The 54,876-nt window shown below is 43.0% G+C and overlaps 2 protein-coding genes across 6 annotated transcripts; one reads left to right on the top strand and one right to left on the bottom strand.

Annotated features, from left to right (window-relative positions):
- The first annotated feature begins 10,177 nt into the window (after positions 1-10,177).
- On the top strand, positions 10,178-23,616 carry LOC125333726 (F-box/LRR-repeat protein 3-like). Of its 5 annotated transcripts, XM_048319893.1 has the most exons (8): positions 10,178-10,306; positions 13,568-13,663; positions 15,054-15,194; positions 16,448-16,548; positions 17,679-18,128; positions 18,850-18,972; positions 19,471-19,642; positions 20,807-23,616. In XM_048319893.1, exons 5-8 carry the CDS (start codon positions 17,754-17,756, stop codon positions 21,448-21,450), a joined length of 1,314 nt encoding a protein of 437 aa, XP_048175850.1. In that variant the 5' UTR covers positions 10,178-10,306; positions 13,568-13,663; positions 15,054-15,194; positions 16,448-16,548; positions 17,679-17,753; the 3' UTR covers positions 21,451-23,616. The 5 variants fall into 5 exon arrangements, with proteins under 5 accessions (XP_048175850.1, XP_048175846.1, XP_048175848.1 ...); XM_048319889.1 differs by lacking the exon at positions 16,448-16,548; XM_048319891.1 differs by lacking the exon at positions 16,448-16,548 and having other exon boundaries at positions 13,542-13,663.
- Positions 23,617-24,422: 806 nt separating this feature from the next.
- On the bottom strand, positions 24,423-28,645 carry LECT2 (leukocyte cell derived chemotaxin 2). The gene is made up of 7 exons (XM_048319894.1): positions 28,560-28,645; positions 27,866-27,998; positions 26,847-26,998; positions 26,164-26,334; positions 25,713-25,827; positions 25,093-25,244; positions 24,423-24,660 (listed from the first exon to the last, which is right to left on the bottom strand). The coding sequence occupies exons 1-7, from the start codon at positions 28,603-28,605 to the stop codon at positions 24,470-24,472; spliced, it is 960 nt and encodes a 319-aa protein (XP_048175851.1). The 5' UTR covers positions 28,606-28,645; the 3' UTR covers positions 24,423-24,469.
- Between the last annotated feature and the right edge of the window lie 26,231 nt (positions 28,646-54,876).

Genomic DNA, 54,876 nt, shown 5'->3' with positions numbered 1-54,876 from the left:
ATACCAGCTACAGAAATGAATAAAGAATGCTATATTAATCTCATTTTGTACTTATTTAACATAAGAAAGAAGGACTATTACAAACTTAATGAGGAAAACCTCTGTCTGGGTGTACTGATGAGAGATGCATCAGGGAGTAGCCAGTGGAGGCATACAGAAGCCCAGTCTGGTACTGGTTTGATACTAGAGATATTTATCAAATGACATGTCCTAGGAATTGTCATGCTCTTGAATACAAATACCTTATGAAGTAATTTAGAATGTACTCAGTCAAAATACAGACAGAATTCCTGCTATAAACAAAGTACCTGAAGTTATTAGCAAGTAGGCAGACTGCAATACCAAAACAGATGCTCCAAAAATTCTCCAGGGAAGCAGTGATTAGAAGATACTGAATCCTTTGCTACTACTGACCCCAGGAGCCGATGGGATGACTAGAGAATGCCTGGGACTTTGGATCAAGGTGGCTGTACCTAAACAGTTTTGTATGCAGGAAATGCGGCTGTGCGGGATGGGGAAAAACTGTCCTACCTAAAAATAATCATTCATTTTCCATGGGACTCTTCACACAGGAGGGAGAGGGCAAAGAAGAATGAGACTGCACTCGCACTGAGCGCCTTCAGTCAAGTTAGTGTCTTTTGAAATTAGATTAGGCTTATCATTAAATTATACTTGGACAAGTTGTCAGTTTTTCTGTTCACCAAGGCCAACTCCAAGTACATTCACTAAAGGTATCTTTTCAATCAACACCCAGGTAAGTACTTTGGCAGCAAGTTTTATCCATTCAGATTTATCAGTAATGAAAGGAAACCTGGCAGAATTATCATTCCTGACAAGTCTTGTCTGACACAGTAAACATAATGGATGGATCTATAATGAACCTTTTCATTCTAAATGTCTGTGTCTCAAAATAAAACTATTTTCAAGCAACACCTATCCATTCTCATTGGAAAACATATTCTTACTGGAAAACTTTCAGAAATTATGTTCATTTTCAGCAACTGAAAACTAAGGAAAAACTCCTGTTTTTCAATGAGGTGTTCTGAGAGAACCTTAGGAGAATTAATACTGAAGAGTACATGCTTTTTGTTCCCATTCAATTTTTCCTCCAAGTTTCTTGCAATCAAGTCAACCTGTCACGTAGTTCTACAGCTGGCACTCCTCTGGCTCCATTTTGAAATGAAGCTCAGTTATTGCTGTGCTTTGGTTATACTTCACACTTTGGTCACTACAAATTTGCAGTCATCCATACCAGAATTCCTGATCAAGCTGGAAAACCAGTTATTGCAGATTAATCCACAAGGATTAGATTAGCTAGAGCCCAGACTCAAGAATAATACATACTCTTTTCCAAGGAGGACCATCCAGGCCTGTAATTTGGCTGTATATATTACAAAAAGACATACCAGTAAAGGGCATCTAAAAGTATATCAAGACACAAACCAACTCCAGAATGAACAGCACACAAGAATATAGCAGTTAAAAGATACAGCCTTGAGAGGGTCTTTTGTCCCTTTTCTAGCAGTGTGTTTGTGCCCACATCCAGGTTGTGGTACCACACATGGAATCACAGAATCACTTAGGTTGGAAAAGACCTCTGAATCCAACCTATGACTGAACACCACCGTGTCACCAGACCATGGCACTGAGTGCCATGTTCAGTCTTAAACACCTCCAGGGACGGTGACTCCACTGTCTCCCTGGGCAGCCCCCTCCAATGTCTAATCACACTTTCTGGGAAGAAATTCTTCCTGATGTCCTCCCCTGAGGCAACGTAAGACTTATGTCCTTTCATCTGCTGGTTGCCTGGGAAGAGAGGCTGACCCCCACCTGGCTATACCCTCCTTCCAGTAGTTGTAGAGAGTGATAAGGTCACCCCTGAGCCTCCTCCTCTCCAGGATAAAGGATGTGGTAAGTTCTAACAGCATGAGACATGTTCTTGGCTGTTCCACCTGGCTTGAGGTATAACATTATTGATAGTCTTCCTGGACTAACCCCAGCCTTTCAAGATTTTCAAAATTAGATTGCGCAAACTTTGTTATGTCACAAAGTCAAGCAAACAGGATAATGGTATGCAGGTGTGGTGCAGTTAAATAAATAATTAGACTGTTTAATAAATCAGATGTAGAGATTATAGATAATGATTAGTTATGCATCATCTTCTCTTAGAAGTTTCAGGACCAGCAGCTGTATTGTCTATCAAAACTGACAGATATCAACTGTGATTCATAGTTCAGTAAGCAAGTTCAGGCTAGGAAAGCTGACTTCTATCCTTAGTGGCTTTCATCCCATAAACATGAATTGGTTTAACAGAATCAACTCTGGGCTTCTTGAATCCAAACATCTCCTTCCAGATCCCAAACAAAATATGTAACAGTTCTTCCAGGAATCACCCTTTGGTGCAGGACACCTGTTTTCTCAAAGGGCCCCAAATCCATTGCAACCCATCAGTGATGTGCAGCCCAACATCCCCTGCATCTGCAGCAGTGTCAGCAGCCACAGTGAGGATGCTCTCCAGGAGGTTGTAGTTGAAGGGCAGCACTTGTAATAGAAAAGAAATAAAACTTGAAGGGAGATAAGGAACTCACACAGCCAGAGGACAAAATGGAAAATGTGCAAAGAGGGCATGATACACCTGAAAGACAAACCAAGCAGGACTGAGCGCTGCAAGTGTCACCTGATGATGTATCCCCTGCTCCAGTGGGACTCAGCACTTCACTGCCATGGGAGAAGCCAAAGGGCCACTACAATTTGACAGCAGTGCTTAGCAAACATGTGCGAGGCACCAGACACACCCCAGGGGTGAGACAAGGTAGTCCACGTTCACAGAGGAAGGCGACTCCTATTTCATAGGAAACCAACCACCCTGGGCATCTACAACTCAGATATCAACAGGCTCAGACCCTCAACTGCAAGCTGTGCATGGGCTGTCCTCTCCAGGAGCTGGACAGAAACAGCAGCATGGTTTCAAAGAAAAGTTGCCATACTGTGCTCAGTTTACTGGGGACATTTAACATGTGCTTCTTTGGAGGAACCTGCAAATACAATAGCAGGATTACTGGGCAATTGCTTGACCAGTGGGAACATCAGCGTAGGAAGATGTGGACACCAAGTTCTGAGGAAAACATTAGTGGTCAGGTTAGAAAGCTCTGGGTTTACAACTTTATTTATTTTAGAAATATGAACCTTGGGCAGATTGGATACAATCCATGATATTTCCACTGGCATCTAGCAGAAATCAGAAATTAATTAGTATTTTAGTCTTCTCCTCTTGCAAATGCATTTAACAATCAAATTATATTCATGTACATTAAATACCATAAATTCTGGAACAGATCCGAAATACTGTCAAGTTTTGGCTAGGATTCTCTGAAGAGGTGAAGGGCACACAGTTCAAATAAAGGGCTGCTCAAAACTTTTGGTGAGAATAATCCCTGCTGGTCAGGCTCTGATGGGAGGGAGCATGCTCTGCTCCATCAACATCCTGATACCATTAGTACTGGTTTTGAGATTTACAGAACTGCAGAGTGGGAACAGAGATAAGCCACAACCCATGAGCATATATCTATGAGTGTAAATATATACCCATGAGCATAAACCAGCTATTTTTGGGCCATTCTAAGGCTCTTTTCTACTGCCATGCCTGCCAGGGTTATTGTTCCTTATTTCTTTGAGTGGTTTCCCTTCTTTGGTAACTAAAAGGCAGGGGTATATAAATAAATATAGATGTAGATATGCACACTTACACCCCTGGCACACATGCATATCCCAGTATCTCTTTACTAATCTGCAGAGTCCTCAAAGTTCTAATATAAAAACAAATCCCAGAGACTGATATGTGAGTTCCCTCTTGTGACCAAGTGATGTTATAGCAATACCTGAAAGTACACACAAAATGTGTTTAACAAAACAGACATTTACAGAGAAACAAAACAATGCAAACTGCAGAGAATCTGTCAGTTTTGCATTGTTTTGTTCACCAGCCATTAATCTAACATTAAAAAGAAATTCAAATTACACATCTATGCATAGTACAGAAAAGAATGAATACGAATATGTCTGTGAAGAAGACTGTCAGAAAAATGAATTAAAAAGGAAGATGAGGTTGCTAAAGCTAAAATATTACTTTATCTATGCATGAATCCTAGGCCCCACAGATAAAATCCAAATAAGGGGGAAGAAAATGGTTGATACCCCTTCTATAAGTTTTATAGAATTTCTAATTTTTTTAGAATTTCCCTTCCTGGCAGAGGAACTGCAACAAACCCACTTCCTCCTCCTGCCAACTGGGTGAACAGATTTTCTCAAATCTGTAAAAAAATCCCAGTACTTGGCAATGGCAGAAAAAGATGATATGCACATAAAGAGAGCATGAATGATTGCAATATAGGATTGAATGGTAATGTACACAGTTGTTGAATGCCTTCCTCTGATCTGAAGCAGGGTTTTGTATGTCTGGACCATCGTTACCAAAAATTTTCTTACCCTGCTCTGAGATCTTCCAAAGAGGGTTCTGGAGGCTCCATAGGCAGCTTTGCCAAGCTATAACTCAGCTATAAAACTACAGAGCTTTTATGGTATTAAAGCTCAAAATGTTTGCCACTACATCAGGTGCTGACTTATCAGGTATTTCTTTTATCAGCTATTTTTCTGATCAAATCAAATCTTCAGCTGCCTGTTACAGGCAGCCTTAGTTCTCTAAGGCCTGTGTTTTCTCAGTGTAAAGAGCATCTATTTGTTAGAGTGTAATCAGAACCAGAAGTATTACAGAGGGCATCTTAAAAGACAATTTGTCGTGTGCTCAACTCAGACACATTTATCAGAACCTCAGTGGATATAGCCATTTCAGAGGATTTCATTACTCAGGTCAGACACACTGTGATCTCTATACCAACACTAATAAACAGAAGCTGAATTAGCTGGCAGGTTATTTTTAACTCTGCTTAGCTAATATTAAGTCAGAGGATCAAATAACCTGTGCTTTACGGATTAGTGGGCAGAGTCACCCATCGAAAGTGCCACAGCACTAATACATTAATAACCTAATAGGCACTAACAGCCCTGAGCAGCCCCGGCCTCACCCTGAGCCTTGCCCCAGGGCCCCAAGTGCCCACTTAAGCTCAGCCCTGGCCTGTCAATCCCTCCCTGAGCAAAGCAGGAGCTTGTGCTGGGCCGCAGCCACTGCCACCCCTGAGCCTGGCCAGGAATCCTGACCCGGCTTGACCGTGGACCTGCCTCACCCCCAGGGACCTGCTCCATGATGTGGCTGAACCTGGCTGTCACCTGTGGACCTGCCCTGCTGAGCTGGGTGGTGACCTCTGCCCAGCCAGCTGCCAGACCCCTGGCTCCCAGCCAGCCTTCGTCATTCTGGAACCCTATTCAAAAAGTTAATGATTCGAAAACTAGGGGTTTTGCTAGGTAGAAATTATATATATATATATATATATATATATATTTAAATTAAACATTAAAACACATTGGCCTGATGGGGTTTGAATAGCATGCCTACAATACACCACAAGAATACAGGATCTTCACATAGTTTATTTTCAGACAAGTTATAAACTATTAATACACATTTGTGGTGGCTCTTTCCACAGAAAGGACAAACAGCACTTGTATCAAAAATTTTCTTATCTTGTTTTGCAGTTTGATGGGCACTGTTAACTGTAACTATTAAGAATTTTGTCTAAAACATATGTCTAGCATATATATATATATATATAGCAACTGTAATATGCCATCTTACCGAATCACAGAATTAAACAAAGGGATTGGACTGCAACACACTTAAGAGTTACTCCCTTCAGTGATTCATGCTTATTTCTGGAGAGACAATATTAGACTGCTGTTGCATTTCTAAAAGCTCATCTCACAAAGATTTGCTCACATAAACCCATGTTTTTACCTCATTATTATGAAGGAAGGCATTTGCAAAGAGGCATATAAATAAGCCATTGTTTTCCTAATCATATTTCAGGTTCAGTGTGTATGCTACAAACTTTTACAAAATAACTTGGGTGATTTCTATTCCCCAGAAAGGCTGTTTCTTGGTTCCTGCCTGTGCAGCAGCTGGTATCTAGCAGAGCAGCTCATGAGCCTCCAGCAAACACGACATACTAACCCACTTTCTGGGCAGGAGCCTCATTCACTGCTCCAGCCTGCACAGTTAGGTTTGAATTGTTGAAGTCACAGAGTTTGATCACAAACTCAGAGTATTTGGGTTTTAAATTAAGAATTATCATCAAACTTTTAAAAGGAATGGCTACAAGATACCACTTATTTGGCTTAGCACACTGACGCAAATGCAACTGCTTTCAGAGGGAAGCTACGACTGACCCTGAATACTCTTCAGCATGGAAATGATGGGGCCTGTGTGAAACCCTAGCCAAAGCCCCGCACCAGGGCCTCTGTGATCTTCCAAGAGTTCAAGACAGCAAACACTCAACCAAGAGTTGTGTCCTTTGGTTATGTGGATTTGTCAGAATCATGATGAAAATGAAGCAGAGCTTGCACTAAAACGTGCAAGTCCTGCTATGAAATTCAGCTATGCCAAACTAAGGGTGTCAAAAAAGCTGGTGGTAAGTTCTTTTTGAGAACTCTCTATATGAACTGGCTTTGTACAGCACAATATCCTGTATGGCTTCCTATTTGATATTACAATAAACATCCTTAACTTATTTCCTTAATTTTTTTTCTGAACTCTCCCACTTTTGCAGTCCCACTGTTAAAAACTACTTAAGAAATGGCCAATAATTTCTAGACTTTTCACACAGCCCTTGTAAAGCTTTCAAGTTCATGGCACACTGATTCGGAATTGACACATGTTCACTCTTTGGTCTCAGGGAAATTTGGACCTCCTGAATACTTTCTTATACTAATTAACTCACAGCTTTATTCAAATTGTTTTCCTTGATTTCTATTTCAAAGCCCAGTGATAAAAAATTTGAATATCATTCTTGATCAAAGTACAGAAAGAGTAAATGCTATGAAACCTCTGTGAATTATTATGCAAAACATTCCTGTAATCACCATAAACATGAGAAGTGAATAGACTGTGTCTTTCTGTAAATCTGGTTCCAGGAGAGACAACCACAGGAGGAAGGCTAAGGTCGACTTTTTGTGGCTGGATGATGTGGGCAGTAACAGCTTAGATAAGCAGGGCCTGTATCCAGTATCCCAGTCTGTATCGGGGCCAGGCTGGATGGGGATCTGAGCAGCCTGGTCTAGGGGAGGGGTCCCTGCCCATGGCAGGGCATTGGAACAGGACCTTTAAGGTCCTTTCCAACCCAAACCATTCTGTGGTTCTATGATCCAGTGGTGCAGTCTTCCTTCATCTTTGCATCTTGTGTATGAGATGAAGGATTTGGAGACACCAGCAGAAGCTCTGTGCCAGGCACCTGGGGTATGAGTAGAAGACAGAATCTCCTGGGTGTGTCCATGTTTGTGCCCATTTCCTTCTGGTACTGTCAAGTCTATAGCTGATTTTTTTTTTATTCATATATACCCATAAGCATTTGAGCAATAATGTCTACAGCTATAAAATGCATAGAATTCTTCTATACTATTTTATACTTGTCAATTTTAGGTATAAAAAGTGTTTCTGCTACACTAGATCAAAACAGGAAACTCTTCTATACAGAAAGCCTCAGAGATTAGACTATATGAGTCTTTCTAAAGTACATTTGAACCTGTTCCTGCACAGCAGCCCAAAGGTTATTGGCAATGCACCATGACTGGTGGATTTAGATAGTAGCTGCAAATCTGCATTTATCTCTGTTTACAATCTATTTTCTACTACTGTCTACAGAGAGTAACGACTAAGCTAAAGATGGTTTTCATAGCAGTATTTACTGAAAAAATAAGTTTTAAACCATCTACTAGGGATAAAATACTTGAGAATTTTACCTGGAACTTAATCTCCTACTTCCTGTAAGCGCTGAATAAAGCAGTCAAGAACCAGATAGGTAAGTCACTTTGGTAGGTTTTCTAAGCTATATTAAGTGTGCAGGGCATTTTGTCTCTCTGAGGAAACTGAAGATGAATTAAAGTGAAGAATTTGAAGATGTCATGGTGACTATATGATAAATATTCCTTTCAGTTTGTTTCATTAGCCTTCCAATGTGCTAATTTTCTAGGTTTTTAGATGTGTGTGAATAAACTGTATTTTGATGTCACACAGATAATCAGTTAACTTTTGTCAGCTTTGGTTTCATGTAGGGCAGATATAATCTACCATGGAAATGCTGCACATGTTTAGCATTACCTCTTCATAAAAAGATGATATCAAGGCTTATTATTAGTAAATAATTGCTGTATGGAAGAGCCAGGAAATCCATGGCTGCAAGTATTTTGCAGATGGTAATAAAAACTCCATTGTTCTGATACAGCTAGATATAACTAGAATAATAAAGCAGCACTGATTCGTGATGAGCTGTTATGCAGTGTGTCTGCATAGATTAAATCTGCAAGGTTTTTAAAAATTGTGCTTTAGATAGTAAAATAAAAGGTATACTTTGGGCATCTGCAGTTTGGATGTGATGCAGCACTCAGCCTTCTCTCCTTGGTGGGGTGCTTTGGAGAGGCCCGAGAGAGGATACACACAGCAAGCAGGGAAAGCCTTGCTGTTCAGAATGGGGCCCTTTTTGGCCAACAGATTGCTAGAAATCAGTAACAGCTGCTTGTACCCCATCCTCCTTTGAGTCTATGTTTCTATGCCTAGCTCCCATGGGAAGGGTAGGGGATGGCTCTGCCTGGAGGGAACAGCCTCTGGAAGAGGCTTGTGGGGCAGTTTCCAAGGTCAGGGTTGCCCTAGCCCAAGGACAATAAAGCCCCTCATGTCAGGAAGTGATGGAAAATACATGCAGCAGGAAATAAATGTGAGCCAGCGTGTGTCCAGGTGGCCAAGAAGGACAATGGCACCTGGCATGTATCAGCAACAGTGTAGCTATTGGGACCAGAGAAGGGATTGTCCCCTGTACTCGGCGCTGGTGAGGCCACACCTCCAGTGCTGTGTCCAGTTCTGGTGCCCTCACTCCATGGACATTGCTGGAGCGGGTCCAGAGAAGGGCAACGGAGCTGGGGCAGGGTCTGGAGCACAAGTCTGGTGAGGAGCAGCTGAGGGAGCTGGGGGGGCTCAGCCTGGGAATAAGGGCACTCAAGGGAGACCTTCTGGGTCTCCACAACTCCCTGAGAGGAGGGTGCAGCCAGGTGGGAGTCAGGGACCAGGCAACCAGCAATAGGACAAGAGGACATGGTCTTAAGCTGGACCAGGGGACGTTTAGGTTGGCCATTAGTAAGAATTTCTTTCCAGAAAATGTGATCAGACACTGGAACGGGCTGCCCAGGGAGGTGGTGGAGTCACCATCCCTGGAGTGTTAAAAGGAAAAGCTGGATGTGACACTCAGTACTGTACAGAAAATCATGCTATGAAAAGCCAGTGTCTATAAAGGAGACAGAGGAGTCCCTGCAACTTTATTCGAATAAAGGGAGGGAGTCCACTGGGGCACACACCCACAGGGGTTTCTCTCTAGGGGTTTTGGAGGGTGCAGCCTCCTTTTATCCTAAACTCCCGGCTGCATGTTGCCCTCTTCCTTTCCCCATTGCCTGAGGTACTAAGAAGGTACAGCCTTCCCGAACCACCTACCACATATCGCCCCTTGAACCTGACATTTTACCCCAAAGTTCAGGAACTCAGGCTTGTGTGGACCCGTTTCTCTGTTTCGGGAGTCAAACTGTCTGGGTTCTGTAACAAACTTGCGGCTTGAAGTCGGTAGAGACATTAAGACCCATTTCAAAGACGTTAACACCCATACCCTCACCCATGGAATTGTTTGGAAAGACATGAGCACGCATCTTTCCTGTCAGTGCCACGGTCTATTTGACAAGTTGGTATTCGGTCACCGGCTGGACTCAATGATCGCAGAGATCTTTTCCAACCTAAGTGATTGTGTGATTCTGAGATAGAGGCCTGGTGAGGTGCGAGCAACCGCCCTTGCTGCTGTGGAGGACCGGCGAGGGCCAGGGACCAGACCCGTCCCTGCTGACCCCAGAGCCCACACCTCAACCCCCCCATTTTACCCGCGGGCTCAGGCCCGGCGGGGCGCGAAATGGCGCCGCCATCACGTGCCCGCCGCCCGCGGCCTCGCCCGGCGCCTGCGCTGGGGCAGCGGGGCCGCGGCTCCGCCCTCGGCGTGTCCCGGGCGCTGCGGGCTGAGCGCGGTGCTGGCCCTGCTCTGCCCCTGCTCGGCCCCTGCTCGGCACCTCGGCCCGGCCTCACCCTCGAGGGAGCCGCGCACCGGCGGCGGTGAGCGCGGGGCGGCCGCGGGGACCGGCCCTTGCGCGGCGGCCGGGGGGGACAGGCCGCGGGGGCGGGCCGGGTTGAGGAGACAGACAGACGGATAGACAGACAGACAGACAGATAGATATAGATGCGCGCCCTCCGCGCCTGGAGACTTTAAATCTCCCTGAGGGCCAAACCTCGTGAGGGGCTCGGTGTGCGGTACGGCGGGTTTGTGCCATCCCGGGAGCTCTCACCGAGCTGCAGGAGCGCGGTGCCTGGGAGCTGGTTTTCCCATGTAAAGAGCTTAAATGGCTTGTTAAAGTCGGGTAGGAAGGTTTCAAGAAAACCTGTAGAAGTAACAATTATTATTTATTTCTCCCATAGGTGTGTAGATAAACGCTCAAAAGAGCTTTTCTAAAGAGCTGTGCAGCTTCAGGTTTGTCACTGAGTAAAACGAGGGGTCTTGGGCGTTGTGCACAGGGAAGTGGCTTCCTTTTAAAAGTAATGCATCAGTAGAAGTCAAATATCTTAATTTCACCACCGAAATACTACTAAAGGTGGCCATGCGTTTGTATTTCTTTAGTAAAAATTAATGCAAGCATTACGATGTTCAGCTGAATGTGGTTATTTTTAGAACTTTGAGGATTTGTTAGAAACGTACGAAAAATGTGGTAAATCCCTTGAGTCAGAGGCTCAGTTTTGAGAAAAATGAGGACTGATTATAAAAAATAAATAATCCTCTTCAGAAGCAAAAATTCTACCCATTAAAAGTCTGATGTGCCCTAGATGAAGAAAAAGTTTAATCTCTGAGCTCATCATCCTGAAGGACTAGATCTTCTGAGATTTAAGCTTAAAATGTGGATTTTTACCTGTGTTTTGCACCATACTCAGTGGTTGAATTTGTGGTGGCAGCAGTTTTCCAGGGCTGCGTGCCTTGTGCTGCTCCTGTTCCCCAGACAGACTCTGAATTCCGAGTTCCTTAACGTGGTGAGGGGGTGGCCTCGGTGCTGTCACTGAACTGCGATTTCTTTAGACACTGTGGTTAATGGGACTGGTATTTCAGCCGTGTAAGGCAGGTCCGTAAACATTAATTTCCAAGTGTTAGAAATTTAAAGCTTAATTATCAAGATGCCTGCTTTATCCGAGAATATTTCCAAGCTTGGTTATTTGGAAGGTTTTTTATTTCTCAGGAACTCAGTCTCTGCTGCATTTGTGTTTGGTTACTGCTGTTTCTCCTAGAAGCCTGATTTTATGGTGTTTTATTAATTCTTGTTGGGTCCTGGTGTTGAGAACTGGAAGGGAAATCTAGAAATCAGAGGAAGCAGTTACTTCTTTGTGGCTTGAATCTGTGATATGTTTGGTTATAGAAATAAAACCTTTTTTTGAACTGACATTGTAGCCTTGGAAGTAGTGAACAGCTGCTTGCTTAACGGAGTCACTGCTGACCACTTTTCAAATTCCCCACCAAGCCCCCATGCCATGGGAGAGGTTTTAATGTCTTAATTTTAGCAGAAACTCACAGCTCTTTTGTCTGGGTAAGTTGCAGAAACAGTTATTTAACTTGTTTTTTTCTGAATCCTGATGGTTTTAGTGGATTTGAGGCAGTTTGAGCAGGATAACGTGCAGCTGTCAAAATACTCGATCACCGGTAGAGCTGTATGGGGGGGTGCACCAATTTTTGATACTTTGCTTTATACAAATGAGGATATGAATAGATTTGATGAACCTCAGTAGTTATCAAAGTGTTTCATTTCAATGACTGTGTGGCTGCTGTTTATCTTTGATAATCATTTGGGTAACTACCTTAGATAACAATTTACTGTTGTTTGCATAACAAGCTTGTATTTGATTGCATCTTTGATAACTATAATATTTTATTATATACATTTCTGCTTATATAAGCTAACATGATTTATGTTGCTTTGGATTGTTCTTGTGGTTTTGGACACTCAGATGTTTATTAGATGTAAACCTGATTATATTTTTATTGTTAACAGTCACTTGCAGTAACTTTTTTTTTTTTAATGCATTATCTAAAATTCTGCTAGTTCTTGTCTGCAGTGTAAAAGTATGAACTTCCTTCTCTACAGAGGTGTTTGGGACCGGTCTGTTCAAGAGAAGCTCTCTTCCTCAGGGGTACTCTTGGTTATTTAGCTGTTACAGGTAACCAGTCCCATCTCTGTGAAATTCAGAAGCCTGCTGAGCACTGTAGGTAGTCTTTATTGACTACCTGTATTTGATACAATTTTTACTATAAAAGGATCCTGTCCTTTTCTTAATTTTTTGGGTATTAGTTTACTGTTAGTAATTACTTTTGCCTGTGGCCACATGAGAGGTGTTGGGAAGAATACTGAAATTCTGAGTTGAGAACAGGTGGAAGAGTACTCTTCCCCTAACCCCATGGTGAGGGTTATGTAAAAGCATTGTAAAGCTTATCACAACAAAGATTTCAGATTTTTGGTGTGTTTGTATAAAAGAAAACTTTGTGATATTCCTGGTGGTAAAGCTTTGAATGATTACATGTAAGGGTACACTCTGAAACACAAACTTACTTGTAATGTAGTATTAAAAGAAAATAGTGTAGGGGGAGGCAGGTGACTTTTAATCTGAACCCCTGGATGCAGTGCCTTGTGATCCACCTTCCCAGGTGGCACAGGCTGTCACCCGGGCTGTGGGAGCTTGTAAACAGGGAGGTGGCTGGGGCTGGGTGCTCTGTTGTTGTGGGGAGCAGCTCCTGCCGTGTGACTTCAGGCAGGCCTGGGCAGGTGCTGGCGAGGGCTGTGCACGTTTGTGGTAGGAAGCTGAGCCTCTGTGTTCATCATCTGTCACACGGCTCCCCAGGCCATTCGACAGCCTTGCCACAAAAGGGAAAAAGGCAAGAGAAAACATTTGGGTGGGTTTTTTTCTCTGTTTTTCATGACTCTTAGATTACATTAGTAGCTACAGTGTTGTTTACCAAGACTGCCTAGTAGTGGTAATGATAATGCAAATACTGAATAACTCACTGTTTACGTTGTACTGTTGACCAATAAATGTAGATGCAGTTGCAACATTTGTTTCCCATTACTTTTATACTTGATCTGACCTCACTTTTCTCTCAGTAACAGTATTTGCATTGTGGAATAAGCTACCTTGTGTTGAGATGATCCCCTTGAGCGCCTCCACTAAAGCAAGAAAATTTATAAATTGTTGTCAACATATTTCCCTATCATTTTTGCATTGGATGTAATATGAAGATTTTTTTTCTAAACTAACACAGGTCTTTATGGCATTTTATCTGGACAGGAGGGGAAAGCAGACAGATGCATGTGAGTGGCCCATGGCTGCAGCTGCCTCAGTTCATTCATTTATTGCCTATTGTAACTTGGAAGCATTCTTTAGGTAAGAAAGTTGCTTCAAAATATGTGGTTTATAAACTTAATACACTTCTCTCTGGAATCTTTAAATTGCATCTCAGTGGTTTGTGCTCTCAGTTATAATGTTATTTAAGTATGCTGTTTATATGTGGCATTATAAACCTTTCATTTGTTGGACACTGACAGTGCTTGAGAAAATGAATTCTATGTGCTGTACAGACTCTGCGCACTTCACAGGAGAGAGAACATGTGATACTTGTAGACTGTGCAATAGAAGGCCACCATAAATGACAGATTTCTTCAGGTGCCACCCACAAACAGTTACTAATGAATATCAGCTTTCTCTTTATAGACAAGCATGACTACTCAGCTCTAAATTTTCTGGTGTGTGAGCTGAGCAGCAGCATTACTTGCACAGATTGCAGTACTTGAGTTTGATTTTGTATAGAAGATGGGGGCTACTTCTCATGTATTCATAAATAATGTGTACTATACCTTTGTTAAACTTGGCATCTGTAAAGCTGATATTAACTTGGTAGTTTTTCAAAAGATGATGATATGACATGGCAGAATCTAAAGCCTTCTCCCATTTCTAAAGAAAAACGGAGAAGTTCAGCATTGGAAGGTTTCTAAAGATGTTATTACTGGTTGAACACAACACCTGGTAAACATCTGCTTTTAAACCTACTTTTAAAATCTGTCATGATTTAGTGAGGTGGGTGTTGCTGTGCTTGTAGCTTTCCATTAAAGCATCTTCAGATAATGTAAAATGGGTAACTGGATTTGGAGGTCTATTTTCTCATAGTGCACCAAGATACTCTGTCAAACTAAGCTACAGGGTAGTTTTTTCATTAGTATGTGGGGGTATATTTGTACATTATTGGTATCTTTTTTCCAGATACAGTTTAATTAGCCAAAATTGTTTGTTTACTGTCAACGTGCAGTAAGCATACTTTTGTGGAGTAAAAGTGAGTAAAGTTTAAAGCCAAGAGTCTTTAAATGTCAAATATTAGAGGTCCTGTGTTTAAGTGTAACTTTTCACTCATGTTTTGGTATAGGGTAAGCTGAAAAAAGCCCCATTTCTTACCTAGGTTTGTAGTTTTCTTTGGGTAATACTCAAGAACTCAGAAGTGTATCTGTGTTGCATAAGAGTGCTCATCTAACTAAAATTGTAGATAATGTGAAAGCTAATTTTTTGCCCACAATTATAACTTCGCCTTAATGGAATGATATTTTTCAGATAATGTTTGGTAAAATTAATTTGCTTGTTACATTCTGTTGCTCTGCTTCCACATCTGCCCTGCAGAGCAGTGGGTAGTATTCATCTCAATCTTTGTTCTAGAATGTATGTTAGTCCTTCGTATAGGTTTCCCAGACACTGCAGAACAGTTTTTGTTTGGTTGGTGGCTTCACAGGTCGGTTCATCTTCTGGGACCCGTCCCTGCCTTCTGGTTAAGGAATCCATGCACACACACAGGATGATTCAACAGTGGGATGGATGTTCAGATACCAGAAAGGTGCTGGTAACTTGACAGGAACCTCCACATTCTTTGGAGGTAGGAGTGTATGTATGTGTGTGTGTAAGCCTCTCATTTGAATACTACCTGGATTATATCACATGGGACTGTAATTTAGCTAACTTCAGTTGTGCTTTAAAATACATACTGTTTATAAAGTATTCAGAATGAAATAAGGATTCTTATTTTTGCAGTAAATGTTGGGCCTTCATGTTTGGTAAAAATGTTATGATGCATAACCAATGGAACCTTTTTCTGGCTTTGCATCCCACAGTGAATAATAGGAATTCATTTTGCTAGATTTAAAGGACTGGAGTATAGAGTACTAAACATAGAAATTCTGGAGATAGCAGTTTTTAAAGGCTGTAGCAACAAGAACAAGTTCTGGCCATGTTCTAGCAGGCAGAGCATAGATAACTGTATGCCAACAATACCTTGCATCTCTTCCTATATTTGGGGTGGATGTGCTGCATCTGGTCTGTAGCCTGACCTGTGGTTTAGGGGAATACCTTTTCTGGTTGTTCTCACATGCCAGAACTTCTTTGTGAGAGCCAAATCAGCAACCATGAAGTTCAAGTAAGTTTCAAGTAAGATAGGAAAAATTTCTGGTTTTATCAGAAACCTATCTTTAACCAAGATGTTGCAGATCTGCATGGGAATAGCAACAGCAGGGAGAAGCTTCTCAAACAACAGCATTTATTTAATTTTATTTTTTATTGTTCTGAGCTTTAGTTTTGGGAAACAGCCAAGTTTGTAATTCCTCTCAAGTAGGGAGGAGGAAGAACAGACAACAAGGATGTTTAACTCAAAAGGTATTTAGCCTTTGCTAAATTTAGCAAGGCTATGAGCAACTGTAGGAGAGAGTTTTGTAATGGTTAATTACTACATCCACATTTACTAGTTTGGAATGCCCATTTGTTGTGTGACTTAAAGCAGTCTAAAGTCATAAAACATGATTGTGTGGATGATAACTTGATGGTCTAGTAGCAAAATGTTTCTCCATGCTGAGACTGCATTTTCATTACATTTGTAACACTATTAAATGGAAATCATGTGTCTATTCAGCGAAGAAGAACTATGATTTAATATAATTTAAAGTGTTTCTGGCTTATCCTTCTGCATACATTGCTGATTCCAATCATTAATGGAAATTTAAATAGACTGGGTGAATATTTGTAACAACTTCTAAAATAAGTTCCTTGGTAATCGAGGTAATTTGTCAGGAAGTCAAGCAGTAGTGAAACTGGTCATATGAAGAGCTCTTAATAAATTGGCTGCATTGTGCTTTCCAGCTTCTCAAAGAATGCACATGCCTTACTTTCATAAAAATGAAGTTTGTCAGACACCTAATGAGCCAAACAGATGAGGTCTTACAAGTTGGGGAAAATCCCAGGTAAACTTTTGATAGGGTAGTGTGTATTTTGGCAGCTGTTTTTGCAATACAGGGATTTGTGGTTTTTTTGTTTTTTTTTCTTTCTTTCCCCCTGCCCCCATAATGAAGATACTATGGAAAATTTTCAGTCCAGAAAAAGCAAGCTGTGTGGGTTGCCATGGAAGTTTGTTCAGTAAAAATAGATAATTTGCTCTGTTCGTTCTTGAAAAATACATGGTTGCTTTGAAAATACAAACTTCACACAGGTTGGGAAGAGAGAAGGTCTGGATGAACATCTGATTAGTGGGGCATTTGAGAAGGGGCCTCAACTGTACTAAAATAAATTGGCAAAAGCAGTTGTTGAAAATTGACTGAACAACAGAATTCAGTCTAGAACGGACTTGGTTAGATTGCACTGTTTCAGCCTGTGAAAGCAGAGCTTTTTTTCTGCTGCTCTTCTCTGAGCTCTGGCTCATGTGGCAAATGTCCATTGCTGAAGTAGATCTCTGCAGTTTGCTGATTTCCAAGGTCACTGTCCTTTTCCAGCTGAAAAACAGCATGTGAACTTCACTTACTTTGCCCTGCTTTGATAACTGGCCTCTGAAGTTTTTTTATTGTTGTACAAACGTTCTTCCTCTGCTTGGCATGATTTGGAAAAAAAAAAAAGCGGGGGAGAGTGGGCAAAACTTTTCAGTCTGGCTCTTCTGAGCACATCTCTTCCAGATGTGTTTAAAAAGGGAGTTTATGAATTAAGTTCTGTAGTTGATAAACTTTTTTTAGAGATCATGAGTGGGTTCCATAGTTTGTCAACGGAGTTTAAATTTAAACTGAATCCACTTTCTCATTCTGAATTAAATTGCTGTTAAATACTTCTTGTTCCCTACAAAATGCTTTATGTACTGAGAAATACTAATGCATGGAACTACACTTGGTAAATTAACAAGTCCAAGTTATCCAGATTCAATCCAAGTTGTACCCAAGGTACTGAGGGAGAAGGTCCTTGCCAACAATCTGTGCACTGGGTATTGACATATGGATATGCTTCTTTTCAAAGTAACATTGCTATATTTAAATTTTGTTAACTTGCTATCTCTCACTGTGTTTCCACTGCCCTGTCTCCCTTCCTTCCCTAATATTCTGTATTTTTCTAGAGACCTATTGTACGTGAGACCTTTGAGGACCCTGTGCAGTTTGAATACGTCGGATTGTTACATTCTGAAACTCTCATGATGAAGAGAGCTGGGCAGAAGGTTGTGGCTGGAACTGAAGCTCCTGGAACATCACAGACAAGCAAAAAACAGAAAACTAGTTTACATGGCTCAGGGTTTGGGGAATCTGACCCGTGCACCTCGATGGACTGGGGCAGCCTTCCACACCACGTGATTCTGCGTGTTTTTCAGTTCCTGACTTTAGTGGATCGAGCCAGGGCATCTTCTGTTTGTCGAAGGTGGAATGAAGTTTTTCACATCCCAGATCTCTGGAGGAGATTTGAATTTGAACTTAGCCAGCCAGCCACTTCTTACTTAAAGTCTACACATCCAGATCTCATTCAGCAGATTATCAAGAGGCACGCTGACCATCTGCAGTACGTCAGCTTCAAGGTAAGCCACGGATGAGTGCTGGCTCGGTGTCACGTCACTGGGCACGAGGGATGCAGCTGCTCTGTGTCAGCTACCTTGAAGCTTGTACCTGGCAAGTCTGATGTTTAAAAATGCAACTACTGCAACAATTTATTTCCACATGTGCAGGCAGTTTCATCCAGTTTTCTACACTCTAACTTCTGCAGAGTAAAGAAAAAGTGAATGCCATGCAAAACCAGGAGAAAGGTGAGACAAAATAAGAGAAAGTTACTCTTCAGGCTTATGACTTGCCAATCAGTTCATTATTTAAGATACAAAGGCGTTGGCCATGCAGATAAAATGGATTAGTTTGCTGGAGCAAAGACTTTGTCAAGTCTATTTTGGGCTCTAAAAATTGGCATTTTTAAAAAAATGCATATGTATCGCTGTCTCTCATAGCACCAGTAATGTTACAGTATTGCAATAAGATGAAGTTATTTGAAGACAAGACTTAGATTTGAGGTATGTGTTCATACTAGAAATACCCAGCAGTCGCACTCAGGCAAATTTTCTAATAGTAACTTCCCTGAACTCTTTCTGGTCTTGAAATTTCCAGTCAGTGTTGCACTTGGTGCCACTGATAATTGCAGTCTGGAGCAGTACAGCTTAAGTAGACGTGGAACCTGCAGTCTCAGGTATCCATGGTGCTGTTTTCTAAATAATACTGAAGAATGACTTCACTATTTTTATATTGCTTTTTTAGGTTGATAGTAGTACTGAGTCAGCAGAAGCAGCCTGTGACATCCTTTCTCAGTTGGTGAACTGTTCTATCAAGACCCTAGGTTTGATCTCTACAGCAAAGCCAAGCTTCATGAATGTCTCTAAGGTAAGGTTCTGCAAACTGTAACTAGCATATTTTAACTCACTCTTAAACCATTTTAGCTTTCTTAATGTTCTGTTTTTCAGTCGATGGTAATTTTTATGGAACAGTCTCTAGTTACTGTGTAGTAACAGAAGAGTTACCTTCTGGAAAATAAAGACCATTTCTTTTTTTCTGCAGAAAAATTCTAGATACTTCAGCCTCATCACTGTGTCCAGTTATCCTTGTAGTTGTCACTGTATTACAGCAAAATGATAAATCAGAGTAGATGAGTTAAATAATGAGTGTAAGGTTAATTTTGTCACATGTAACAGCATGTTTTTAAACAAAGATCCGCTATGTTCATGTTCAAATAAGCCTTCCTTTGTTACACAAGAAAGGGGATGTGTGGGAAGTGCTTATTTTTGAACTTTCTGCATGTGTAGAACATGAGGTTAAAGCATTGAAGTTTTTGCCCATCTTTTCACAAGGTTTTTTTTCCCCTCTTTCAATTTCTCCAAATAGGCTAATTTTGCATCAGCACTGACAGTAGTTTTTGTAAACTCCAAGTCATTATCATCAATCAAGATAGATGACACACCACTTGATGATCCTTCCTTGAAGGTTCTTGTTGCTAACAACAGTGATACTCTAAAACTGCTAAAAATGAGCAGCTGTCCTCATGTTTCACCTGCTGGTGAGTAGTGAATATAAGTGAAAAATGGAGCTGTAAAGCACCATAATTGACTTAGTCTTGAGTTTGGACAGTTGGAAGGTGAAGGAGAATGTGGATGAGTTGGGTTGATGAAGGTGGGGGTGCTACTCACTTGACTGCATCTTCTGGAATCCTGGGAATTTTTTTTTCATTCTTTCCAGCTGCTTTGCTACGTCTGATGATAGGCCTTGAGGAGGAAAAGCCTCCAAAACTAGTGTAAGCCTTTCACACATGCTCAATGGACGTGATATTCATTGCTTTACCGTGTAAGGGTAACCAAATGGGTGCTCCTTAATGTGTGCAGATTTGTGAACTTAACTAACTAGTGTTCTGTGGGAACACCACAAAATCCCTGATCCATGAATCAGCTACTGCTTGGTGGGATAAAGGAGATTAAAACAGTTGGTCAGTAATTGTTTTGCAAGGTGCTGTGAGTGTGTACAAATTTCAAAGACCTTCAAAGTGTAAGACTGTGAATATTTCCAAAGTGCCCTCTTGTGTCCAGATCTGGGACTGGTAGCTTCCTCAGTGGTTGATGAGGGACTCACTCCCTTCAAAATATAGCCTTGCTGAAAGTTCAGAGAGCTTCTCACTTGCCTTTCTCCTGAAACCTTAATGCTAGGGAAAGGGAGGCTGCGTCTGATCTGTTTCTGTATTCTTTTCTGGAGTCCACAAAAGGTGACTTAATCTGTGTACTTCATATCCCAGCACATTAGGAGGAGTTAACGTTATTTAGGTCTTAATTCACAGAAGGTTCTAACTGTTAAACTGGGTGTCTGATGGTGATTTAAATAGTTTAGTTGAAAGCTGAAGGAATGAATATTAGGGAAGGGAATGGTGGTAACCTGAGCTGAATCTGACCTGATTCCAGTTGCTTCCTCAAAGTTGAGGAAATTCTGCATAGGGAGCAAAAAAGAGGAGAATATGCAGATCCAAGATGAATGTGGCTTGTGTCTTCTGCTGTTAAATGTTAATGGCCAAAACCCTGTAAAAGGTTGTGGATACCTAGAACTTAGGTATTTCATGGGGTTTGGATATAAGCGTGAAAACTCAAGCCAGTAGAATCAGTACTTGCTTGAACTTTACAGCGAACAACTGTGTTTATATTCACTTTCATTATACAGAGTAAATTTTTTTGTTCCTCAGGCATTCTTTGTGTGGCTGATCAGTGTCATGGACTTAAGGAGCTGGCTTTGAACTACTACATATTAAGTGATGAACTGCTGCTGGCTCTTTCAAGTGAAAAACATGTTGATCTCGAGCACCTTCGCATCGATGTCGTGAGTGAAAATCCCGGACAAGTTCAATTTCACACCATTAAAAAGCAAAGCTGGGATGCTCTTGTTAGACACTCCCCTAAAGTCAACATTGTGATGTATTTCTTCTTGTACGAAGATGAATTTGATGCTTTCTTCAGAGAGGAAACACCTGTTACACACCTGTACTTCGGTCGTGCAGTGAGCAAGGCAATGTTGGGTCGCATTGGCATGAACTGCCCCCGGCTGATCGAGCTGGTTGTGTGCGCCAATGGACTTCAACCTTTGGATGATGAACTCATCCAGATTGCTGAGCGCTGTAAGAACTTAACGGCCATGGGACTGGGGGAATGTGAAGTCACCTGCAGAGGTTTTATTGAATTTGTAAAGATGTGTGGGGGCAGGCTTACTCAGCTTTCCATAATGGAGGAGGTGCTGATTCCAGATAGTGATTACAGCTTAGATCGGCTTCATCTGGAAGTCTCCAAACACCTTGGAAGAATGTGGTTTCCTGATATGATGCCAACATGGTAAATTCCCTGTGTTTGTGGATAAAATGGTAGAATCGGGCTGTCGCTTTCTATGCAAATAAAAAATTTAAGAATTAAATGTGAAAAGTTTCTTCCAGATTTGAGTTTTTCTTCCTTGAAAAAGCCTCTAGCAGACTAGTAGCAAAACACTCTACAATATTAATTGTATATTGAAATAGAAAATAGATATAATTGTACTTAGCAGTTCTGAAAGTTATGTCTGTGGTTTACAGGTGCTTCAAACTTCAGTGAATTTGGGCTTCTCTGAACTTCAGTTTAAAGGTTCCATTTACTTTAAAGTGGGCTTCTTTGGGGTTTTTTATGTCTTTGTTTAGTCTTTCTGATCTAGTCAGAAGTGGAATAGAGAAACAATTTTCCTTTAGGAAATCTCTCTGTGGAAAGCTGGATAGAACTTTGAGTACACTATTATTTGTCTTGATATTTTATATAGCTATTTTTTTTAATTATTCATGTTTTAAATTTAAAAGCTTGTATATTAAAATATGCTAGCCTGGGCTAGTCAGATACAATCTATCTTAAATTCATGGCAGTATAATAAAACGTTAATAAGCTTATGCTTACAAAAAACTTTACAGTTTTAAATTGCACTTTAATTTTGTCAGATTACAGAAACTACAGAATGCATTGTACAGTATGTTGTTTTTGTTTTATGCATTAAAAGGATGGGAAAGAGATTTTGTTAAACTTGCTGATTCTTAAAAGTTTGGTTCTAGATTGATTGCTTGAGTGAGTAATAAAGCACTTTGGAAACTGTCAGGACAATAAGGAATAGCTTTGGATTTAACCCAAATCCAAGTCTTCGTTATCAAAGACTGATGTCTAAATGCTGTTCCATGCTTTCATTACTAAGAAATAAGAAGGATTTCATACATGTGGCTAGTAAGAAGAGAAGGAAAGATCAAATGAATACAGTTGTCTTTGATCCATTTCTATTTGGAATCAAGGATTTAGAGCACTTACATTTGTTGCTTAGAGGCCAAAATGGACTGTAGTAATCTTATCTGTATCTTACAGAGCTTTGTGTAAGCACTGATTTCTAGAGAAAGGCTTGCTGGAGGTAATCCTGAAATATTTAATTCAGGACTGTTTAATACTTGTTGCTATTACCTGTTTTTTGAGAAAGATTGTATTATATTTATTTTCTTAAAAGGGGAAGGGCATGGTGAGTTGATGTAAATTAGAGTATGTATTTTTGTGTTGACATTTTGCACACTGTAAACTCAAATGCATTGTATATAAATTTTACTGTAATGATTTTGGTGCCACACTTGTTCTATCTTTCTCTTGATAATGAGAAGTCTACAAGAATTTGCTGGTGGTGTTTGTCACTGTCGTGGTTTAACCCTGGCTGGCAGGTGAGCCCCTCACAGCCAGAGAGATGGGAGACAGAATCAGAGGGTAAAAGTGAAAAAAGTCATGGCTCGAGATAAAGAGCTTAATAGTAAAGCAAGAGCCACACATGCAGGCAACCCCAAAAAAGGGAATTCATTCACCACTTCCATCAGCCATCTCCAGGAAAGCAGGGCTCCATCACACATAAACATCCCCGTTGCTCCTTCTTCGCCCAGCTTTATATGCTGAGCGTGATACCACACACTATGGAATGTCCTGTGGGTCAGCTGGACTCAGCTGTCCTGTCCGTGTCACCTCCCAGATTGTGCACCCTCAGCCTCCTCCCTGCTGGGGCAGTACAAGAAACAGAGCCGGCGGGGACTCTGTGTAGGCAATGCTCAGCTACAGAAAAACATCCCTGTGTCATCAGTGCTGCTTCCAGTACAAATCCACAGCTCGATTCTAGGTCCTATGAAGCAAATGAGCTATCCCAGCCAAAACCAGTGCATTCACAGCAGAGAAAATGTTTCTTCCCCACTTCCACAGAACACCAGCTAAAGGGTCAAGCCACCCTTTGCTTGGACACACTCACGGATTTAAGGTAACGCCCACACCTGAGTCAGTAATGGTTTGTTGCCTGTTGCACAGTTAAGAAGCATCTGACTGTGGTTAGTAGAGCCTGTGATCTGAACACTTCCATAATCCAGGGGATTATAATTTAAACACAAAACTGAAATATTTCCAAACAGTATTTGGTTTAAGATGTGTGGCTTGCTTTAAATGGAAATGTAATAAAGGGCTTTAATCTATGCACTGATACTTGGCTCATCCATCTGTTGCACTGTGTCCTGTTAGGATTCTCTCCTGCTGGAAGCCATGTGTGTAACAAACCTTGGGAGAGGCTGGAGAATGGCAAATTTTCATTTCATGTTTGTGCCTGAAACCTGAGGATTTCTGTCATGCAAACCGTAAAATGGAGTGTGGACAAAGCTTGTGGGTGTTTGGGAAGTCCTTGAGTCCTCTGTGTCTCTCCAGCTAATGGAACAGTGTTAGTGTATTTAGAAACATTGGTGACAGAGTTGAAGTTCAGGGGGAAACTCTTAAAAGGCTGCTTTGGATGTTGTCCCTTTCTCGGTCCGTGTCACTAAGGTAGTGTTTCTGTGAAGCCGTGAATCATGGAATTGCTATGGTTGGAAGAGACCTTTGAGGTCATCAAATCCAGCTGTTGAATGTCAGCTTGCTCCAGCTCCAATCTTCCAGTTAAATGGGCCTGCATTGATAAATGTTGGGATTTTTGATGCACTGATTTTTTGAAGCATTTGTTCTGCTCCCTGATCTGAACAAGTGAGGCCAGCTGGTGCTTGGAGAAGCTGACAGGAGTGCACCTTCTCTGCCACAGGAGGGAGTGAGCGCTTTGCTTTTTAGCTGATTTTTCAGACTTAGAAAAAGCTAGTCTTTGCTAATTTCCTGATTCTCTGGTAAATAGAAATTCCAATAAAAACGCAAATCTTTTTTTTGTTTGTTTTCCAAGTCCCTGTTGCCATCCAACAGACACTGCTTGTGTAAGGCGCAAAGTATTGAATAGGTGATAGTATAAACTTGTGCATGGGAAGAAAAAACAACTTTTGGATGCTGAGATGGATTTATTTGGAATTTACTGCATTTCCATTTCAATCTCTTTGCCCTTTACCCCTTTCAAGATTGCTTGTAGGATCCGAATGATCGCAGTTCTCAATGTGAATATGAGATGTGATCCCAGGAAATACTCTTTGCATTGGCAACATTCTCCCAAGGACTTGTCCCTTGGAAATTGCACCGTTGTATCTTATGGGATGGATACAGAGTAGTTTTACACAGAATCCTGGTGAAAAAACAAGAGGAGGGAAAACATTAGATGACTGATGAAGCATTTATTCTTCTGTACTAAATCTATTTCAGAAATTTTAACAATTTCTGTCTTGTCCTTTCCACTGAGATAGCAATGGTGGAAATACCAAAAAGCAAAGACGCTGTGGTCATAAAAATCAGGTAGTGGTTGGAGTCATTAACTTGGTAGAAGAGAGAAGATGGAAGGCAGGGAGAAGGTCGCAATTCATGCTGTAGGAAAGGGAAAAGCCTGAAGACATTCTGCAGGACTCAGTTATCTGCACTGTAGCAGGAGCAAAAAGTTCTGCATGTAAGTGGATAGAAGAAAACATGGCTAGACTACTTGGCTAACTAAGTAGTATGCTAAGGTAATGCATCCTGTATGAGCTCAAGACAAAGAAATGTTAAATGAAAGAGAGCTATTTACCTGATCCCCTGATTTGGACTCCATCATCAATGGCATTTCCATTGTGGAAGAATTTAACAGGCCCAGAGAGCTGGCCAGAGAAGGGAGCGTACACAGTTGCCCCGTCAGCACAGATGACATCCACTGCCCGGTGCTTCCCTTTGCCATTGCGTCTGAAAACAAACACATCATTACAGAAATCTCTGGTCAGGCCCAGTGTTGCAGAGAGAGGTCAGGCAGCACACGGTGAGATCTGGAAATGCGTTGTTAGGACAGAAATAGTGTCAGTAAACTGGCTGAAGGATCTGCAAAGGTGTAGGTGATGAAATGCCACGTAGGGTGGATGACCTGTAAGAGTTGGAGAAAAACACCTTTCTTCCAGGTCTTTAAAAAAATCCATAGTCACAGAAAGTTTGGTTGTCTGAAGCACATCAAGTCCAACTTTCCCCTTGAGTCAGGAGTGTTCCCAACATTAGGTCAGGTCAGGCATGGCTTAGTCTAGAGAGGTGTTTTGAGCAATGTGGGCAGCCTAAAAGTTTCCTCATGTCCAATCTAAACCTTCAAAGCTGTAATTCTTACATGACCTAAACAGAATTCAACTCTAATGGAAGAAACCCCATGTGTTCCAATTATTGTATTACCTTGGAGCTCCGTAGTATCCACAGCCATACCTATCGCAGCCTCTTATCTCGTTGGTAGGGTTCCCAGCACACACTGCAGCCCAGCCTCTCTCCTGTTGTGGCAATGGTGGAACAGCTTTGAAATAAAGGAACACAGCACATCAAAGTTAACTTCTAGATAGTTTTAGCACTTACATGTTTGCAACTACGATGTTTGATTTACAGTTAGGTAAGAACATACTGGAATTACATCCCATGCTTGTAGTTGGATTTCCCCCCCATAAAATTTGTCATCCTTTAGGAAATGTAAATGGAATGTAGAACTAAGATGTATGGTTATTTTCTAAATTAGGGTTATTTCGTAGAAGAACCATGCTTTAAATAAAAAAATTCAAAAATACTATCACAGGTCCTAGAGTGCAAATCTACTCTTGTTCTGAGTTGCTTTTTTTGTTGTTAAGGGTTTTTTTACCAGGCGTAAGCAGATGAGTAGGATCAGAGTGGTCGCAGTTCTCAACGTGGATATGAGAAATAATGCCAGGATATACTTTTTGCATTGGCAGCATTTTCCCGAGTTGTTGCCCTCTGCGGATTTGGCCGTGGTACCGGATGGGGTGAATGCAGACAAGCTTCACACAGTAACCTGGGAGAGACGGGAGAGGAAGCGAGGTCAGGAAACATCAGCTGCATCTGCTCCTGGGGTGAGCAAGAAGCATTCCCTGCCAGTCTCTTACTGGAGACTGTTAGGATAAAGCAGAAATGTAGTCAAGGTACCAACAACGGTGAAATCAAAATTACTGTATTTGCCAGGGCAAAAAGAAAAAAAGGGAGCTGAAAATAGAGATGGGAAAACATCCTCTCAGCAAAACTGAGGACGTATTTCCGGTGCTTTATTTTTACTGTTTCCTATTTTTTGATTTGGGGTTGTTATTTTCCTGCTACATGTTTTTCAACTCCTTTCTTTCCTCCTGTCCAAGAAAAGCATAGGAAAGGACTACATCCTGCTGGTGCTATCTTCCAATAATTCAGCGTGCTAGAGAGGGTGCAAGATTAATCAACATGGTGCCTGAATTGAAGAACCACAGAAACCTTGCTCAAGTAAATGAAATGATTACTTGTGCACACCTCACAGCACACCTGCTGTTAATTACTTGCCTGATCCCCTGATCTGGACTCCATCATCGATGGCATTTCCATTATGGAAGAAACGGATGGGTCCCGAGAGCTGCCCGCTGAAAGGAGCGTACACCGTGGCTCCATCAGAACAGATGACGTCCACACCGCTGTGCTTTCCTTTGCCACCATGCCTGGAGGCAGAAATACATAACTAGAGACATCTCTCAGGGTTAATGCTATGTATCACTTGGTCACTTAATGCAGGATGATAGCTGAAGCTTGTCTAACAAAATTTTTTACCTTCAATGATATTGGGTAGAAGTAGCAGGTTTGAAGCATCGGGGTTTTTTGTTGCAAATTGTTCATATTACTCTGAACTACTTTAGAGTGAGATGAAATTTCAAATTTAAGCTTATTTTTTATTTTCCCAAGTTCATGGGCTATTTCAAACTATTATAGAAAAGTACCATTTTTTTACCCCAAAAAACATCTGTGCCCATGTAAAATAGAATCTTATGTTTGGCATTTTGTCACTTAGAAATTTGGAAGTTGCATGATGAAGATGGACACTTACAGAGCCTGGGGAGAGGAGATGACAGGAAAATGCAGGAGTGATTCTACGTTAAAAAGCATTTTTTCAGAGAAATATAACCCGTTATTTTATGAGGTCCCTACTTAATGATGCTGACAGACTTTTAGTTTGTGTAAATGAATCTACTCAGCTTCCTATAAGCTGTTGCTGAGTGTTAGTTAAATTTCTGGAGTATAATCAACAAGGATAAAGGACAAAAATCCTTGAAATATTTCCATTTCCTTTACTCTGTCTGTAGTTCATGTAACAGTCCTGCTCCTTCACCTCTGCATCTGTTATCAGCAGTGGTATCACTGTGCTTCTGTAAGATTGCCAAGGAATATCCCAAAAATGAGTAAGAGGTCCTGCAGACAACAGTATTCTCTCATTCCGAGTGTCAGCCTGTTTAACTGTTCTCTTTCTGCTGCCTGAACATTCAATTTAGGAAAGCCAAGTGGCCGCCGGTGCCCAGGCTCCGCTGCGTTACCTGTCAGCACCGAAATTCCCGCAGCCATATCTGTCGCAGCCGCGGATCTGGTTGGTGGGATTCCCGCTGCAGATCTGTGCCCAGTGTTGGTGCTGTTGTTGGGGCGGGTGTACATCCAGCTGCCTGGTGAAAACTTCACATGGAAAAGAGGAAAAGCGGGAAAAATTCAAGCATGTTCTTAGTCCAGTGGAACAGAAAGTGTTCAGGTGCACAATAGGGTGTTTAAAGTGAAAAACATGAGCTCAAAGGAGTTTGCAATTTCAGAAACTGTAGGTAAAAGGACATTTTACAACCTGCTGTATAGACTTGATCCATTTTTTCCTGACTTTAAGGTATATGCACTAAAAAGAAAGCAAAGCTATAGATAAAGATTTTTAAAAACAGTTTGTGAAATAAACTATTTTTACTTTCTAATGGTGCTTTGTTGATGGTTGGTCTTGATCTTAGAGGTCTTTTCAAACCTTAATGATTTTATGATTCTTTCTGAAACCTCCAACTACTTCAGTATATGTCTCTTAATGCGCACCTAATTCTGTATTTTATAATAGTCATAACTGTCCACATTACCATCATTCTTCATAAAACTAGAGGGAAAACCCCCCAGCATTATTTATGTTCAACTGAATTTCAATAATTCATTATTGTCTGCCTAAGCCCAGTCAAACCCAGCTGCACCACAGCAATGTCAACTCACCAGTGGCCACCAAGCTGACCAGAGCAATCAGACTGAGAGCTGGCATTTTGGGGCCGTGTCACCTGTGTTCTTTGATCCAGTCAAAGACATCGAACCGCTGCCACCTGAGGTATTTATGTGCTTTTGAAAGGCCAAGTCTGTTGTCTTGGCCAATCAGTCTTGAGCAAAGTATTACAGCTCCAGGCAGGTGGTGTTGCCATACTGGGAACTCTGGATGTCTACAGGCTCTAACAGTTGTTAGAGCTGGTTGGGAAAGATGGGCAAACTGATTGGGCTCTTAGCACACAGTTACAGATGAAAATTAACAACCTCATATTTCAGGAAACTCTGGTTGAGCTGTGTCTTAACACCTTTTCTTCCTCATCCTGAAGTAAGGGCACATTTAGGACAAAAATGGTAGGAACTACAAATATGGTTCAGAGGACTGGCCTGAAGAGAAAAGGTGAGCGAAGCTCCAGAGTAGATGTCACCATTGTCCTTTGCTGCTCATTCCTCCCTGGGTGTTTGTGCCCACCAGGGCTTTGTGACTGAGAACACAGGAAGTGTTTGGCATTCATGAATATTCACTTAGTCTAAGAAATACAGATGCTTTTGCATTGAAACATCTCTTTTTTCTGGTTCACCTGAAATTGTCAATTATTTCACTTAAATCCGTGAAGCCTGTTCACTGAAACCCTTGTTTTTAACAGTACAATACTTATTAAAACATCTTCAAGTTATGAAACAACAGTTACAAACCCAAGTTGCATGGGCAAAACTGACCTGGAGGTCTCAATAATTCTAGGTTTTAAAGTGATGCCTTTAGTGCCTTCTTGGTTTCAGCTATTGTACTATAAAGCAGACTCCTTTGTGTCTCTTGTAATCCTTCAGTTTGATTTTTCTGCACTACTTACAGAAAAGCATTAGATTTTCTTTACAGACACATTTTGGATAATATGAAATTTAAATGAGTCATGGTGCTTTCACATAAATTATCTGATATTTCAAGTTACAGAAACCTCTGGAAGTCCTGCAGATTTTATTCAGAGAAGAAACAGATGTGTCTCTGCCCCACTTCTAGTTTGCAAAAGCATCTGTACATTGTGTTTTCTGAAAACCTCCATGGAACAAGCAGTTGGAGACAAAATTTTCACTTGTGTTTCCAAGGTTTTCTTTACAGCCAAAATTTAATCCCCAAACATTATTTTATCCCTCCCTGGGGTTATGACAAGTGGTTTGGCTGGTTTTATCCCTGCTGCTTTCTTCTCCATCCTGCCAGGAAGAACTGCTGGTTTCCACACTCATAACCAGCAAACAGATACTTATGTAAAAGTTATGTCCCTTCAGTCCAGTTTGGATGGGGCATTTGGTTGTAATTTGCTTAATATAATGGAGTCTTGGCTGATAAATGATACAATGTGCTGGTAAGGGTTCTCAGTGGGTATTCAGGGTTTCGGAATGCTGCTTATCCCTGAACTGAAAGATGGGGTGTGTGGGTTTGTGTGATCCTTGCCAGAAACAACCTTCATTGCTTCTTCTCCTTCATTTGACACAAACTCCCTGCAAACCCCCTCAGCTCTCCTTAACAGCAGGAGTCAGCAGGGGAGGTGGTATGGGTGGCATTTTCAATGAAGATTTCATAGCAGAGAGGTAGTGAAGTGTTTCTGAGCCTGGCTAGCTCCATACTGGCTGCTGGAAGCTTTTTTCCTACTACAATCAGAACCATTTTAAAATGAAGATTTTTTTCAGGGCATGCCTGGCCATTCCCAGTTGAGGGGTGTCCAGTGGGATTTCTGCAGTAATGATCTCTCTCAACCAGATTTTATTTCTGATTTATTTCAGTTTGCAGTGGGAGTGTTTTAAATACCTCATTAGATAACTTTAGCCTGGGGCAGAGCTGCCTTGAAAAGCTACTGATTTTTATAGACTCTTGTGAACTCACATGCTCCAAATTTTACCAAGGAAAGAATTGCAGCACTTCAATCCACTCCACAAAGTCTTGTGAAGGAAAGGCTTAGTGTAAAGCCGGCCAAGCTGGTAGGCACAAGAAGGGAAGGTGTTATGGGTGCACAGACACTGAAGAAGCTTTTCCTTGAGTCTTGCTTTGCAGTCTGGTGCTTTGTAAAATGGCTCTAAGCAACCTGTTCTTTGCAATTTTTTTCCCATCTCTCCTGTGTGCGGGGCTGACTCCAAATTGCTCATAACTGTGTACATTTATTTTTATTTCTTCTCTATAAGAGGTCCTAACAGCATTGTATCTTGCTCTGGTCTATCAAAAACACATCAAAATGCCATTGTTACTGCAATATATCTAATACACTTGTGGTAAAGTACTCTTAATAAAACAGCTTTCAAGTGTAGGATGATGCATCTGGGATGTCTCAGTGCATTCCCCATCTTTCCTGGGTGAGCTAGCAGGTGCAGATCTCTCACCTCAGGCATGAGGAAGCTCAGAACCAAAGTTGGAGGGATTTCTGTGTTGGGCACCCAAGATGTTAATTTAACAGTTGGTAGGTGCAGTTGTGAAAGACATGAATTGGCCACTTAGCACCCAGTAACAGAAGGATATGGAACAACCCCCGGGCATTGCACAGTCCCGGGAGCTGCAGTTGCACCATTTCCTTCTCTGTGGTGGGGAGCAGCCATGGAGATGGAGAGGAGCCAGGTGGGTTAAATTGAGAAATGCCGATTCCTTACTCTTGCACAGGGTGTGAGGTCCCCATTTTCTCCCTTTTAGGTCAGTAGTAACTTACTTGGTTGTGTAAGAAAACCCTTCAAAGTCTTCTGATGGACTGAGCAATAGCTCAGCGGGCAAATGGGAGTGTTTGGGCTGGTATCACTGAATCACAGAATAATAAACTGGTTTGGGTTGGAAGGCAGCTCAAAAACCATCTCGTTCCAACTCCCCTGCCATGGGCAGGGACACCTTCCCAGGTTGCTCCAAGCCCCATCCAACCTGGCCTTGAACACTTCCAGGGACAGGGCAGCCCCAGCTTCTCTGGGCAACCTGTGCCAGGGCCTTGCCACCCTCACAGGGAGAAATTTCTTCCTAAGATCCCATCTACCTCTGCCCTCTGTCAGTTTGAAGCCATACCTCCCTGTCCTGTCACTCCAGGCCCTTGTCCAAAGCCTCTCTCCAGTTCTTTTGTAGCCCCTTTAGGCACTGGAAGGGGCTCTCAGGTCTCCCTGGAGCCTTCTCTTCTCCAGGTGAACTCCATAGGCTCTCCCAGCCTGGCTCCAGAGCAGAGGGGCTCCAGCCCTCAGAGCATCTCCATGGCCTCCTCTGGACTTGCTCCAACAGGTCCATGTCCTTCTGATGTTGAGAGCCCCAACAGGCAGAGAAGGAGTTAAGCCTGATGCTGTCCTGGAGAAATCCCTCCTTTGCTATTCAGCTTTTCCAAGATACCCTGATTCTGCTGTGTAAATGATGTCATATTTCAGGAGTGTAAACTGCCAGTTACCAGGGCTTTTGGATGGTACCTGTCGTGCATGTGTCCATAAACCTTGCAAAGGTTAGACTAGTCCCCCTTAACTTATTAATAACTTTAACATTATGTCTTAATAAATAAAGTTGCATAGTAGAAGAATGGAATAAGACTTTTGGAGAAAAAAACCCAGAAAGCTGATATATGCCTGAGCAATGGTAGTGGGGCCTTTGAGCAGAAGCAATCAGCAAAGCCAGGGCCAAACCCTGAGCCAGAGCAAATTCACCCTAGACCAAACCCTGTGGTTTCCTGTCAGCCATGCTGCCTCCCACTTCTGCTTGCCCACAAGTGAGGGCTGATTTCTCCATTGTTTCCTTTACACGGTTGGATTCAACCAACGTCCAAAAATTGATAAAGCCCTTCCTCTTTGCCACCTCTGCAGGGATTTTCCCCAGTGAACTGGATAAATGAGTGCTGCGCATTTTATTTCTCGGTCGTTTTACAATACCACAACTGTAGGCTTGCTGGGTTTGTTGGCAGGTGATGGAAAAGGTAAATCCTCTTCTCATATCTATCTATCTATCTATCTATCTATCTATCTATATCTGTATCTGTATCTGTATCTATATCTATACCTATATCTATATCTTTATATCTGTATCTTTATCTATATCTATATCTATATATCTATATATCTATATCTGTATCTGTATCTTTATATCTATATCTATATCTATATCTATATCTGTCTCTTTATCTCTATATCGCTATATCTCTATATCTAATCTCTATATATCTATATATCTATATATCTATATATCTATATATCTATATATCTATATCATCTTGTCTTTGGCTTGGTCCTTCTTGGCTAGCCCAGAGTGTTCCATGTGGGAGCAAGTCAGTGCTGAGCACTCATCTCCCAGCTGAGCTGTGTACAAAAGGCTGTTAAATATCCCTAAAAGCTGTTTCTCTGAAAAATAAATCATATTCTATGTGCTAATCATTTTAAAATGAAATGTATGTCAAGAATGACTGTAGGAGAATTTACTCGTGCCACTTGCAGCACAGGCTTTTGTAGTGAAAATTCAGTGGGCACAACGTAAAACAAATTGCTCTGGCTAGTAATTCCAGCTTCTGATCATTGAGATAAAAGGAATCTTGCCCCAGCGATTGACTAATCCCTGTGTAGGTGGCTGAGGTTGTAGTTCTGGTGGGATATCAGCAGGTTGCGCTCGTTGACCAGCAAAAGGCAGGGCTGGGCCTGTCGTGTTGAGGAGGTATCAGGCTGTGGGAGATGTGACTACCCTGCCCTTCTTTGCTAAGTATGAACTGAAGACGAAGCTGAAGTTGTGCTACTGCACAATTCTGATTGAAGGCTCCATCTCAAATTTATTTTGCCCTTATTAACAAGCATACCTAAGCCTGAGGTAGGCTGGTTTCAGTAGGGAGGATTAAAGAACACAAAATACCTTTTTGCTAGCTATGTTCTATCTCCTGGGGAGGATAAAGCTTTGGCTGAATCCTCAAAAAATCCTTTAAGGCTTGAGGAAATAGAAGGGCATACTATAGATTTGGGATAGAAGGAAATAAATCTCTGCAGAACTGGTGCAGAAAAAAAGCAACTCTGCATGGCTGAGTTTGCTAGCTCTCTACTCAAAAGCCTAATTGTCCCTGATTCTTCCCCCGGCAGCCCTTTTCCTCACCTTAAATATTTCTAGAACTGTGTATTTTACCAGCTCTTTATTTCCCTCCCAGAGTCAGCTACACATTGTATTTTCCCTTCCTCTAGACCCAGTTAATTTTTAATAGACTGAGTAGATAAAACTGGATTTACTTATACTGTTTGCCCCAACTGTAACCTGAAATAGAAAGTGATATTTACTGTTCTCCTCTGCTACCAGGTGATGGCCCCAGCTAAAACTGGAAGGTTTTATGTAGGAGCATCCCTGTGCTGCCAGAAAAAGTCTGATTAAATAACGGATCCCTGAAAATGTTTGCGAAACCAATCTGTGGGACACTCTGGAAAAGTGTTGAGCTGTGGTCATTAGTGTACAGGTGAAAATGTTACCTGAGGAGGAGCAAAGCTGGGATGTTGCTGGAAGCTCAGAGCCCTGCTCAGTCACAAAAGTCAGCTCAGTTCTCATTAGGGTTTGCATGGAGAGGTGGGGACTTGAGTGGGAGCTTCTCTTTTCAATATAAGTTGATAACTGTGTTAGAACCTGGAATTTTAGACTTCATAAGTGGAAGTCTTTCTTTCCTGAGGGCAACCAACTCCATGATAAAAATTAAAAAAACTTTGTCAACCTGGAGAACACTGGAGACTTTAGCTGAAATATAAGCAAAAGAAGGAAAAGAAGGAAAAGTTTTGGAGTTTTTTTCTCAACAAATTTTCACAACTCAGTTGTACTGACTTGCCTTCAATGTCTGGTCACTATCTGCCTCTGCAGGTGGGGCTGAATATGTGGACATGCTGATTTTTCACTCGTAGCAAAACTAAAATGGTTCCTGGGGAGGGTAAGACAGCAGGTTAAGCGCCTCTCACAGGTGCAGCAAATACCCTTCTGTAGTCGGAAGAAACAAACATGCTGCCAGGATATACACAGCCCCCCCAGAAGCAGCTTCCCTGCTTCTCCAGGGCAGGAGTTGTGCTAGGAAAGATGTGAGCCTGCAGCATTTGCAGAGCACTTTAGCCCTTGACACTCCCAGTAGCATGCTGGCAGCCTTGCCCTCAGCAGCCCTGTCCTGTTCACAAGAGCTTGTTGTCCCGGGAAAGACTTCAGCTGATTTACTAATGGAAAGAAATACCTCACTTGGACAAAAAGAAACTTGGGTGTGCCAGGAGTCTGGGGAAAAGAAATGAGTTACTTCATCAATGTTGTTTTATGGTTTTGGTGATGGGCCTTGGGGAAGATTTGGGTTTCAGCTTTTTACAGGTTTTTTCTCCCCAGCTGCCTTAAAAAAGCAGAACCCAGCCCATACTCTGTGACAGAACCAAAGAAATTCAAAGCAATTTGTAGTGAAGCAGTCCTTTAATAATGCAATTTTCCATGTTTAAGCACAAGTGAAATTTCTGGCTTATTAAAGAAATCTTCATTTTTGGCTGCAAGAAAGTAGTGAAGCCCAAGAGGAGTGAGCTGCATCAGGGCTCAGGCTGCTGAGCTTTGAGGATCCATCTCCTCCCACCATCCTCCATCTCCACTGCATCAGCCCCCATCCAAGAGAACAGTGATGAGCAGGATATGGTAACAGCTTTAAAGAACGTGTTGTACATTACTCTGACTCTGGTCTTGCTTGGATAACCACCAGTATTTTGTTCATGGATACTTCTGAGGTGGAACAACTGCTTGAGGCTCAGTGGTTTCCACTCTACTGGAGTGACTACCTATGCCCAAGCAATGCCCCACAAGTGGAGGGCTGGAGCTTTGACCCTGATGTGCAGCCTTCTGCTAACAGATTGGGACGGGATCTCTTAAGGCACAGTTCTGGGTATGAACATGGAATACAACTCCTCAGTCACCCTTTGCATGGGCACCAGGACATCGATTTTCACTCCCTTCTTATGGGGCCACTGTACTTGATGGGTTTGATGTAAAAATCTTCACGCAGAATCCTGTTAATGTGGGAGAGAGAGAGGGAGAAACTTGGTCCTATGAAATGGTTTCAAAGCCTGGCAAAGCTGTAACATTCAGTAGAAAAATACAAATGACAATAAAATTATAAGAGATTTGGCAGCAATGCTTTAAGAAGAAGCAAAGAGTTGACATTTGTGTGTGTGCAGAGCTAAGCAGGCACCATCCCCTTTGGGCTCTGGGAAGAGGAAGGGAAAATTTTATGCTGGCACTGGAGGTCTGACCTAAAAGGGTGCAGAAAATCTCTAATGCTTTCCCTAAGTAAAAGAGCCGAGGTCCCAGGTAGTCTTCCTTTATTTTATGAATTGTGTATTCTTTGTGAAGTCGAAGGTGAATGCATTAAAGACAGAAACATCTCTGGACACCCTCTGTACTGATCTTCAAGTAAAAGGCTTTTAAGAAATCAGGCATGCTGTTAGTAATCAATATGCCTCAGCTGATTCTTGCTTATTCAAACAACATTATTTATTCATGAAGATTTTTCCACAAGCCTTGACCAGCTGATGCTGGGCTGGAGTTGTTTTCAGAGCCTGGTGGAAAACAGATGAGATGTTTCAGCTCCAGAGAACCCCCTGCAAGACAAGGGGGGGCAACATTCTGGTCCTGTTACATGAGGGGTTTTAAGCCCCTGCTGTCTTCCCACACCCTGCTCTCCCATTTGGATCCCTGTGTGATTTTTTTCTCAAGAAGAAACACTCTTGGTGCACTGTTTTCCTGCTTGTCAGATGTCACACGTAGAGAGGGGAAAATCTATTTGACAGTAAAATTTTGAAACAATATGTTTAGACAGACTATATAGGTAAAAAAATCACAATAGCTACTTCAGTGCAATGCTTCTCATGCCCAGAGCTCAGCTAAAGCAAGCCAGATAACATTGCATCATCCTAAATTAATTTTGTTAATTACCAATTTTGTTTGAGAGATCAAAGAGTAGAAAAAAATGAGTGAAGTAATATTGTACATTTCCTCAGAAGCTCAAAAAATGAGGGTTTTTTTCCTAAGTCTCTTAATAAATATCCCGAGGGCCAAATACTCTCTGTTTCTTGTTGCACACTCAGTTTAGAGCAGTGGAGGTGAATGCACCATGGTGAGATGCCACAGGGAAACCCACCAGCTTCAAGGGCATCCTTCAAACACAACAGCAAGATCACCAGCCCATGACAGCTCTGATACTCCTGACCCACAGGAGAGCAGCCACCACAGCTGACTTCTGCTCCTGTCCCCAGAGAGGGGGGCCACCAACATACTGGACTGCAGAAAATGTGCTCCAGCTCTTGTGCCACTGATGCCAAGATGATTTTTTAAATATATACCCTTTTATATAGCTTTTATGTATCCTCAGTGCTTTTAGAATGCATACTTGTAATTCCTTAAGCTCAATAATTTAGCATAGTCCTAATATTCTGTTAAACCAGGAGACCAAACATCCTGGAGGCCTCACAGTTGGGGCCAGAAAGTCCTATGCTATCCTGAGAAACCAAGGTCCTCTCTGGAACACAACCTGTAAACTAAGATAGGCCCATCCAGGGGGGAGTTCCTCGGGATGGGGGGATATCACGCTATTCATTTAAGCTTCTCATTGGGGAATCTTTGATAGATCTGCTCATTTGCAAGGTCTGTAAATTGTATACACGATCTATCGTGCATGTGCATTTCTGGGGGTGCATTTTCGGGGTGCATTTCGGTGCATTCCACCTGGATGAAGTCATGCACCTAAGGATCCTTAAATAAATACTGAGGTAAAAACCCCTTTTCCCTTAAACTGTGTTCGGTTCTTAATTTTAAGACCAGGGAAAGACAATGCCACACTGGGAAATATAGGTTAAGAGCTCACTGGAAATTTGCATTTCCAGGCTGCAGATGGGTTTCTCTGGGGTCTTTTAATAAACTTCTGCCTGGCTGCCACTAGTGCAGGAGAGGGGAAGATGGTGAAGATCTGCAAGGCATGGCTTCTGGCACCCCTGCTGGACAATTGTTGGCTTCGCTTTGATTTTGCTAACTGAGATGAGAGGTTTTTACACAGAATGAATTAAACATGGAAAAGACCAAATTACTTGCTGACATTTTGCATTATACCCTGAGATTCAGATCAGGGAGGTAAAGAGTGATTCATGAAGGTTTTGTGTGCACTGTGCAAGATCAGTGGATGCTCTGCTTACCTTCTCTGCGCCCACCACGCTGCGTTTCATGGGGGTTACAGCCTTGTTCTGAGTCTGAGCAACATCCCAAGGCTTGGAGCAATGCAGATTACCAACCAGTTTCTTCACCTTTTGCTTGCTCCTAACTGGATCCAAAGGTGGTTTTTTTAAAATTTGCAGGAAAACTGTTGGCAGACAGGTGGCAGTGATTGGCAATTACTTAATTTGCATTGATGGCAGGAGTGTGGAAGAGGTAAAGCAGGACAAAGTAAGCAAAGCAAGGGCTGTGTGGTGCAGGCAGTGAAGGGTCTTACTGGGAAGGAGATGGGGGAATTGTGTGGGAGGTGAGGCAGGATGGATTTTTCCTCATCTCACACAGTGCTGGGAGACACTGAGAAAAGGGGAAGATGTGTGTGAGGCACAGGCAATTCTCTTTACGGTGGCTGCAGAGCCTACATAGTGTGTATGTCTGAAGGGGAAGAAAATCACAAAAAAATCCCCAAACACTGCAGCTCTGTAGGCTTTGCAGGACACTCTCTGGTTCAGGAATGCCCTCTGCTCTGTATTTGGGGTCACACCAGGGAGGGCGGGTGCCTTGCTTGCAAAGGGGTGAATAGCAAAATGGTGAACTGCTCATGTGCAAGTAAGCACCACAGAGCAATCAAATTAAATGTAATTCAAGCAAGATTAAATTTGAAAGACAATGGAATTAAAATTGAGCTCTAAAACTCATAAAACTCTCTAAAAGTAATTTCCAAAATCATAACCATGCTGAGATCTAATAAAGTTTTCACTAAAGAGGAAGTGCTCGACTCAGTCTGTCACTTAGCAATAGAGAGTTGTTTTCCCCTGTTATGGAAGGGATGCAAATAGCTATAATAGTTTCCTTTCTGTTTTACCAAGTACCAAGGCATGACTAAAGTGGTCAGCAATGCTCTAAGGGCTGTGAATCCCCAACTTATGCTAAAAATGCTCGTTTGGTGAGACAGGTGTCTAAAAACTGTTTGGTCTTTGACCCAACAGACAAGATCCTTCTTGTTTTCTTCTATTCACCAGTCAATACAACCTGATAGACCTCAATGTGCTTAATGAGAGCCCCAAACAGAGTGAAAGCCATGGGTGTGGGTAGATTGCAGTGAGGGAGAGAGGGTGATTTGGTTTCCTGAATGTCAGGTTTTGGAAATATCCAGGTTTTGCAAGATTCTAGTTTAATTTTTGACAGGAAATAAGGCCTGGGGCACAGCACTGCAGATGCCTATTAGCACTGTCTTATTTTTCCTCCATTTTTTTTCTCGATGGTGACAAATGCCACATGAACCATGTATGATGACAAGCTGTAAGCCCATGTGCCAGCACACTTTCACTCTGAGTTGTGTTGCTTCTATTTCCTAGAGGCTGCAGAGTGCATAAAAGAGGGCCTGAATTATTAAAAAAAACCAACCAACTGCCTGTGGGGATAATAACTTATTGTTTCTGTTAATTCTGCTTATAAAAATAGTAATTTGGATGAACTAGAGGGGCATTCTAGAGGGCACTGTGGTGTCCAAAGGCAGCTTTTGCCTCCCCTTCTCTGATAACATCTTGGACCTCCAAAAAAATAGGACATAGTTTAACATCAAAAGTCTTTTTAACGTAATTTTTCAAAAGAAATATTGTTGTTTGCATGTAATGGATTCCTGAAATGCAGCATCCAACTTGTGTAACGGGCTCTGAGGGAAAGGATGGTAATGAAATCCAATTTAACTAATGAGTGTAATTTAGACTTTACTGCAGACTTTTCACAGGAAATAGTTTAGAAACATTCTGCCTATGGAAAAGAAGGGGTTTGTGGTTCTTCAAAAAGCCTTGTTTCAATCTGCAGAAACACATAGTGGTTTTTTATTAGTTAATGTGAGCAACGGAATTGCTGTGTGCAATCCTGACGTTGCACTTGTCCCTGCAGTGCTGCCCTGGCCGAGGGAGAGCTGCCTCTGGCTGTCCCACCAGATGCCCAGGCAAGGGGCCATTTGCAACTCTCTGCACCACACTGATAATTTAGTCCCTCATCAGTTTAAAATCCTGCAGTTTTCTGTGCAGAACTGGCTGTTGTTTCTTGCAGAAAGTAATTTCTTTGGGGTCCTGGGTCTCCATCAGTGTGGCACGGATGGGCTGCACAGTCCCATGTCCTGCTGTGCTGCCTCAGCCCCAAGGTGTCCCTCGTGTCCCAGCAGGTTAATTGCTCACTCTCTGTGTTCCCCACAGTGGTCTCTGCTCTTGTCCTGCTTCTGTGTTTGGGAGTATTTTGAATGCTTTTTTCTCCCGAAGTACTTGTTGAGCAAGAGCTCATCTTGGCACATCAAGGCTCATCCAGGACAAGCCTGTGGAAACCTGCTCCCAGCCAGGTCTTGGCTTTGGGCACTGGAGAACCAGGGATGGGCAGCACTTGTGCTCCAGAGCAGGAAGGTGTTGGTGACATGAACTGGGCAGCAGGGGACAGTGAAAGTGGCAGGGCTGCCACTGCCTCTGAGGGAAGGCAGGCAAAGGCAGTTCCACTGAGCAGCCTGTCCCAGCCCCCCTGGATCCTCATGTCTGTGTATAGGTAGAGATAAAATGTCTCTGTTGTGTGTATATGGATATATATTTGACACCTCTACTGCTCCTTCCCCGGTTAAGGGGAGCTCAGCCCCAGTGATGGGGTTATGGGGATGCTTGTCAGCATCTGCCCACTGGGATGTGCAGCCACTGGCTGCTCAGAGGCCATGTGGTCCTTTTTACTTTCCCCTTCTGCTTTGTATGTGCTGAGGAAGGGCTGTGTAGTGCAGAATAAGTCCTTTGCCTCCTCTGCTCTTTATCTGACTTGAAGTGATGACCTGGTGCCTGCTAATAGCGGAGGTTTGTTGGCAAAATGGAAAAGTTGCTTTTTTCCCCCTTCATTTCAACATCTGTTTATCCCTGCACCTCCTGCCATCTAAGGTTGTGCTCTAGCACCTTTGCTTTAATTTGGAAGAAGGAAGAGATATTTGTCTCACCTCGAGTAGTTCAAATCAAAATCCTTAAACAGGTTTTGTGTTGTCCAGGATCCCAAATCTCCCCTGTCCAGGTGCCTCAGCTTCTGGGATCAGTCCACAAACAACTTCTCAGTGCTTTGGCATTAGCAGGGTGGAGAACTGCAATATACTGGATATCTAGTTATGAAAACACATAAAGAAGACTATAAAAATAAGTCATACAGCTATTGTGGTGACTGCTACTCTTTTGTGTTTAGCAGATTTTTTTTTACCCTTTAAGAGGAGCTGTTGATGGATTTAGAAAAGCTGCAGACAGAAATGTGGTGCTGCAGACAGGCTGGTTTTGCTGATAGGCAAAGGCAGATATCACCTCTCCCCTCACCTTTGGGCTGGCAGAGCCCTGTCCTCACTAAAATACAGACTGTGTGGGAATGGCCTCTTGGCAGGTCTCTGGACGGAAACCATATAATTATAAACCACTGTCTAGCCTAAGGTACTGCTAAATGTTTAAGCTATCACATTTCCATGGCTCATTCAGGGGTATTTTTAGTGCTGGTGGAGAAAGTTGCTGACTCCAGGTCAAGTAATCTCTCCCAAGGTCTATGGTCCCGATTCAGGGAAGATCAACCATTTGTTTAAATGTTTGTTATAGTGAAGCCCTTCTCCCTGCCTCTGCCCAAGCTTTCCCATGGGAGCGGACTCGGCCTGGACTGCAAGCATGAAGAAAAAAGACCAGCTTGCATTGGCATTCAGAGTAGAAAAGTCTGATACTGCTAGAACATAGATATCTGTCTAAATGTCATTTCTCTTTCCTACTTCCATTGCTCATGCCTGATTTTCCCAGAGTGGAGGCAAGCAGCAAGGAGCTGCCTCCATACACAGTGCCTCGCCTGAGGCTGTTTGGGGCTCATGAACCCAGCTGTGCAGCACAGCTGGCTCAAGAGCTTGGATTTGTTTGTTTTACACAGAAGTCTCTTGGTAAGATAATGAAGGGAAGGCATCGTTAAGCTGTCACTCACACAGCAAAGACAAGAGCCAGAAGCTGGAATTTTGCTTGGCATTTGTTGTCCCATTTGTGTGTCCAGTGATTCACTGCTCCATGGCCATGGCTGATGGTCCCCACCATGCCCCTCTGGTCCCTCGTGGGCAGGGGTATGTGAAAGCCACACTGAGTGAGGGGACTCAGGGTTGAACCCACAGGAGGGAGAGAGCAGCAGGGACACCACAGTGGCCAGCACCAGGGAGAAGGGGTCTGCTGGCCTTTCCATGCCTGTCATGGAGGAGCAAACTTGCAGGGGAAAACTGAGGAGGGTTTCTGGGTGGTGGAGAAGAGCTCTTCTGCATGAGGAGGAGAGTTGGATGGTGGAAAGAGGCTTTCCTGAAGACAGCCAAGCAGGGGACTGGCTGGAGTTTGCCTTTGGCAGTGGAGGTGAGGGGGGCTGGCAGATTGGAGGTGGGTGTTGATGGTTTGACAGCACATGGGAGATGACCAGTGTTGGGATGAGCTGTGAGGAGCCTTGAGATGAAGATGAATCGACATGTTTGACATTACAGGGGGGAGCCATGGAGAGAGAGGAGTGATGTGGTTATACTGACAAACCAGAAAATGAGCCCAGGCTCCTCTGAGTGAGGAGACATTCTACAGTGGGGCCAGAGTGCATTATTGAAGTCACCCAAATTCTAGTTTAATTAAAAATTAATTCTAGAAAAGAACACCCAATTTAATTTTAACCTGCCAATGAGTATCCAGCAGCAAGTCTTTCTTGCGGGCAACAATCCCTCAGAGTTGAGGACATGAGCAGGGGTATCCCTTGATACATTTGAGGGGTCACAGCTTAAATGCCACTTCCAGTGGTATCAGCACCCTGCTGCTGAGCATGTACTCCAGGTTTGATAACTACATTTTACCATTAAGACAGGGTTTGTAAGTAACTCCTTCTTGTGCCATTAAATTCACTGATCATTCCCTGTGGTTTTATTACCTTTGTGCTGATAACTTTCCTGTATGAGTTCTCTCTGAAAACAGTCTTTCCTGCTAAGAGTTTCCTTCCACTGGTGGGTGAGGATTAATTAAAACATCCCTAGGATTTGGTGCTTTGATGCAATGAGGGCTAGGGCAGGTTTTTTTTTTTCCCTTTTAAGAAATAATCAATTGTCTGCAGGTAGTCTGCATGCTCCTTTATCTCCCATAAGAAATTACTACTTGTTTGCAAGGTCCTTCTTGGATACACAACTTTGGATTAGTTGATCATATTGTGAAATGGGGAAGACCTGTGGCTCTAGAAAACCTCATGGACTAATGGTTTATTAGGGAAACTAGGGGTGCTCTATCTCAGGCCATGGTTTTCCAGCTCTGGAGCTGGATGGTGCCTCTGTTTTGCTCCATTTCCCCTCAGAAACTGGCCATGTCACACCAAGAGCAGTGGGATGTGATCAGTTCACATGGGGCTGAGGATCCCCAAAACCTGCTCCAGTTTGGAGTATGCCCTGGGCTGTTTCAGCTGATCGGTGGGTGCTCCTCAGCAGCAAGGGGTGCCTGGCCCTTCTCCAGCGTTTCTGACCCAGATGTTCCCAAACCAGTAGTGTTGGATCTCCCCTGTTTGCTCCTGGATGCTGCTGCAAGTCTGTCCCTGAGCCACTTTGGATACTTAGGCTAAAAAGATGTTTAATTTTAATTATTGCTGGAAGCAAATTTGTCTGCTGCCCAATTAACTTGTAGTTGTGGCTGATGCTGAATTTATAATTCCTGCTATCTAGAGCACGATTTCTGTTCATCCCTAATTGGGCTGACAGCTGCTTTGAGCCATGTTGTGCTTTCATTTGCGCTGTACAACTGGAAAGACATAGTCAGGAAAAGTTGTTTTCTCTTCTACAGGACAACACATGTCTGCAGCTTGCCTGAAGTCAGTCTCGAGGAGTCCCCTCACCAGGCTCCAGCAGAGGGTGCAGTGGCTTCTTGTGTCTGCAGAGCCAGCTTTTAGGAAAGGTCTTGCTTCTCTTCATCCTTTTGTGTTTGATTGCAAAGTCCTTTTGCTTCCTGAAACCTGAAGTTGTTTAATGCCTATAACAAAAACAATCTCTAATTAATCTTAGAGAAAAATATCACAGTATTATAGTCCATACAGCAAACACTGATATCCAAATGTGTGAAACCTTTGTCAATAGGCAACAGATGGGAGGTTTATAAGAGTCCTCTTATATTTAATCTTACATGCTTTTATGAAGCCTTTATCTATCAAATTGTGTTGGGACTGTTACAATTTTGTAATACTTTTTGGGGTGTGCTGTTCCCAGTGTTTGTAGTGAGGGCAGGATATTTTTTTCCTTATGTTACCAGTTCTCAGTATCACACATGCCACAGAAGAGCATTATCCAGCAGATCCTCTGAACCTTTAGACTCTTGCCTTAAAAATGCAAATACTGTGCAAAATTAGCTCTCCTTTACATCGAGTACGAGACCTCTCTCCGTGCTCAAAGGTTGCTCCTTCAGTGTCTCTATAGACTGAGATGAGCTTTTTCCCTTGGAGTAAGAAGTTTTAGAAAGTGTGCAATATGCACAGTTGGGCAGAAGGTGTCTGACAGCACAGTGATGAAGCCCTCCCTTGTGGTACTGGGTTCAGAAGTTGCTTGGTTATGATACTTACATCAACCAGTTGTGAATAATTCCTCTGCCACCCAGGGTCAGCCAAACTGCACCAGAGGTCAAGTTTTGGTCAGAAAAGTCTGGTTTCATGCTTTTTTTAATTTAGGAAAAAAGAAAGAAGAACAAAAGAACAAAAAACCCCAAACACTGGTCCTGCAAAGAGCCTGCAGGCCTTTTGCCCCTGGTCAGGCAGGAACAGCCTCACCACACACTTGCCCAGGCAGGCTGTGGCCTCTGCGTGCCGGCACCCGGTGAGAAGGGGCAGCGGATAATTTCCCGAGATTACAGAGCAGGGTTTGATGCTGCAGGCTGTGTTGATCGAGGCCTTGATATTCTCATAGCAAGGAGCTTCTGTGCCAAGTTCCCTCCCTGGCGAGCAGTGTGACATGAGTGCCAAGTCTCCAGAAGGTTCCCAACCTCTTTGCAGCGGTCTGGGGGCTTATTTATTTCACAGTGCCAGTTATGATTGACAGGAATTGGCATGGCGATAATGAGGACTGCTGCAGAAATGATCAGTGGGTTTGCAAAATGTGCTCTTTGAACACCCAGCATGTAAGCTGTACATTTCCAGTGGGGTGGGGCTTTTGTGGTCTCTTTAGGACCTGGAACATGGCAACTCAATACAGCCTAATTGGATTCAGCCTCCTAATTCAAGTCTATATTCTCTTCATAATGTGCCTACAGACCTTACAAAGATTATTGATGGGATATCAGTGTGTGAGCAATGCACCAAATTCATTCTTCCTGCAAAGGAAGAGAGAGCCAAGACCTTGACAATGAGCTGGGTGCACCAGCTGCTGCATGTGCTGGTGCACCCAGGCAGAGCCCCTTCTCTGCCTGGCTGCTGTAGCAGCTGTGTGCGTTGATCTAGCGAGGGCCAAAGACTGTTCTAATTCCTGCAGGAGGCACACTGAGCAATTCAGCTTCCATACTCAGACCTGCTGCTAGCACTGACATCTCAGGGCGATGCCAAGGACATAACTCAGGTCTGGGTACAGCCTGGGACCACGTGCTCTCCTGCTTATGGCTCTTTGATTGATCTATTTACTCTGAGCTGTCTCTAGATATCACTAAATGGCTTGCTAATGTGTTTGAAAAGCCTATCATTTCTCTAAATTCCCTCATTTAAATGTGACATTTCTTTGTGTTTATATGTGCCAAAATGATCCTTGTTTTTACACCAGGCTTGGAAAGTTTCCACTGAACCTGCTCAGATGTGGTGGGGTCAGACGATTTGGCTGCAAGTAAAGAGGCACAAATTCAGCGGCTCCTTGTCACTGTTCTCCTGGTATAAAGAGAAAATGAGTAACTCCCCTTCCCAATGAATGGTCTGAGAAACTGGGTAAACTTCCCACATCTCTCAACGAGGAAACCAGTCAGATGCTGGTCAGTATTCCAGTTTCCCCATTACTTGTGCTGTGGGTAAAAGCTGACCCATGTGAAGGGGCAGCATTTTCATTTCTGGAGGCCATTTCTCTGTGGAAGGGCTGAGAGCCCCCCATTTTCTGTTGAGGATGGCCTGGAATGCAGTAGCAGAGCAGAACAGATCTCTGTAGAAGGGTGGTGTCAGGGCAGGTTGGGATGAATTGATATGGAGGGCAAGATGAGATCCTTTCACATAGTTCTCAAATTAAATCATGGAATGGTTTGGGTTAGAAGAGACCTTAAAGCTCATCTCGTTCCAACATCCCTCCCAAAGGCAGGTACATCTTCCACAAGACCAGTTCACTCCAACCCATCCAACCTGGCCTTGAACACTTCCAGGGATGGGGCAGCCCCAGCTTCTCTGGGCAACCTGTGCCAGGGCCTCAGCACCCTCACAGGGAAGAATTTCTTCATAATATCTGATCTAACCTTTCCCTCTGGCAGTTAAAACTATTCCTCCTTGTCTTCCTTCTTGCTTGCCTCCAGTGGCCCCTTGATTCAGGGTGGAGACATGGTGGGTGGGGGACTCAGCAATTCTGTTTCAGCAAATTTCCAATGGAAAAAAAGGAACCAAAAGAGTATGAAGTACCCTGAGAAACCTTCCTGTGGCATTTTTAAAGTCTTGAGTAGTCAAAATCTTACTTGGCCATGGGGGAAGAGGAGTTGCTCAGGCTGTTCTGCCATGAACAGGACTTGTGAGCTTGCCCCAGGCAAACAGCTGCCAACTGCTCTGCTCTGGTGATAAATAGTCCTGGAAAACTTTCAGCCAGCTCTTGCTGGCAATTAAGAGGTGACCAATTAATATGATGCCACAGTGGGTGTTTCCAACAGGGTATTTAGTGCATTACTCCATTAGGGTATTTCCCTAATGACCAAAGAAAGCTGAAGCCATGGTGTGCAAGCTGAGCTGCATCCTGTGCTCTGCATCCCTTCAGGGAAGGAAACTCTGTTCCCCCAGCTCCATGTGCTTCCTAGCAAAAAGTTCAAATCCTAACCTAGCTGTATATATGTTCTTCAGAAATGATGAAGCAATATTTTCCTACTCAAAAGTTATTCTACCTTCCCTCCCCCTTCAAGTGAGCCTTCATTTTCATTCCCCTTGAAAAAAGTACATCTTGTTTCAGCTTTGTCCTGGTCTCAATTTTTTGCATTTGCAGTTAATTTCCTACTTCAAAGAAAAACAGAAAAGTCTTTGATTTACTAGATTGGCTAAATTCAATATCTTTTCCAGAAACAGTGGTTCAGTGTTTCCTAACAATAAGTTCAAACATTTGAGTGATACAATTTCCTCACTTCTGACACTCATCAAAATCAGCATATTGCATCCAGTTTGGGCTCCTTCATCTCCCTGTGGCAAGCTTGGCATAAATTTTATCCATTTAAACAATAGCTGTGTTTGCCACACAGTGTCCTAAAGCTGCAAGGTCTGATTCGTGATACGAATAACATGCACAGTTGGATACCTACATTAAGTATGTATGATGAGATCACTTCCAGTAAAATCTTGAAATGCAGTAATGTGAAAAACATCTGGTTGTTGTGCGTTTGATTTAAAGTTGGAAGTCTTGGACAAAGCGACTATACATTTATTAATGAGTTCTCTGCTCTATGGAGGTTTCCATGCAATTTACTCATTAGACTTCAAAAGCAGGAAATTATACCACCTCTAGCTTATTAGACATCAAAAGTAGGAAAATATATGATCTCTTGGTGGAAAATAATTATTGCATTGGTTTGGTTTTTTTAAAAATGTTTGAATTTAGCATAGCAATTCCCTCCTATGAACCCTTCACTGATGCAATATGTCTGTGTTTGTTTATGTATGTATATGCCAAAAAAAAAAAGGGGGAAAAATATTTGAATGCTGGCAGTTGGCCACCCTGAGCTGTGCTGATGCCTTAGCTGGAGATGATGGTGTGTGTACAAGGGGTAATCCCAGAGCAGGGGCCTAGGGCTCAACCCTGTGGCCTTGCCAAACATTTAAAGCCACAGGAGGTGGCCACATCATGTCTCTACCCCAGAACAAGGAGAAGCAAGGACAGAGCACCATGTCCCCATCACCTCTCACCTGGGTTAGTGCCTGACATCCCCTTTGTGCCGTCAGCAGGGCTCATTGAGGGTCTCAGCTGCACCCACTGCTCTGGGTGGTTGTGTCTGCGTCCCCCCAGCAAAAATGCACAGTGTGTTTGAGTCCTATCCATAGCAAGCTGTGGTAACCATGGAAATCCTGCTGTTTAGCAAATTGTAGAGAGGAAAATTCAACAGAGATGGCCAAGGCGATGAATTAGAGCTGCCCCTCGGCAAGCACAGCAGAGAAACTGGTGGGTTTGGTTTTTAAAAAAATCAAAAACATGTAGGCATGTGACATTTCTAATTTTTCATTTGCTGCTGACTTTCTGCTCTGAGATGTGGAAAATGTTTGCAGTGGCATTGCAAATTCTGCCGTGTTTCTCTTGCAGTCCCACCTCACCTTGCCGGACTGGCCTCTCCCTGTGCCATGAGTGCTGCTGTGGTGGGGTGTCCCTCTGCCCCCTATACCTCACAGGAATGTGCCCTTGACATCCCCAGATCCACATGTCCTGAGGGAAGGTCCCCAAATCTGTAGGAAATGTTGCTGGAAGTGTTGCCAAGAGCCAAACTGGCAAGCAGAGGGGCTGGCCCTGTGTTACCTGTTCATTTGCCCATCACCTCTCTTTCTATACATAAATCTTTGTACTGGACCTCTCTGCTGGTCTCCTGTTGTGTCCAGTTCCTCACAAATGCCCAGTTATGGTGGTTTTATGATAGTTTTTTCAAACATGGAAGCTGCAATGGCAGATTAGACTGGAAAAATCTATGAAATGTGTATTATAAGGTATCAATATTTCTGGAATTGTTTTGTGCTACAGTCTTTCTGAAGCTGCTTAAAGGTGCATTTGTTTCTATATTTTGTTTCCTACTGCTGAGGATTTTGTTGCATTAGTCCTCAGTTTTTGATAAATTGTTATGTACCTATAGGGAGAATTATTGTTTTAATCCCTATAAGCTCTGCTGTAGGGAAATACGGATGGCAAAGAAATACATCTCTGCAGCAGCCACTGTGTTGTCCTTAGAAATATGGGCAGTGAGCCAAGCAGAATTTGAACAGTTTATTCAGAAAAAGCAGTTATTTAGATCTTGCCTCAGGCTGCGTATTTGGGGTGCGGATACACAAATCCTTTGGCTTGGGCACAGTGGGCATAATTACGATCAGTTTCCACTCCATGTGCAGTTCCCCATGAGAAAGAAAGATGGAAACCTCAGGACTTTTTAGAAACAGTTTTTCTGACCAGTCATTTTTAACTTGTTCTGCTCTGGCTACTCATCTTTTGGGTCCAGCAGTGTTCCAAAAGCAACCATGGTTTGCTGCATCCTCCTGCATGGGCCAGGAAATGGCTGAGGAAATCTGTCCTCTGGATGTGCAGACCATTACAAGTGACCAATTACTGGAAAATACTCTTCTAATGAAACCATCTGCATACAGTGTGACTCATCTACGAGCTGACGAAGCGGACAAGTCACCTCTCATGTTTAAAACATCAGGTTAGCCCCTTGTATAAATGTTCTTTTCCAGTAGCACCATTACTTTATCCATCAGGCATGTTCTGCTGAGCCTGCTGTGGGTCGGCTCCCAGGGAAGCACAACGAAGGCACGATAGCCCCACTAGTACAGGACAGCTGCTCTGTGTTTTCACATGATTTATAAAGGCAACATGTTGAAAATACATATGCATGTGTGTGTATGTATATGAACGAATAATACCTTATCACTGAGCAAAAATCCTGCTTACTACTCTAATGCCAACAAACATATTTTTTAGGCTTCAAGGATCACTTGCTGCCCAAATTCCTGCATGGCATGCTTGCAGAATAAAATAAGACAAAAACGGCAACTCCATTGATCTTCAAAACCAACTGCACTTCATTTTCCTGTATGAAAAGATGAGGGAGAGATTTATATATGTTATTCCTATATTCCTAGAGTTAAGACTAAGGTACTTAGCAGGAGTATGTTTCAGCTTTGGACTGTATGGAATCATTTATCTTCATGTAATACCAGTGAAGGTCTCTAATTATTTAAGTGCTTACAGGGTTTATAACATTAGTTCAAATTCCTCACATTAGGCTTTTTATTTTCTTTCTATTCTGACAAAATGTGATAGCCTTTGGAAGAGAAATAGGGTTTTTTTCTAGATAAAGAGAAATTGGAGCTGTGACTTGGCAGGAAATTTTCTTGATGACTTTCTTACAGACTAGATTTCACTATTTCAATTCTTTTGAGTTTTCTTCTTCCCACTCTGCCTTTCTTTTCTTTTTTTCATTTAAATGGGAAGGACCCTTTCTTCTTTCTTTTCTGCTTTTTACAGACTGAGCAGAACATGAGGCAATAGAACTGGGGACTAACGTTAGTGACAGACTTTTCCCAGCGGGCAAACAAAAAAGGAAAGTCAAATTCTAACTTGAAAAATATGAAAAACCCTCGGTGAAGATGCCCAAGGGCCTAAGGCAGTGCATGGGCCAGGTACTCAGCTATCATTAGTGCATGAGGATCTGTGAGCACCAGTGAGGCATCCCCAGCTCATGGTGCTGCCAGCTCATTAGTGCTGGGATTACCCCGAGATTTACAGTCTGGTGAACACGGAGAGCTCAGGCCTGGCTGGTGCTTGCAGGTGACAATTTGATGGAATAGGTTAATTCCAGATGTTGCACAGCAATAAGCTGCTGTGATTGCTCTTGCTGATGAGTTCATCTTCCCACAGATAATGCCCAGAGCCGCAGCCCTAGGTCCCCTCCATGCCTCCGCTGGCAGCTGGGAACGCAAAGGAGCCTCTGGTGGCAGCGAGGAGCCTTCTGTAGGTAGCAGGATGGGATGAATCATGGTCTGTGATTACATCAGACTCTGCAATATATTTCTCATTTCTTGAACAGGCTTTTATGGGACAATAGTTCAGTGTGTGCTCTGTAAAAGGCAAGGGAGTGAAGGATAGCAGGGAAACCAGAGCAACGAGAAATAAATAGGCCATGGCAAGTATGGAACCTGCTTCCTGCTCTCATTTTTGGTTTAAATTCAGTACTTAGATAGCATTGGACTTATCTTCCAACTGAAATCAGTATTGCCCCATATCCTCCTTTCCGCCTTTAGGTTACTTAGACCCTTCCAAACGTTAGAGAAAAAAATTATTTAATTAATCATTGTTAAAAAATAATAATTGGCAATTATTTAATGCAGTTGTTCATTAATCCATTAATCAGGATATATAGGAACGTCAGGCTCTTCTTACTACACCCAAGCAATCCAAAACCTTTGCCTGGTGGAGGTTACCAGCCCTGTTTTCAGTGCTGAGGTGTGGTGCAAGTCAGGGGGGCTGTGGTCAGGACCCCCGCAGGGCTGCCATTCCTGGTGCCAGTGGTCCCCTTTTTCAGGCTGTGCCCAGGCCGTGGAGCAATTGCAGCCACTGCAGGACTTCCCACACATGAGTGCTCTGACATGAACTCTTCATGTAAATCCTCCAGGGCTCATAACGCCATTTTTTTACAATGACTATTTTGGCTGAGAGCAGTATAAACTTACTGGAAAATGAATAACCACTGTTACAAGTCTCAAAACTAGACATTTTCTCTGCTTCCTGGTTTAACCTATCTCCTTTTCCCCTCAGCGTCTCTGTGTTTCCATCCCACCTCGCTCCCCAGGCTGGAGCCGGTGCCTGGGGGTTCCCATGTGTTCTGGACCAATCATATCACTTACTGGAAAAGAATTGCATGGTTTTGTCCTTTGTGGGGGAGGAATAACATGACACTTGTGCTGCCCACCATACTTGTCTGCACCTTAGGAGAGTTGCAGTCAGGGTCCAAAGTCCCCATCACTGAGATGAGCTGTGAGAGGAAGAGGGGAGGTGGAGGCAGCCTGAGGTGGACAGGAGGGAGGTACTGGGAGGCATTAGGTGGCAGGTCTGGTGGGTACAGGCTTGGGGATGCACAGGGCTCAAGGAAAAGGAAACATGCTGTTATATTAGCACAGGGGACCCCAATTTTGCGGATTTCTAGGGTTTTGGTGAGGTTTCCTTTATATCCATTTCCTTTAAGGAACAACTACTATGAGGCAACTCCCCAGGGCATTGGGGAAGGGAACAGGAAGCATGGGAAAGGGTGGGGGGATGGACAGCAAACCCACCTTCCAGGTAGGGAGAGGAGGGAGAGGGCTCTGGGAGACAAGTTTCCCCAAATTCCCTCAGGGAAAACATGAAGCACCCAACAGGTCCTCTCCTGGGGCCAAGGATCTGGTAGCAGTGGAGGAAAAAGGAAATAAATCATCACCAGGAACTGTGTGAGAGGCAATGGGCTGAGTCAGCACTTGTGGGCTCACTGTCACACAGACACATCTTCTAGTGGTTTTATCTCAGGAAATTTGGAGGACTGATTCCAAGCAGTGTTGGCCATGTTGGGCTCGCCTGGCTGATGTGAATCTGGGAAGGGTTCAGCGTCCAGCTGCTTTTCAAATGGATGTGATGTGAGCTATTCTCTGCACAACTAGTGGATTTGAGTTAAAATGGGGCACTGATGTCTCTGAGGAGATATCTGTGTTCTTTTACAGCACATGGTTGTGCTGTTTTGCAACCAAACCTTGTTGTTTGGGATTTTTGCTGAGTTGCTGTATTTTCTGCTTCACCCATTTATGGTACATTGCTGTGGAAGTGATGCTGATGGTGAAGCTGGCTTTACACCAGGCAGAACATCTCAACCCATGACATCTCTGCAGCACAAAGAAGTGAGCAAGGGCTGACTTTTTGGTTTATCTAGCGAATGTCTGGTGCTTGTTCTGAGGCTGTATTCAGGAGCAGTTTCCAGAGGTGTTTGCCAACATTCTCAGTGCTTTGGGTGTCCAGATAGGGCATCTTGTACCCCATCACTGAGGGTCCTATTGAGCTCCAACACAGGCTGTGGGCTGGCTCCTGCACAGGTCAGCTCTGAAGCCCATAAACAAGGAATAAATCTCCAGGAGCTGAACATTTCATCCTGTCAACCTGGGAGAGATTTGCTCAGATGACTTACATTAATTTTAATGGAAACTGTGTGCAGAAACCACAAGCTTAAATCAGGAAGATTATGTCAAAAGAGCAGACTTCATATTCATAAATCTAAATGACAGACTTCAAGTGGGTTTTTCTGTTCACTGCAAAGAACCCATCACTATTTTCAGCTTCTTAAAGCTGACACAATGCCCAGCCTTCATGGGGATCAAGTTTTGGAATGGTTTTCATAATTCAAAGGATAAAGGAAGAAACCTCCCCAAGTAGGGTCATGTTAATAAGCAGCTGCACTAAAGGAGCAGTTCTCAGAGACTTCAGCACAAGTTCTGGCTTGGCATCTCACTGCAGTCTCTGTGCCAAGGTGGGATGAACTGCTGAATAACATTTCCTTGTGGTGGTGTGGTTGGGAGCATGGCAAGGATGTTGCATCAGCCCATCCTGCCTGCCCATCCCAGTAAGGAGACTGGCACTTTCCATGGAAGAAACGGTCTTTCCTGTCCAGCTGTACTTTTAAAATTCTATCCATTAACTGCAATGAAAGGAGGGAAAAATATAGCCTTCAGGAATCTCCACAATGGACAGTATTAATTTTTTTGAGGATAATTTAGCTTACAAGGTACATCTTGAGCTTGTGTGGAGATGAGGGTATAGGACAAATCCAACACAGCAATCACAAGCTGATCAAAATGCAATTGAAGAAAGTTATGAAATTTAATGTATTGCAACAGGTCAAGAAACCCACGACATGTCTTTGGGCAAAGGAAAGGACCTGGCAGCCAGGCTTGGAACCAAAATCCTGTTGCATTCTGTGCCTGAGAGAGCCCCTTGTCACAGAGCTCCCAGCCTTCTCCATTAGCAAGACAAGAACACCACCACACGGCTCTCCTTGCTTGGGTGGAGGGAACAGTCAGAAGATGTCCCTCTGTTCTATCCTGAACTGCTTCCCAGCCAGCCCTCCCACCTGCTCATTTTCTCCAAAGCCATCCTGACCTCAGTGCCTGCTCGAGTTCCTACCTGTCTCCCTGGGGCTGACAATGCCAACACAGAAGATGCCTGTCTAATGCCACCAAACTTTTAGAGAACCTCACAGCCTAGGGTTGTCAAACCCCACTGGCAGGAGACAGATCTGCTACTTGTTTCCTCTCTACAGATCCTAAAATGCCAGTGTGATGTGGTGCCCTGTGCTAGTGTTCCAGCGCAGCTCTGGAGGAGCCTAGGGCAGGTCTCAAGACCAGCTGGGATGGAGATCTCCTCATGAGCCATCAGACAGCAGCCCTGCTTCTGGGGAAGGAAGAAAAAACCCTTCCTGCAAAACCTGCTTTTGGAGGCAGGGTGGAAAAAGCTTTTCTGCCAGGAAACAGTAGCCATCACTAATGAACAGGGAAGCACTTGTCATTAGGCTCTTGTCAGTGACTGACATGTTTGTGGCTCTGGACATTTGGAAGGGATTTAGCAGAAAGGTCTGGTTCCTGTGACACTGCTAATCTCCCTGGCTGATGGATTTGAAGGGAATGAGGTAGAGGGAGAAAACTGAAGATCCAAGGGCTGATTCTTCCCACATGTGAAATAAATAAAGGACCTGCTCAGGGAAGAGGGTGAACAACCCCATTCTGCAGCATCAACCACTTTCTCTTGCTTTTCCCTTCTCCGGTTATTTATTGGAGTTAACTACAATATGCTGAAAGCAAAACACACTCAAACCCACGGGGTGTGGGTTTATGCAGGGTAGTGGAGGCTCAGGGACTCTCCCCTCTCTGACTCCCCAGCCACCTTCCCCTCTTGAGCGGAGTGTTTGGGGCTCAGTGATGTTTCCCTGCAGAGGTGGTGAGCAGAGCTTGAACTATACCCCAGACCACCTCCTCCTACAAACTCTCACCCAGATTTTGTGAGTACTTTTGAGGCTCAGCCTGGGATCCTGCCTTTGGACTTTGTGCACCTGCTCAACAATATGACCCCAGCAGACCCCACTGCTGACCTGAGACAAACATGGGAGTCCTCCCACTGCTGCAGACCTGGGGGAGAGACACGAGGACCCAGAGGCT

This window comes from Corvus hawaiiensis, chromosome 15, assembly GCF_020740725.1.
Source record: "Corvus hawaiiensis isolate bCorHaw1 chromosome 15, bCorHaw1.pri.cur, whole genome shotgun sequence".
Classification (NCBI taxonomy): Eukaryota; Metazoa; Chordata; class Aves; order Passeriformes; family Corvidae; genus Corvus; species Corvus hawaiiensis.
This window is presented reverse-complemented; position numbering and strand designations above follow the sequence as displayed.

Coding starts and splice junctions, on each gene's coding strand:
- LOC125333726 (XM_048319889.1), top strand. CDS start 17,754: ATGATGAAGAGAGCTGGGCAGAAGGTTGTGGCTGGAACTGAAGCTCCT. Junction 18,129..18,849: donor TGCAGTACGTCAGCTTCAAG/GTAAGCCACGGA, acceptor TTGCTTTTTTAG/GTTGATAGTAGTACTGAGTC. Junction 18,973..19,470: donor GCTTCATGAATGTCTCTAAG/GTAAGGTTCTGC, acceptor TTCTCCAAATAG/GCTAATTTTGCATCAGCACT.
- LECT2 (XM_048319894.1), bottom strand. CDS start 28,605: ATGCCAGCTCTCAGTCTGATTGCTCTGGTCAGCTTGGTGGCCACTG. Junction 26,335..26,846: donor AGTCCAGATCAGGGGATCAG/GCAAGTAATTAA, acceptor CGTCTCTCCCAG/GTTACTGTGTGAAGCTTGTC. Junction 25,245..25,712: donor GGATACTACGGAGCTCCAAG/GTAATACAATAA, acceptor GTTTGTTTTCAG/ACGCAATGGCAAAGGGAAGC.